Source organism: Camellia sinensis, chromosome 5, assembly GCF_055761805.1.
Source record: "Camellia sinensis isolate YWXY chromosome 5, ASM5576180v1, whole genome shotgun sequence".
Lineage (NCBI taxonomy): Eukaryota > Viridiplantae > Streptophyta > Magnoliopsida > Ericales > Theaceae > Camellia > Camellia sinensis.
The window spans coordinates 145,692,146-145,764,234 of record NC_138965.1 but is presented as its reverse complement, the minus strand read 5'-3'; the positions used below and the strand labels follow the sequence as shown (position 1 = coordinate 145,764,234).

Here is a 72,089-nt window from a genome sequence, read left to right as displayed (position 1 = left end):
AATATATTGTCTCTTTTCTTTGACAACTAGTAGTAATATACTGGTGTTATTAACAATTGCAGAATATTAATTTGTGTTACAGAAAATTATTGTGGTATTTTATTTTTCTAGTTTTAGTAACAAGGAAAATAAAATTATTTTGTGTTATAATTTATTTTCTAGTTTTAGTAACTAGAAAATTAATTTGTGTTTTAATTTTTTTTGATTTTTGTAATCGGAGATTATGGCTACTGCAACTAGAAGTGGTACTCCGATTGTTACTCCAACACAGGTCCCTATCCAGAACCATGTTTATGTACCAATAAATCATGGAGAAAAATCGAAAAAATTTAATGGTACTGAGTTTAGAAGATGGTAGTAAAAGATGCTGTTTTATCTTATAACTCTAAATTTGGCCCGGTTTCTCCATGAAGAGGCTCCAGCACTTAAAGAGGGTGAAAGTGATCGGCAAGTTGTTGCCGCTGTAGATGCTTGGAAACATTCAGATTTCCTGTGCAGAAACTACATCCTCAATGGCCTTAACAACATGTTGTATAATGTTTACAGTCCTCTGAAGTCAGCAAAAGAATTATGGGATTCTTTAGAAAAGAAATACATGACATAGGATGCTGGCACGAAGAAATTTGTTGTCGGTAAATTTCTGGACATTGTTATGGTAGACTCCCAAACGGTAATTTCTCAAGTTCAAAGTTTTCAATTAATTTTTCATGATATTCATTCTGAGGGTATATCTCTAAGAGAGTCTTTCCAAGTCGCTGCTTTAGTGAAAAAGTTACCACCGGCTTGGAAAGATTTCAAAAATTATATAAAACATAAACGCAAAGGGATGACCATGGATGAACTTATTGTAAGACTAAGAATCGAGGAAGATAACCGAAAGGCTGAAAAAAGGAATAGGAAAACTCCCATTGAGTCCAAGGCTAATGTGGTTGAACAAGTTCATAAACCATATAACAAAAAGAGAAAGTTTACTGGAGATGGTCCTAAACAAGGCGATAGCAACAAGAAGTTCAAAGGAAAATGCTATAACTGTGGCATGACTGGACATCGAACTTCTGACTACCGCCACCTTAAGAAGGATCATGGAAGTACAAGCAAGAAGACCACCAATCAAGCCAATGTAACTGAATTAGATCGCATCTCTGACGGTGTGAATGACATCAACCTCTCTGCTGTGGTGTCTGAGGCTAACTTGGTTAGAAATCCCAAAGAGTGGTGGGTTGACACTGGGGCAACTCGTCATATTTGTGCGGACAAGAAGATGTTCACTACCTACAATGAGGCTGCAATTGGTGAACAACTTTTCATGGGAAATTCTTCTACTTCTACTGTGGCTGGACAAGGAAAAGTGATTTTGAAGATGACATCAGGGAAAAAACTGACCCTCAACAACGTACCGCATGTACCTAACATCCGGAAGAATTTAGTTTCTGGTTCTTTGTTAAGTAAAAATGGTTTTAGGCTTGTCTTTGAGTCTGATAAATTTGTATTAACAAAGAGTAGCATGTATGTTGGTAAGGGATACATGAGTGATGGTCTCTTCAAACTAAATGTAATGACAGTTGTACCAAAAGTTGCTATGAATAAGAATAACACATCTTTTGCTTATATTCTTGAATCGAATCTATGGCGTGACAGATTAGGACATGTGAATTTTGATGCTTTGTGTAGATTAATAGGTTTGGATTATATACCAAAGTTTGAAATTAATCCTAATCATAAATGTGAAATTTGTGTAGAAGCGAAACAAACTAAGACTCTATTTAAATCGGTTGAAAGGAAACCGAACCTCTAGAATTAATTCATACTGATGTATGTGATCTAAAATTTGTTCAAACTAGAGGAGGCAAAAAGTATTTCATAACATTTATCGATGATTGCACAAGATATTGTTATGTTTATTTACTTAGAAGTAAAGATGAAGTCTTAGAAATGTTTAAACTCTACAAAATAGAAGTTGAAAATCAACTTGGTAAAATCATTAAAATGGTTAGAAGTGATAGGGGTGATGAATATGATACACCTTTAAATGAATTTTGTGCACAACATGGCATTATTCACCAAACTACAGCACCCTATTCTCTACAGCAAAATGGAATTGCTGAAAGATATAATAGAACCCTTAAAGAAATGATGAATGCCATGTTACTAAGTTCAGGCTTACCACAGAACTTGTGGAGGGAAGCAATATTGTCTGCTAATTGTGTTCTTAACAGAATACCCCACAAGAAAACTAATAGCACTCCTTATGAATTGTGGAAAGGTCGACCGCCTTTCTACAAATACTTAAAAGTGTGGGGTGTTTGGCAAAAGTTGAAGTTCCTGTTCCTAAAAAGACTAAGATTGGACCAAAAACAGTAGATTGTGTATTTATTGGTTATGCTCAAAATAGTAGTGCATATCAGTTTCTGACTTATAAATCAGAAATACCTAATATAAATGTGAACACTATTATAGAGTCAAGGAATGCTATGTTTTTTGAACATGTCTTTCCTTACAAGAAAGGACAAGAATTAAGTTCACAGAAAATAACTTATGATTGTACACAAAGTCAAGAGACTAATGACAATCAAACAGAAGAGGCTAGTAATTGTCTTGACCAACAGGATTTAACTGATTATGAACCAAGAAGAAGTAAGAGAGCAAGAACATCAAAATCCTTTGGTCCAGATTTTCTGACATACCTGTTAGAAAATGAACCTCAAAGCTTTAAGGCAGCAATGACAGGTCCTGAAGCACCTTTGTGGAAAGAGGTTGTTAATAATGAAATTGAATCCAGTATGCAAAATCATACTTGGGAATTGGTGGATCTTCCACCAGGTTTAAAACCTCTTGGATATAAATGGATATTCAACAGAAAAATGAAAGCATATGGTTCAATTGACAAGTGTAAAGCAAGACTTGTAGTTAAAGGTTACAGACAAAAGGAAGGTTTGTATTATTTTGACACATATTCCCCTGTGACAAGAATAACATCCATTCGCATGCTTATTGCTATAGCAGCGTTGTTTAATTTAGAGATACATCACATGGATGTTAAGACAGCTTTCTTAAACGGTGATCTAAATGAAGAGATCTATATGGAGCAACCCGAAGGGTTTGTAATGCCGGGGCAAGAAAAGAAAGTTTGTCGGCTTGTAAAGTCTCTTTATGGTTTAAAACAAGCACCTAAGCAATGGCATGAAAAATTTGATCATGCAATGCTTACTAATGGGTTTAAGATAAATGAATGTGACGAATGTGACAAATGCATCTATGTTAAAAACATTGACCAAGGATATGTCATCGTTTGTCTTTATGTGGATGGCATGCTTATCATTGGAAGCAGTTAATACATGATCAAATCAACTAAGCAAATGCTTAACAAAAGATTTGATATAAAAGATATGGGGGTCGCAGATGTTATATTAGGAATGAAAATTACTAAAACATCTGACGGATATGCGTTATCTCAATCTCATTATATTGAGAAAATTCTTGATAAATTTATCAAGGATGATATGAATTTAGCTAGAACACCTGTAGACGTCAATCTTTATTTATCAAAAAATAAATGTGATGCGGTGTCTTAGTTAAAATACTCCCAAATCATTGGAAGCCTAATGTACCTAGTGAATTGTACTCGCCTGATATAGCTTATGCTATCAATAAATTGAGTAGGTACACTAGTAACCCCGGAGAAGACCATTGGAAGGCGATCATTCGGGTTCTTAGATATCTAAGATTCACCCGTGATCATGGTTTGAACTTTACTCGATATCCACCAGTACTTAAAGGTTATTGTGATGCAAATTGGATATCGGATGCTAAAGATTCAAAATCCACAAGTGGACATGTCTTTACTCTAGGAGGCTTTATTGTTTCTTGGAAGTCCACGAAACAAACATGCATCGCACGATCCACAATGGAATCCAAGTTCATTGCTTTAGACAAAGCAGGAGAAGAAGCAAAATGGCTTCGTCACTTCTTAGAAGATATTCCGATGTGGCAAAAACTTGTGCCAGCTATTTGCATTCATTGTGATAGTCAATCTGCAATAGGCAGGGCATAGAATCATATGTATAACGGTAAGTCACAACATATTCGTCGTCGACATAATACCGTAAGGCAATTGTTGTCAAATGGAATAATCTCAATAGATTATATATAATCTAAAGAGAATATTGCGGATCCGTTAACAAAAGGTTTAACAAAAGAGCTAGTGTATAGTTCATCAAAGGGGATGGGATTAAAGCCTATTATATAAGAGTCGTCATAATGGTAACCCTACTTATATGACTGGAGATCCCAAGAACTAAGTTCAAAGGGATAACTAAGTTATGTATGGCTCGCCAGAAATCCCAAGGGATTAAAAATTCCGTACCCATTCCTATGGTGAGAGTGATATCTGCAACATATGTTGTCTGCAGGGACATAAGGATAAGCTTTGCTTTTAATGATTACTTATATCTTGATTTAGGCATGAAAATCAAGACGAGTATAAGGAGATACTCACAATAAGAATCACCTATATGAGCGTCGAACTGGGATCGGTTCTATGGGAATGAAGAGGCTACATTCTCTAGAAGCACTCATGAAAACCAGGAGTGTTCAAGGCCAAAATGAACACAACTGTGAGAACCACGATGTGTTAGAAGATATTTTGTGTGAAATCTATTGTCTTAGATTACACAAACGGCTAAACAATTCAAGGCATCGCGTCTATTGGTTAGCCAGTAAGTCTTGTCACTAGGGAAGGCTCAAGGCCGAAAGCTACCTATCCTGATGCAAGATATTTTCGACTTATACTCTTTCGATAAAGTCTGCATATTGTTGCATTTTCATTGTCATCAAATTCCATTCATGTGGGGGATTGTTGGAAATGGTGAGAAAATTCTGGGTAAAACCAGAATTTTTTCCTAACTTTGGTCTATTATTTAGGTGGGACCCGAGCGTCGATTTTGGCGGGTCAAAGTGGTAACGCGTTCTATGCCGCGTTGTGATTCACGTAGTATATTTGGTTGCTCAAAACCATTACCGAGTGAATGGGAAATTGAAGCCAAAGTATGCTCCATAGAAATGGAGTTTTTGTGAAAAATCCTTAAAGGTTTGAATAAGGTTTGTCTCACATTGATTTGATGGGAAGTTTTGAGTGGGTTTATAAGGCATGGGATTGGAACTTGGGGTGTGCCCCAAGGGGTAACAAAGTGTTTTAGAGAGGGAGGTTATGGGCAAAATGGGCTAGACTCATTGGACCTAAAAATCACCACACGCGCGCGCGCGCGCCACCGCTTGTCCAGGCCAAAAACATTTGAATTTACTTTTATTTTTTGGTAAAATAAAATCCAGAATTCAAATTAAACCGATAAACTGGTCCGGTTTTTTCTGTACACCCAAACAGGTCCCTTCCATTTTTTGAACCCAACAGATTTAAATCTGTTTAAATTCAAAATCGAACAATTTTCAACCTGTCCAAACAGTGCCTATTTGTTTAAATTGAACAGGTTTTGCACCTGTTTAATTCAAAACTAACAGTCACAATTTTGCCTATAAATAGACTAGCCCCCCATTTGGATTACTACTGCAATTTTCATACTCCATCTTCTGCTATAAATCTCTGCATTTTGCTGCATTTAATTTCTGTAAGAAAGAGTGTAAACACTTAGTGTGTTCGTTAGGCAAACAATTTGTAGTGCTACTATTGTTTGTAGTTGATCATTTCATCCTAGGAGATAAACGTCCACATTCTGAAAGCACCGTGGAAATGATGAATCTGTCTTAAGGACACAGTATCAAACACTGGACTTGATCAGAATAATATTCAAGATATTAATCAAAATTAATTAATTACAGTGAAGATTGTCCAACAAAATAAACTTTGAAATTTTAATTTTGTCAATTTAAATCCTAATCTCGTAATTTGTTTTTAATCTAAAACTATTTGTTTATTCTGGTTAAGTAAAACTGAAGAAAAAAATTATTTTTGTCATTAAACTCAACGGAAGTATACATAAAATGTCTATTTCATAGAGTTTAATGACTAAAATATCATATATATATATATATATATGTGTGTTTGTCTATTTTACTAACGAAAATAGACAGATTATTTAAATTGAAAATAGATTTTTAAAAAATAAAATTTAAAGTCAGTTTGTAATTTCCCAAATTATTGTTAAAACTCAAAATAGACTATTTCAGCAAAGAAATCAGACTCAATTTTTCCAGAAAATAGACTTTTTTTTCTTTTCTTTTCTTAGAAAACCCAAAATGTAATATCGTTAATCTAACCTAAATTTGCAACAACTGGGAAGACAGTTGTAGAAGCAAGCCTATTGTCACGCCGACCATCAAATTTGAGATTGGGTCTCTTCTCAAAGATTTGATGGAACGATCCAGCCTGAAAAAGGAAAGTTATAATATGAGATCGTTCTAACATATTCTAACATAGTAACATACTATGCACGATCGGACTGAGCGTATAGCCAATGAGAGCTGGCAGACCGGGTCGGGCAAAGACTAAAGTCACGCCAATTGGATACATGACCTAATCCTTTATCAATCAATGCACCCAAACATGTTTGTCTGGACTTGCACAAAAATATACTAGCCCCCATATTTGTTTGAACAAACAAATATTATTATGGGATTAGACTAATAATTTAATAAAATATATAATTTGATATTTGATTAAGATAATTAAGATTTGAACATAATATCTTCTCTATGGGAGAATTAATAATAGATTTAAACTATCAATTCTATCATATAATTTTTAACTAATCTAAATATAAGATAAGATACACATTTCAAAGAGAATAATAATTCTAAAACTAACAATCGCACACTAATCTGATCTAATCAATTTATCCAAACAAACCTGGCATTTATTGCTAAGGATCTAATGACAAATCACAAGAGTCCATCCGTGAAAAGGACCTAAACTTGAATAGCTTCCGAGTAATGCTAGAGACCCCAAATATTCTACCAAAAGTTTTACCAAATGTCTCACATGGGTGTGGGACCCACACAATGTGGGTCCCATGTGGGTCCCACATCCATGTGGGTCCCCATGTGGGTCCCACACCCATGTGAGACATTTGGTAAAACTTTTGGTAGAATTTTTAGGATCTCTCTAGCATTTTTAATAGCTTCCACATACTCAAACTCGAGTAGCTTTCAAATACTCAATTGATGAAAGTAATTTGTTCACTAATAAATGTGACAGGCCATGATACAATTTTAAAATTTAAAGCGATATTGATTGAGTTATTTGCCGATGACAATTCATATGAAGAAGAGCATTTTTCCAGCCAAGAGACAAGACAAATCAAGTCGGACTAGGTTATATTTTAGGAATCTTACCTGTAGGTCCTAATAGGTAGATTTATTGTCTAATAGGTCTTATGAAAAACAATGACATTTTTCATAAAACACTATTATAAAAGTCATTAATTGTTAATTTTCATCGACAATTTGAAAATTGTCACAAAAAATGTCACTAATTATAAGTATTAGCAATAGTTTAAAAGAATTGTCACAAAAAAGTCACTAATTTTAAACTTCAACAACAGTTTTGAAAATTTATCACAGAAAAATATCATTAATTGTAAATTTTAGTGACAATTCATACAAACCGTGACAAAAAAAGTCACTAATTGTTAATTTTTAGTTACATATGTAAAAAATAGTTGCAAAAAATTATTTTTAACAACGATTTTATTAGAACTTGTTTTCAATAGGACTTGATGAGAATTAAATCCAACTAATAGGATTTATTGATAATTCACCCAATATTTTTTAATGACCAAAGTTCAGTTCCTTTAATATTCAAAAATTAAACAGTCTAATTTTATGGGCTAAATTATGTAAATCTCAGGTCCTTCAAAAAGTGGGCAGGATAGATCATACGATTCGTGCCCATAAATTAAGAAAATTAAAAAATAAATTGAAAATTAAAAAATAAATAGAATATAAAATTATTATATGGTTCTGAAATATCATATGATATTGTTCCTATAATATTTTAATAGATGAAAAATTACAAAACAATTTTTTTTTTTTTTTAATGGCAAAGAGTACAATATTAGCAAGATAAAAAATAAAAAATAAAAGAGAAAGATATTGGCGTTTAATACTTTTCTATAAACCCAATTATCGAGCCTCCCCCGAAAAAGAAGGAATACAACCAATCGAGTTAAGATGAAATTATGCCTCCCAAAAAAATTAAAAAATTCATTACATTTATTTATTTTTTTAAAAAGCATAATTTATTTTTAAGATTGTATTTAGGGTAATGCACCAATAAATCCCAAATCAAAAACTTTTAAACTATTTAATCCTGCCTTTTATTTTATGCACTGATAAGTCACATTTGAGTGGTACTGACATTTTCAAACATGGTGTTAGCGTGTGTTGTTCCAAATGTTATGGGTAAATTAAGGATTTGGTGATGTGGAAATTAGATTTGTACCCAAAAAGCTTACTACAGTTGTTGGCTACATATTTTGTACAAGCTAATCACAGTTCAGCACGTGGCAGAATAAGGGCAGTATGGGAAGACAATTCATATCTTCAATCATAATCACACACATGGCAGTCAGCATTGGTTTGTTATAGATCTGCGTAACATTGAATCAGCAAAGAGATGCAAGATGACGTGGCATTAACAGTTACTCACATATTTAAATTCAAAATCAGGAGAGAAGCCTAACTACATATGACATAGTGGAGCTAACTGCAAGGAAGCATAATCAGTAATCATGGAGGGATGGTTCGACGGTTAGAAGTCCATTTCGACGGTTGTCATTAAGAAGTATAAATAGCAGAGAATGCCTTGAAAAACGCCCAGACTCAGATCCAAAAAACCGATGCTATTCTACTTTATTTCCTTTCTAGTTTTTATATTTCTTGTTCTTTACATTTCTACACTTCAAATTCCTACACTGCATTTCGTTCATAGGAGTAGTTTTCAAGTAACTTGTTGCTGTAAACCTCTACGACGCTATTTGGATCTTTGTAAGTCTTTCATTTTGCTTAATGAAATGCTACAATTATTCTTCATTTAATCATTGTTTGCTTAATTCTCCTAAACAAAGCCACCAGTAAAAGTTCTCTTCATTGAGGCTGAAAGAACTAAAACACAACCGTCTGATAATTGATTGGCAATTAATATTCTATAAGGACTGATTGATCATTGCTGACAAGCTCATAATTACAAAAATAACCTTCGAAAGCCAAAGAAGCCAACATATATTTTTGGCACGCCCGGTGAGACTAATTGAAATGGCTAGACGTAGGAGACAAGGAGAAAATGAACGTTTGGAAGAAGGCGTGGAGGGAGAGGTAGAAATGCCTAATCCAGAGGATAATGTGATAACTCATCCTGTGGAAGCACCTATTTTATCAGAACTTATGGTCAAACAGACCAGCACTTCGAAACAAGTACCACATGTTTATAATATTGGACAAGGCCAAGGAATTGGACCATCCACTGTTCCATCTACTCAGCCAATGAATCCATGGGGTGGCCTAATAAATGCTGTGGGACAGTAGTTAATGAACACAATGGAACGATGGGCAACATCATTTTTGGATCAAATGAATACTCATCAACCAACTAACGCATGACATATAGAGGAAAATTCAAATGTCCCTCAGCAAAGATTGGCTAGAGATAAACAGCCTATGCAGAGTAATGGACATACTAATGGTCAAACTAGTAACCAAAACCATGAAAGACCATCACCTCAGTCTTGGTATGAGCCTCTTTCGAGGCTTGTGGCAAATCAAAATGCCTCCTTACTCAACAGTGAAGCCATGCAAATTGCTGGATCTGGTCCAACACAAGAAAATGGCATAAGAATGTTTCCAAATCCCGTGTTTGAAGCCATACCTGGTACAAGGGGGTTTACTAATCCTTTGTTCAAATTTATACCCGGGGGGTTGGAAGGGTTTCCTGCAATTGGAAGAGACACAACATCTGTTCCAGCACCTTTCGCAGGTCCTTTCGTAGGACAGGCTCAAAGGGGTCACCTATACCCTCAACAGCAGCCAGCACCACAGGGACAACCAGTTCCAAACATACCACCTTATAGACCAAGAGGACCCCAGGCACAAGGTTGTCCACCAAATCCTGTGTTTGTTCCTCCAGTAATGGTTCAACAGGCAGAAAATATGGTCCCTAGGGACCAAATTGGTAATATTGTTAGAGAGATGTATGGACCAATGGCTCAGGGGTTCAGACTCCCGTGTACAGGAAATCGTACCCAGAATGGGTAGATAGGGTACATGAATACCCAAGAGGTTTCAGGATACCAGACTTTGCCCTTTTTTATGGGAATGGAAACCAGTCAACGGTTGAGCATATTGCTAGCTTCGCGGCTCAGTGCGGTGAATTTACCAATAATGACTATATGAAGTTAAGATTATTCCCAAATTCTCTAACTAGGGGAGCCTTTGTATGGTATATTAGCCTTACACCAGGCTCTATCCAAACTTGGCAACAAATGGAGGAGGCATTTCATACCCAATTCTTCCAAACAGAGCCAGAATTGTCTATGGCAGACTTGGCAAGATTGAGTCCAAGGCCTGATGAGAAGGCTACTCAGTTTATTGTCAGATTCAAAAGAGCATGAAATAAATGTAAGATCATCTTACCAGAGCCTAAATTTGTGAGGTTGGCTCAAAATGGTCTAGAGTTTAGGCTTCGAAAGAAGTTTGACTCAACTGAGTTTAGAGACTTGGTGGAACTAACCTATAAGGTGTCTAGGTATGAAGCATTACTAGAGGAAGAGCAAGATCGAAGTAATGCATCATACAAGACGTATTATAGAGATCCTAATTATGAGATTGATGCGGCAGAGATTGTGGGAAAATAACCTGTGATCTGTGAAGTATTAATTCATAAAGACACAACAATAGACCAACAGTTCAAAAAGAAAGACCTTCATAGGAAATACTCTTTCGATTTAACAAAGGCATATGACATTTTTGATCATTTGCTTGCGGAAAACTTCTTATAGTTACCAAAATGAGTCAAAATTCCATCTCCAGAGGAACTTAAAGGAAAAGTGTATTGTAAATGGCATAATTCTTGGTCTCACTCATTTAAAAACCGCATTGTTTTTCGAGACAAGATCCAACAACAGATTCAAAAAGGAAGTTTAAAATTCCCAGCTAAAGCAGAAAAGGCCATGGGGATTGACACCAATCCATTCCCATAAATTGGAGAAATGGCAGCCAATGTTATTGTACCAGACTTCCAAAACTTGTCCTTGAAAGAATTGGAAGAGGTCAATGTGCAAATGCATGTTGCCAGCCAAACTATTATCAAAACAGATGCTAGAAGTTTACCAGCTGTTGGGCAAGGCTTTGCAGGTTAGAACGAAAACTCTGATGAAGAGGCACTGGATGATGATTCTTTAGAGGCAGCTGTTGTGCAAAGAATGTGTCCCAGGTGTAGGTTAAGCTACAAGTGGTTAAAAGGGCTTCCAATTGATGGGAAGCAATATTACAAGGATGTGTAGAGACATCCTAAACCAACCAGTGCCTAAAATAAAAGACCATATCCAACTGGTACTAGACAGCAGCCATTCATGGCTGATCCAACAGCCACAAGAATGCACTCCAAGGGTAAGAGACCTCAACATGAATTCAGACCACCCAAGTATTATAGAATAGAGGACAATCGTCCTGAAAGGAGGCCTGAAATGGGCTCAGGTTATGGGATCAAAGCTAAAGAGTAGCCTCCTAGATCAGCATCACGCAAGATAGAAATTGGCCACCTTCATTGAAAGCCTGAATTATACCCAAAGCAGGGAGTCAGGGCCAAACAGTTGCCTTCACAGCCAGAAAGAGGCAGCTTGACAACTGAGCTAGTGAGTTCATGGGTACCTGGAGTTCCAGATTGGTTTGTCATGCAGAACAAACCTAGAGAAATGTCTACTCAGAGAAATGTTGTCGGAGATCAGGGCAGGATGGTTAAACCCCCTCTGGTAGCTCCAAATAATTGGGTGTTACTAAAGCATCTAAAAACAAAAGGACTAGATATGGTCCCAGTGATCTCTAGATCTCAAAGGAGGAAGATCCAACAAAGGTACACTCAGTACCAGAAGGATCAAAAAGAAAGTGGAGAAAGCTCTTCATTGGTCCGGCCAAAAGGCCAAGCAGAAGGAGGAAAAAGTTTTAATCCAAAATCAACTCTTCAAGACAAGAGGAGTTGCAGCAGAGAGCAATTGGCCACAGTTCATTCTGAACTGAAAGCCAAAGAGAGATCCAATTTGGCAGGACTGGAAAAGGCTTTGATGGAAAGTGATAGTGAGACAGAGGAAGAAATTGGCCTAAGCCAAAAGAAAGAGATGGTTGAAGAAGAAATGTTTGAAGCCTTCATGGCTGAACAAACGTTTTTGGTTGAAAAACCAGCAGAAACAGACCATTCGAAGGAAGTTATGATCACTGAAGTGCCAGAATGCAGCATGGAAGATGCTTCTGAAATAATTGAACAAGTTGGACAAGAAGAGAAACAGGTACAGCCAGTCATCCAATTTGGCTCGTTTCCCCCAGTATTAGTGAATATGGTACATATACTACTACCACAAGAATTCCAAGCTGAGGATGAGAACCAAGAAGGTCAAGAAATTGACCCAATTCCAGTTTTCAGTGAAGACTCACAAGTGAGTATGGTGCAAGATGAATCCGAAGTGGCCATACCAATGGAAACTGAAGATGAGAGTGAGGAATAGGTGAGTATTAACCTCTCATATCCTTTTGAATATCCCACGACATCTATAACACAGCATGTCAAACCCTTGTATATCAAGGCCTTCTTCGATGGGATACAGATGAATCGAGTGTTGGTAGATAATGGGGCAGCAGTAAACCTGCTTCTGAAATCTTCTTTGAAGAAACTAAGAAAGAGGAACCCCAGACTAATCCCAACCAATACAACCATTGATGGTTTTGCTGGAGACAAACAGATGGCTCAAGGCATTTTGCCCATCAACTTGAGTATGGAAACCAGGGACTGTATGACCGCATTCTTCATTATTGACAGCAATGCTAAATACAATGCTCTACTGGGTAGGGATTGGATTCACACCAACAAGTGTGTGCCTTTCTCTCTACATCAGAAAATAATGATGGCCTTGGGCAGTGGACAGACAGAGGAGATCAATGTGGATCCTCAACCCTTCATAACTTGTGCAGATTTTGCAGAGGCCAAATTGTATACTGAATGAGTGGCACCACTCAGTGTACTGAGGAAACCTAATGGATCAGCCAAAGTGACGGCTGATGAAGAATTAGCACACCTGAAACACTTAGTTCAAGAAAGTGCTGATGAGGAGTTTGCCTCCAAAAAGATGATACCGATGCCTAGTTGTAGGCAAAGAAATGACACACAAGAAGCCAGATCTTTGGCTTTAATTAAATTCTCAATATTGGACATAAAATCAATAGTCCAAAAGGTGCAAAGGCAAGAAAAAGAAACCATGGTAATTGGCTGTGAGCAGGAGTAGTAACAGATCAGGATTTTGGCCTTGGGTAAATATTGTGCATTGGACATTGAAACAAAGGTCCAGGAGATACAGGAAGAAGAAGCCTTGTGGACAGACTTTGTCTATGAGGAGAAGGGCAAAGAGGTTGAATCAAAGAAACTGGAGGTAGGACAAAGCAAGGAGATTGCTTCGAAGGTAAAAGAAATCAAAAAAGAAGCATCAGTAAGTCCTCAGATGCAAGACCCTTTGGAAGAAGTGAACTTGGGGGAAGGTTCTATACAGCAGCCCACCTATATAAGTGCTTGGTTGAATGCTCTCGACATAGACCAGTTGTTGGTGGTCTTGAAGAAATATTAAGATTGTTTTGCATGGCCTTATAATGAGCTACCAGAATTAGATAGATCATTAGTAGAACATAGGCTCCCTATGAGGCCTAATTTCAAGCCATATAAGCAAAAATCAAGAAGGATGAGTCCTGAAGTGATTCAGAAGGTCAAGGAATAAATCTTTAGGCTCCTCAAGGCAGGCTTTATTAGGACAGCCAGGTATGTTGAATGGGTATCCAATATTGTGCCTGTTGTCAAGAAAAATGGCAAAATGAGGGTATGCATTGATTTCAAAAATCTGAATCTAGCAACTCCAAAAGATGAGTATCCTATGCCCATAGTAGATTTATTGGTAGACAGCTTAGCAGGGCATCAAATTTTATCAATGATGGATAGACACTCTGGTTATAACCAAATCTGCATTGCAGAAAAGGATATCCATAAGACAGCATTCAGATGTCCTGGGAACATTGGCACCTTCAAATGGGTTAAAATGCCATTTGGTCTAAAGAATGCTGGAGCTACATATCAAGGAGCTATGAACACTATCTTTCATGATCTCATTGGAGGATACTTAGAGTGCTATATTGATAATATTGTAGTAAAGTCCCAATCCATGAGGGAACATTTGTTTCACTTGGAGGCAGCTTTTGAAAGAATGAGAAAGTTCAAGTTGAAACTCAATCCTCTCAAATGTGCTTTTGGCGTATCAGCTGGAAACTTCTTGGGCTATGTAATACACAAGAAGGGAATACAGATTGATCAGAATAAAGCCAAAGCCATCATTGAAGCCAGACCTCCATCAAGTAAGAAAGAAGTACAAAAGTTCCTTGGGCAGGTTAATTTTCTTCGAAGATTTATTTCTAATACTGCAGGGAAAACTAAAGTATTTTATTCCTTATTAAGGTTGAAAGATGAAGAGGAATTTGTGTGGACAGCAGAGCATCAAACTGCTTTCGAATGAATCAAAACCTACTTGGCCAAACCTCCAGTGCTGATGCCACTAAAGGGTGATAAGCTCTTGAAGTTGTACATAGCTACAGCAGAAGATTCGCTGGGAGTTTTCTTAGCCCAAGACAATGAAGAAGGCAAAGAGCAAGCAGTTTATTACCTCAGTAGGTTTCTAAATTCTTGTGAATGTAAATATTCAGCAGTAGAGAAGCTGTGCCTTGCATTGTATTTTGCTGCAATGAAATTAAGATACTATTTTTTGCCTACAACGGTCTTGGTAATTGCAACCACAAATTTGGTTAAATATATGTTATCTAGACCCATGTTGAGGGGAAGAATTGGCAAATGGATACTGTAGACACCCCATTTTTGACCGACCTTAAGACTCAGACATCACCGATTGAGCACTCGGTGACGTTGCATATGGTGCTCGTTCAGAAGTCTCTGAGTCGCGGCCGTGAGCCCTGCCTTCGAACTTCCGAACCCTCTTCTGTGTCTTGCCTCGGTTTGCGAACCAGACTCGGTTTTCTCTGTTTCTTTTCCTGAGGGGAGGGAGAGGTCCCGTAGACCATCTCTTAGTGGCCGTGGGCTACATTTTGTGGCTGTATGCCATTTTGCCCATTTCGGAGCCCGGTTTCCGATTTTTCGGGACCGTCGGCCGTGTGCCTCGGTTTGGGACCGCCTAACCATCTCTGTTTGCCTCGGTTTTTGGCATACTTCTTATTTACTCCCTTTTGAGGGACACTGAGGTCTGAGAGACCCACTTCGTGGTCGAATACCACTCCCGGTGCCTAACAGCCAATTTTTGGGGCCTCGAGCTGCGCGTTTCGGCCCCCGAACCTTCATTTTGCATCGGTTTGGGCTCATTTTTGGTGGAGACCTTATTTTCACTGTTAGAAAGCTTGTAGGAGGGTGGGAGGCCAGCAATTTTGCTGAAAAGCCAACTTCTTTTTGGTCAAAAGTGGTTCAGCATGAATCCGGGAAGGAGAAAAATTTGCGCGGCTTCACCGAAACGGGCGTAACTCTTTGCAAAAGAGGAATTAAGATATGAGGCTACCACCATTGGAAAGCTTACTTCTGGGGCTTCATTTTTCACTTAAGAATCTCCCAAGTCCAAGTCCGGGGGGGGGGGGAGATGTGGTTGGTTGAAGTCTGGTTGGACCGAATCTGCGCGGCTTCACGGAAAAGGGCATAACTTTTTCTACAGGAGGAATTTTAATGCAAGGTTTGCGCCATTGGAAAGCTAACTTCTGGGGCTTCATCCTAGGGGGTGGCCGGCCACTTTTTTCCCTTTGACCTAGCCGTCCGGCCACTTTTTCTAGCCGGCCGACCACTTACCTGGTGGTTGACCTTTTTCTCCCTTTTAAACTGGCCGGCCATGATCCTCTCAACATCCACTTTACAGCTGTATAGCTGTTTCCCCCAGAAAATATCCCAATCCGGGGGATATTTTGTGGGGGAAAACTTGCCTAATTTTCCCCCACCTTTGCCCCTCCTCTACTCCCTTTTTTTGTCCATATAATCAGCAGGCAACATAGAGTTAAGGGGTTAGAAAATTTGCTCTTCAAGCTTGAATACAAGAATCCCTCTTCATCTCTCTCATTTCCTTGAAAAACTTCCAAGTCCTACATCACCATTCCTTCTACACCACCACCCCCCACCCTTCCATCCTCCATTCCAGAAGATTGAAGGTGTTCTCCAAGGCCTAAGGAGCCACAAACTCATGCCAAGAGGCAACCAAAGTCAAGTCTTCAAGGGTAAGTTCACTTTATCTCTTTTCTAGCTCATTTTTGCAACATTTCTTAGCCTCTCTTTCTTGTATATTTGAGCTCCGACCAAAACTGAAGAGGTCATTTTTTTGAGCCCTTTTTCACTTTTTCTTAAGGGCTCAACCCTGTTTGAGCCCCCCATGTTGCACTTGCTTCAATATCCTCCTTGAATGTCATTTTTTTGCATGCTTTGGCAGCCCATTATGCTTTCATTTTTGGGCATTTTACAGAACTAAAAACAGGCTTATTTTGAGCCCCTCTTCAACATTGAAGAAGGGCTCAACCCTGTTTGATACCTCCATGCTACACTTGCCTTTATATTCCCTCTTTGGTCCCCATTTTTGCATGTTTTGGTAGCCTATCATGCTTCGGTTTTTGGCCTTTTTATAGTACTAAAAATTGTCTTATTTTGGCCCATTCTTCATATTTCATTAAGGGTCTTTGGCTGTTTGATGAATATTTTGTATACTTTGTGTTATAGCCACTTTTGAGCCTCATTTTGCATTGCATTTCTAGCATGTTTGTATACTGTTTTGGGGTTTTTACAGTTCTGTAAATAGCCATATTTTTTGTCCCTCTTCAATGTTGTAGAAGGGAATTTTTCAGTTTGGGCTTTGCATATACCACTTGCCTCTTTGGCCACCTTTTGGCCCTCTTTCTTGCATAAGAGCTTAGCCATATCTATGTTTGTTTTTAGGGTTTTTATAGTTCTGTAAAGTGGCTTATTTTTGTCCCCTCTTCAATGTTGTTGAAAGGCCCTAACCTATTTGGAGTTAGCAGCTGTGAGTTGCTTCATAATCTCATGTTTAGGGCCATTTTTGCATGCCATTGTTGCCCTATCTTTGCTTGCTGTTTGGCCATGATTTGTACTGTAAAAATGCTTATTTTGAGGCTGCCTTGCTTCTGTCTTTTCATCTCATGTACCAATTATGCATGCTTTGTATAGCTGTAGTTCATTCTATGTGCCTAATTTTGCATTTCGGGAGAGATCCCATGCATCGGGTGTGTTTTCGTCTCATTTCGGGGCTGTTTTCCCCCACATTTCATTGCTGAAAATCCATTAGCATGCTTGCATATGCCATTTCCATGCCATTGCATTGCATATACCATTGCCTCGGTTTGCGTGCCCGTGTGCACGCATTTCGAGGCACTTCATTTTCATCCATCGGCCTCTTATGTGAGTGCGGCTGAGGCTCTCTCATGTTAGTATAAGTCCATGTTGCATTCTATATGCCATTTCCATGCCATTGCATTGCGTATGTCATCACCTCGGTTTGCGTGCCCGTGTGCACGCATTTCGAGGCACTTCATTTTCATCCATCGGCCTCTTGTGTGGGTGCGGCTGAGGCTCTCTCATGTTAGTATAAGTCCATGTTGCATTTTATATGCCATTTCCATGCCATTGCATTGCATATACCATTGCCTCGGTTTGCGTGCCCGTGTGCACGCATTTCGAGGCATTTCATTTTCATCCACCGGCCTCTTATGTGAGTGTAGCTGAGGCTCTCTCATGTTAGTGTAAGCCCATATCACATTTCCATGTCATTTACATTGCGTATGTCATTTTCTCGGTTTGCGTGCTCGTGTGCACGCATTTCGAGGCATCTCATTTTCATAGCATTGTGTATGTTAGGATTGTATCTTAGTTGCATTTTATGCATGTCATGCATATTGCATCGTGTTCGGGATAGGAGTTAGCCCGGGCACCGGAAACGAGGTACATTTCGTACTCCGAGTGACGGAATGTGTCTCAATTCCCCAGTCACCGACACTCCGGATCATCCATGATGGAGTTAGGTTTTATTGTGTTTTCATGTACATTCATCCTATATTGAATTGTGCAATTCGACTCCTCGCCCATCATGCCTCGGTATGCGTGATTGGTGGCACGAGGATCGAGGCATGCATATATTTGTGAAAATACACTGCTATGCCCCTTTCCTGCTCTCTGTTGCAGCAAAATCAGGAATCAGCAGTCTTCCGGGGCTCGGCGCGATTTCCAAGAATAAACTGCTAAACAGAGGCTAATTGGGGCATCCCGGTGGATTTCCGCGCAAGGCAGCCTAAATGTACATCATCCATCAGAAGCAAGGCAGTCCCTGGCTTGCATGCCAGTTTTATTTATTTTCTTAGTTAATTTGTTAATTAATTAGGAATTTGTATATTATTTGGACTGTAATATTTGGACTGTAATATTCTTTTATTTGGGACTGTATATTTATTCGGACCCTCTGCGCGAGGGCACAACTGTAATAAGTGTGCGTGTGTGTGTTGTATGTCTTCCAACCCCACGTCTTTCTCCCTTTTATTTATCCGCTTATGATGGTTAGATTAGGGCATATTTCAATTAGCATACAGTATGATAGCATGTTTGCATCATTTATCTGTTTTTGCATGCACCAGGCTCGGCGCACCATACTAACTGCATTGTACTTTCAATTCCAAAGTGAATACATGTTAGTTGTAGCATTTCATATGCCATGTTTAGAATAGCCGAGCCTGCTATAGTTTGCATTTTTGCATGTGTTGCATTAGGCATTTCTGTATATTTAGGATCATGCATGATTTCTAATAAACTTCTTTTTTTAGATTGGAGTACTCGGTGAGTTTTATGCTTTAGCATCCTTGCATGCGTGTGAGTGATTGCCATGAATAGGATGCTTACCATGAGGCTAATTGCTTATGTGATATAACTGCCTAAATGCCTGTGGGTGAAGGTTGGGTTACTTAAATTGGAATAAATCATCAAATGTTTCAAGCCTACCTGCGGGTAGCAAACCATTTTCAAAAAGCAAACATGAAATGTTTTGTTCCAATTCAGGCGATCCAGTCTATACTTGTATGCTGTGCGCATCACATAGTAACCTAGGCTAATAACCGGAATAAGAACTCACAACGTTTTCAAAAATAGATATCATGGTTAGTAGAGGCCGATCTTTGATCGGGCGAGCGGGGGTGCTCACGAAGTGACCTTCCCCAATCGTACCCAAGTTCCCGAGCCGAGGCAACTTTGGTGATGACGGACACGTGGCCTTTTGGCACCGAGTCAGGGTTTCCTAAATTTCCCAAAATAAAATATTTAGGTGGCGACTCTGTATCTGGCAAAGCAGTCCATGTTTGGCACTTCTTTCAAAAATCTGTTTTCTCAAAACGATTTGCCGGATTTGGACTCTTTGGTTCAGACTTAGAACTGTGGCTACAAATCGAGTCTGAGCTGTAGCGAGGTCCCCCGCGGGCTGGTTACAGATACTAGCTTTATTAGAATTTTATTTAGAATATGTCCCCCAAAAGGCAGCAAAAGGACAAGTTTTAGCTAATTTTTTGGCAGACCATCCATATTAAACAGAAAGCCCAGAAATAATAGAACTTGGTATGGTTAGTGTTGAACCATGGAAAATGTGGTTCGATGGGTCAAAAGCCAATGGTCTAACTGCAATTGGTGTAGTAATTAAGTCGCCACAAGGGGTAGAAACCACACATAGTTTCAAATTGGATGAAATTACTTGTTCCAACAATCAAGCTGAATATGAAGCCTTAATAATGGGACTGGAAATACTTATTGGATTACAAGCTCATGCAGTTGATATATTTGGAGATTCTCAATTGGTAGTTAACCAGGTGAAAGGGATTTTCAAATGTCAAAGTGTGAGCATGTTGCCATATTATGTTGTTGCATTGCATTTGCTGTCTCAATTTCATATAGCAAATGTAACTTATGTCCCTAGATTCTTGAATAGTAAAGCTAATGATGTGGCCCAGAAAGCTTCGAATTTCAAGATAAGAGACAACACTCAAAAGAACATAAGCCAAACAACATATCAAAAGGTAATACAACCTTTGAATAAAAGGAACATGGTCTTAGAAGTCAATCATAATGACGTACAAGAACAAGATTGGAGGCATCCAATAATGCAGTATCTAGCTGGCCCATCTTCGAAAGCCAGCAGAAAAATTAAATTGCAATCTATGCAATACGTGATGTACGGTAATGCTCTCTACAAAACGGGGGCAGATGGGTTATTGTTGGAATGTTTAGGTCCAAATGAAGCATTGACAGCTATGGCTGAAGTTCATGAAGGCATCCGTGGTGCTCACCAAGCTGGTGTGAAGATTAGATGGCTGCTTCGAAGACATTCCTACTATTGGTCAACTATCCTTAAAGACTGCATAGAATATGCTAGAGGTTTCCAGGCATGCCAAAAGCATGGCACAATAAGGCACGTGCCCATAACTGACCTGCATGCAGTTGTGAAGCCTTGGCCATTTAGAGGATGGGCCGTAAATATGATGGGAAAAATACACCCACCTTGTTCGAAGCATCATTGTTTCATCTTAGTGGCCACATATTATTTCACTAAGTGGGTTGAAGCTAAGCCATATAAGGTTGTAGACCAGATCGAAGTTATTGGATTCATTACAGATCTGATCCACAGATTTGGCATCCCACAGACTATAACTGTTGATAATGGGACTATATTTGATGGGAAAATGATAAAGTCTTTTGTGGCAGAGTTTGGAATTAGCCTTGTTAATTCTACCCCCTATTATGCACAAGCCAATGGTCAAGCTGAATCATCCAATAAGTCTTTGAAAAAAGGAATACAGAAAGTTGTGGAAGACAATCCTAGGGATTGGCATAACTTGTTGTTGGATGTATTATGGGCTTATAGGACTTCTCCAAGGTCAAGTACGGGAATCACTCCTTATGCCTTAGTATATGGGCATGATGTAGTGTTACCTGTGGAAATTAATATTAAGTCCTTGAGGGTGAGATGCCAAGATCAGTTAGATTTTGAGCAATATCATCAGAGTATGTGCTTAGAATTAGAAAGTATAGATGAAGCTAGAATTCTGGCATTAAGTAGCATTCTTTTCCAAAAGAAGAAAGCAGCCAAAAACTATAGTAAGGTCAAGTACATTAGCTTTGATGAAGGTGATTTGGTATGGAAAACAATACTCCCAATAGGGATTAAAAGCCACAAGTTTGCAAATGGTCACCTAACTGGGAAGGACCATATCAAATTCATAGAGTCTTGCCTTCAGGAGCATATCATTTGAAAATTTTGAATGGATATGTACATCCCAAGAGAATTAATAGCAGATATTTGAAGCCTTATTTTCCAACCATATGGAAAACACAAGGAATAGAATAAATGCTAAGTAACAGAACATGAAAACACTCAAATGATAAATAAGGATTTTATTTCATAATGAGTTAAGTACATGTAGCCATAGATTGGCCCAAAAGTCAATACAGAGTTTCAGTTGTTCTTTTACAATAGATGCTCTATTCTTGAGAGATGGGAACAACTGAATGGCTGTGGTCATCTCTTGCTTTCGATCAACCAGCTCTTGATTAGTGATCTGCAGCTTGGTGGCAGTTCGATCCAAAGCCTGATTGACTGTTGATAATTCTTCTTTAAGTTGAGCCTTCTTTTCCAACAGTTGAGCTTGAAATTCAGAGACAGGGGAATGTTACTCTTTCAGTTCTGACACTTCAGCATGTATTTTAGAAACAAAACTATGATCTCTTAATAATTTCTCCTCTGCAGCCTTGGCAGTATGACAGATGTTGATGTAGAAATCGATGGTGGCTGCTGCCTGAGATAAATGACTTGAAACAGTCATGCCGAATTGCTCAACAATCTTGCAGCACTGGAGGAAGCCATTTTTTATTATAGGCCTCTGTAAGGCTTCAAAAGGAATCTTCAAAAAGGATGTTAGCAGCTCCAGGCAGCTGTCCAAGTCTATTGGAGGCAAGGAAGTCTTACCACTAGAGGAAGAGCTCTCAAAAATTTCTAATAAAGAATCAGCTAGAATTGATGGCTCAGTCTCACTACTATCTATTGGAGAGGTGGAAGGTATGTCAAAGAGACTAGCTAGCCTAGCCTCGAAGATGTCCACCTCCTCTATAGACATGGAGGGTGCAGAAAGAGCTCTGGTAGAAAGAAGAAATGGCTGCATAGGTGTAGACACCCCATTTTTTACCGTCCTCAAGACTTGGATGTCATCGTTTAAACACTCGATGATCATCCATGTTCATGTTCGTTTTGAGTTCCCGGAGGTCTCGGCCGCGCGCCTTGCCTCAGGATCTCTTAACTTGCCTGTTCTGTGCTTGGTTGTGGACCAAGAACTTGTTTGTTATTGCTTCTGTGGGCAGAAAATGGCTTGTTGGTCATCCCCACACCTCACCGGCCTTGGCTTGAGGCCACCGGCCCTGTTTTGTTGCTACCGGCCATTGGTGATGGCTGGTTGGCATTGTTTTTGGTCGGTCGGCTATTTTTTTTGGTCAATCGGCCATACTTTCTAGCCGGGACTTCTTTTTTGCCTTTTTTAGGCATTGTGCATGTCAGCTGTGCCAGCTGGAGCACACATTATGTGTATGGAGGATTTGCACCATTTGCACCCTTTTGCTCTAGCTTCTTGAGGAAGCTTGAATCCTTTGTCTTAGCTTCCCCAAGAAGCTTGAACCTTTGTTCTAGCTTCTTGAGGAAGCTTGACCCCTTTGTCTTAGCTTCTCCAAGAAGCTTAGGCCCTTGTTTTGTCCTATAAAAGAGGGCCTCCCTTCTCCTTTAGAGAGGTTGAGCAAATCAGAGATATATATCACATATATCACTTCCTCTCTATATCTTCCTCTCTCTCTCTCTCCATTTGTGTGTGAAATAGTGTTCAAAGGTGTGCTTTTGTTCTTAGTTTTGCACTAAAACACCCAGTGTTACACTATATTTCGGTTACTAAGGTGTTGAGGGACTGGTTTTAGAGTTTTTAAGTTGGTTTTGATTAGAGGAAGGGACTGTGGTTGGTGTTCTTGAAGTGTTCTTCAAGGGTGAGCACTATTGCTTTATATTCCCCATTTTAGTACAAGCTTTTAACCTATCTTGCATGTTGTTTTGAGCTTTATGTATAACTGATAAAAGTTCTAATTTTTCATGTTTAAGATGTTTCATTAAGGTCTCTTTTGTGTTTGGGGTTGTCCACCCCCTCTTAGGCCTTGTTTGGCCTTTTTTTTTTTTGTGCATTTCTCTTTGAGCTTTGGGACCCCTTTATTTCGACCTTCTCACCACTGAAATCCAAAGTGGTAGAGAAGTGGTTTTGAGGTCATGTATAGGGGCGGGACACCCCTCTCCCTTTGTGTCTCATTTGCTTGTGTTTTTGGCTCATAAAGGTAGCATGCATGCTTAGTCGATTTTGGCTCCATCTCAGTGGGTATTTAGTGATATTTTGTCATGTTATACCTCTGTTTTAAGTTGGTTTAATGGCCTCTTTCATGCATCATATGCTTGTCTTGTAATCCCATGTTTTGGCCTAACATGCATCATGTTGTAAGGTGACATTTTAGCATGATTTTGGTCTGGTTCCAAGAACATTTTAGCTCTGTTTTGCCATGCTTAAGGTCTGTTTGGTGTCCTTTTGGTCATGCTTACATCGCTTTGTATAGCCACCATGCATTCTAGCTTGTTAGCCTCGGGTGTGTGAGTCATTAGCATGCATTACTTTGACCTTTCTCATGATTTGGCATCACTTGAGATCATATTTCAGCCCATACTTCATGCTCGTATGCTTGCATTCGCCACCCTTTCAATGCTTTGAAGAATTGTTGCCTTATGCTCCATGTTTAGGCCATTGTGCATGCCTCCATGTTTAGATTATTTAGCTACCATATTAGTAGGTTTTGGGGGTTATCTGGTCATGCTTGACCTCTGATTTTGGTCCCCTTCCCCCTTTGGAACTTGCCTCATGTGGTCTTGGCTTGAGCCCCTTGGTTAGTCTCAAGTTTTGGGCTTCTTTGTGTGCCTTACTTGCATGATTTAAGTGGCTTGGCATCATCCTTTTGCATTTTTTTTTAGAGTTTAACATGATTGTCTAATGTCCATGTTTATCATCTTTTAAGTGTCCTTGAAAGTTGCCCTTTCCATGCTTAGGTGATAGGCCCATTGGTATGCTTGTTTGTGTGCACATTTACCCATCATTTCCATTGCACTTTGGCCACTGTTTTGGGATTGGCTGAGGTCTTCCCATTTCGGTTTAAGCCCATCTTTGCATATAGTTGCATGTTTGACATGTTGCATTTGTGTGTTGTTGCATGCTTGCATTATACCATGTTTGCGTGTTTATTATATTGCATGTCATTTAGCTAGTTGCATCGCATAACCTTGTTGCATACTTGGTGTGTTTGTGTTACATTAGGTAAGCTTACATGTTAGGTTGCATTGCATTGCATCTTGCATGCTTGGCACATTGTACATTTGCATGTTTAGGTTGCATTGCATTTGGCATGCTTTGCTAACTTAGCCTCATATTGCATCCGTTTTGCATATTTGAGCCATATTGCATACATGCATTGCATTGTGTTTGGTTTGGGGTGTCAAACCAAACATGAGGTATGAGGTGTGTTCGTACTTAAACTGACGAAATACGCCTCAATGCTCGGTCGCCGACACTCTTGATCCCAACATGGTAGAGTGTGTAGCATTCATTTGTTTTCGTTGCATTCATTTTACATTGATTTTCAAACTTGGCACCTTTGGCCAACATGCATCGAAATGCGTGATTGGTGGCCCGAGGACCGAGAGCCATGCTCTCTTGATTTCATTGCATGATAGGGAGAGTGGCTATGTACACATTGCCTTGAAAATACCTTGCCATGCACTGTCTGTCCTCTGCTGTAGCAAAACCAGTGTTCTGTAGGAAGTAATGGGCGGTCGGCCACTTTCACTGTCGTCCGGCTACCAAAGTCTAGCTGGTGGTTCCACTTTTGGTCGATAACTGTATTCCAGTGGCTGATGGACTTGTATTATGGCCGGTGACATCCCACGGTGCTATGAAGTTGTAATAACCCTCGTCACTGTTTACCGAATAACCACTGATTACCGTTAAACTGAACTGATTATGACCGATAATTGGACTAATTAAAATACTGAACTGACTGACTGGAATCTGGAATTAATTGATTGAGTACATCTGTTTGAATTGCATTCTATCTGTTGATTGTTTATTTGATATGTTCATATTTTAGTGTTTAAACTGCTAATTGAAGGCCTTATTGGCGGCCGAATCCGGAATTGATTGATGTTCCATGATCCTTAGAATTAATGTGATTTTATGGTGTATTTATCTGAAAACTAAATTGGTATGATTAAATTAGATTAAATAGTGATAAACCGCAAACTTGGACTTATTTACAATCTCACCACTTAGTGGCCACTACCTTACACCTTTGGAGACTTGTATACATTCCATTAACACATTTCATCAGCCATACCTTGAGAGCTCAACCGACCATAGAGAGAGAGAGAGCCATAGGAGATTGGCCTCTTTTGCTTGGTTTTGCTTGGAGACTTGAAGGAATTGATAGGATCCTTGCATAATTGTACTTCTAGGCTTGAACTACAAGACTTAAGGTAGAATTTCATTTCCTCATTCTTGTGTTTAAGTAAATTCTTGCATGATTTGTAGCAAATTGAAGCCTTGAGCCAAGTTATGGCTCTTACTTGTTGAATTGTAGCTTAATTGTTGCATGCATGTTATCATTGAAGAGTTTTGAGGTTGTACATTCATGATTCATCACATGCATGTCCATGTTTTGAGAGTAGACCATGTTTTCATCTTGTTTTGAAAGATTTGGCTCTCTAGAGCATGAAATTGAAGCTTTGAATTGATTTGAATTCATGCATGTTTGCATGTTCTCCATGTTCATGAAATTGGTTTCAAATTGAGTTTGAATTAAACACCCGTGGGCTTTGATTTCTCAAATTGAGCTTTGAATCATGTTCAACTATGAGTTTATAAGAGTTTTCCAGAAAATAGGCCCAAGAGGATCGGTTTTGATGCATTTAAACTTGAGTTTGAGCTTGGAGGTGCAATCTGGGTTTTCCAGATTTTGCACTACCGCTCGAGCGGGGAAAGTGGCGCTCGAACAGGGAATCCGAGCATCCAATAATTCTTTGCACTGTTTTACAGTCTGCTTGAGCGGAGGATTGGGCGCTCGAGCGGGCGTCAAGCATCCGTCAAGCGGAGATTTCACCCATCCAGTACTTTTACAGTACGCTCGAGCGGGGGATTTGACGGTCGAGCGTGTACCTTTGTTGCATGTCCGCTCGAACGGGGAAACCTGAGCTCGAGCGGGACTCTGTTTTTCTGAAAATTCTGAAACTGTTTTCTGATCACATCTTTGCATCCTCATCCCATCCTAGGCATTCTTAGGCCTAGTTTAAGGCATTTTGTTGAGGATATAGATGTAGAACACACCGAGGCAATTAGGGATTAAGTTCTTATCTTTCCCAACTATGTAGCTTAGTGTGTGTTCAATCTGTTAACTGTGTAGGGTTGGCGATTGGGGACACACTCTAGCTTTACTGTAGCCCAGAACTCTGTGAGTAACAACTGTGTAAAGATATGTTCAAAATGATTATCTTCTGAACAACTGAACTGTACTGCTTTCTGAACTGATACTGTTAATTGAATGAATGTATGTCCTATATTCTGAACTATATTGTGGCATCCTTAGCACCTACTGTTATTGACTGTTACTGTTACAGAGATCTCTGTTGGTTCCCTCGTTGGAAGCACTACTGTTTATTGACTGATGGCCATCATTTACTGTTCGATCTTTTAAGACCTACTGTTTACCGTACTGCTATGCTAAGGAATGTACCACATATGACTGAATGATTGATATACTGAAACAATGAACTGTTTTCATTACTGTAAGGACATTCATTCTTAACCCCTTTACGCATTGTGTTATTCACTGGGCTTTAGCTCACTGCTCATATATATATGTAGGTGTACAGGCACCAGAACGTGGCTAGAAGCGTCAGGGTAGACTCCAGTTTTGTCAAGCCAACCACTGTGCCTCACTGCGAGGTTCCGAGCCTGCCATGCTATGGCTTAGGGGTCTTTTTGTTCCTCCTTCTGTCTTTGTACCTGTTTTGTAAACTGTATAGACTGATAGCACTGTAGTGTACTGTTATATAAGGGATTGAGTCCCTATTCTGAATGATTGTATATATTGTGTATACTTTTCCACTGAATGTATATATGTATGAAAAATCTTTTTGCATACCGACTGTCACAGCTCATTGGACATTGTTTATTTACTGTTTTGGCTTCCGCCAGGCCCTGTACCCTGTTTTACTGTATTACTGCTAAGCAGGCCATCGGTAATCTCGGATTACTGGCCAGTTATGGTGCTAAGCCTATAGGGCCGGGTTTGGGTTGTGACAGGAGTGTTCCAAAAGCATCACAACTATTTTCACAGCTCTTAGAGGTGCAGAACAGTGCTAATAGAGGCAACAGTGGCATGGCGACGGGTTTTCGAGTGAGGCGAATCGAGCATACATCATCCAAGCATTCCGAGGCGGGGCTGCAGCGGCCTCCCTTTGTAACTAATTTGTTAATTAATTTAGGGTCTGCAATAATCAATTAGCTAGAGTAGTTAATTATTTATTGGGTTTGTATTATTCTTTCGGACCCTCTGTCGAGAGGGCGAATTTGTAATAAGTGTGTGTGCGTGTGTGAATGTCTTCCAACCCCACGTCTTTCTTCCTTTTATTTACTAGCTTTTGATGGTTAGTTTAGGACATGTTTCAATTAGCATACTTATGCTCGCATGTTTGCATCATTCATCTGTTTTGCATGCACCGGGCTCAGTGCATCATGCTAACTGCATTGTGTTTCAATTCCAACTTGAATACATGTATCGAGTTGCCACATTTCACATGCCATTCTTAGAATAGCCGAGCCTATTTTAGTTTCATTTTTCATGTGTTGCATTAGCCATCTTAACATGAACTATGATCATGCATGATTCCTAACTAGTTTCTTGTTTTGGCTTGGAGTACTAGGTAAGTTTTTATGCTTTAGCATCTTAAATGAGTGTGATTTTTGCCATGATAGCATGCTTACCATGAGGCTATCTGCTTATGTGATATAACTGCCTAAATGCCTGTGGGTGAAGGTTGGGTTGCTTGAATTGGAATAATTTGTCGAAACCCGTGTTTTTTAGCCTACTTGCGAGTAGCAAACTTCAATCCATTTTCAAAACAAACGGATATGCGATGCATTGTTCCAAATTAGGCAATCTAGTCTATACTTGTATGTTGTGCGCATCACATAGTAATTCTAGGATAATAACCGAAATAAGAACACATAATGTTTTCAAAACTCGATATCATGCTTAGTACAGGCCGATCCACGGATTGGGCGAGCGGGGGTGCTCATAGCTGACCTTCCCCAATCGTACCCAAGTTCCTGAGTCGAGGCAACTTTGGTGATGACGGACACGTGGCCTTAGGCAACGAGTCAGGGTTTCCTAAATTCCCCCCAAAATAAATATTTAGGTGGCGACTCTGTATCTGGCAAAGCAGTCCATGTTTGACACTTCTTTCTTAAAAATCTATTTTCCAAAACGATTTACCGGATTTGGACTCTTTGGTGATTTATCAATCTCGCATCGCATATTGTGAGATTAGATTCAGAACCGTGACATATTGAGTCCGAACTGTGGAAAAGCATAAGCCCTCGACGACGCGTTCATAATAGGAATAGGAGAAGAAGGTAGAGTATCCTTAGCAGTCTCTATAGTTTTGGTTACCAGTAGGTCGAGGGAAGAGGGACTGGAGCTAGGCAAAGATAATAGACCGTGAGTTGGAGAGTTACCAATACCCTTTCTATAGGAATCAGCAATCATTAAAGATGAAGTAACAGCTGGAATTTCCTTAGGAGGGGAAGGAGAAGCAAGGCTTAAAGGGAAATCAAATTGAGAAGAATTGAAAGATAAAAGAGGGAAGTATGAAGTTAAGCCAAAAGAAAGAGATGCAGGAATATTTGGCCTCAAGAAGGGTATGGAAAATATAGGGCCAGGAAGTGGGAGTATTATTTGAATGGGCTTCACATCTTGAGGTTGTTCAACTTCAACTGAAACTGAAGGAATCCTTATTGGAAGAATAGACGAAGTAGTTGTTGCTGCAAAAGAAGAAATACAAAACAATATCAAGCCTTAATATTGAGAATTTGAGAAAGATGAATAGAAGTATGAAGGAACTTACTGGTTTCGGAAGTAATGGCTATGATTGGAAAGCAGCGAAGAGTATAATGTCCAGCAGCTTGTTGTTTTCTTGCAACCTCTTTCTAGAGTGCATCAGCGACGGCGGCTTCATCCCTAAGCATTTGTTGTTGCTTCCTCTTCTCAGCCCTTTGGAATACAATAAGCTCTTTGGAATGCTCTGCTTGCACTGCTTTAGCAGATGCTTCGTGGATGAGATCTCCAGTAAAATCAGCAAGAGAGACAGTCATATTCTTTCTTCTTTTTAAGGGTGTTTCTTGCTCATGTTCTGCCTCTTCTTCTTCTTCTGCTGCGTGAACCCCATGTGTCTCCTCTTTAGGGTCAAGTAAAATCTTTCTTTTCTTTTGTTGCTGTTTGCTCCTGAGAAGATTTAAAGCTTAGACCTTTTGGAGAGAATCTCCCTGTGAGGCACCTGCACCACCTACACCAAAAGAAGAACTACAAGTAAGTCTAAAAGCATTATAAAGAAGAAGAAGAGAAAAGAAACAAGGGTACATACTTTTCTTCGAGACAGCTCGAGTAACTCTAGGAGGAGTTGAGGCAGCAGGAATAGGCTTTGTAATGACAGGTGCAAGAACTGTGGTAGCAGGAGCAGTGGAAGAAGTAACAATGCCAGCCCCTTTCGATTTGGGTTGAAGTACGTCCAGTGCCATTAACAGGTCTTGGGGAGGAATGGCCAAGTGTACCTCCATGTTGGTCACCCACCAGATCTGGCACCTTTTCAATATGTTACTTTGAGGAATGAAAGGGAAGTACTCAAAGTCAATAAAGTCCTAGATGAATTTAGAAGTTACTTCTTCTAATCTGGATCTTCAAACCTTTAAGTCCCTACTGGTAAGACTTAAATTGGTCTGGCTGCAGAGAGGTATTGGGACCCCTTGTGAGAGGCCAAATTGCCTAGCAAATTGAGCAGGACAATAGGGCTCAGCAATGCATTTGTAAGCTCTGGGGTTCATAGTCCCAATGAATAACTCTCTAGGGATCAGAATAGAGGCCCATATGTTCTTGTGCTGGGTTGAAGAGCAGAACCTATCACTCAGAAAGGTCTTCAACCAGGATGGGCCAATATTGGTAAGTTCGAAGGGACGGAAGCTGTGGGAAGAAAAGGAAGTTGGGAGTTGGCGGAAGAAGGAAAAGTAAAAAGCAAAGGTGGAAGGGTAGAGTGAAACATTGGCTAACCTCATGCCATAGGTAGTAAGGTTTGGCTCTAAAAACTTTAGGCATTTAGATTGAAGCTCAGTAAAATATGCAAAAAAGCCAAAGCTGAAGTATCCAAAATGGACCTCCTTGATTGGCGTCCAAGGGCTTCTCACAAAAAAGGGGGAACAAGCTCTATATACATGACCTAAGACATATGGAGCTAAGGCCACCTTTCTTTGTAAGACAAGGGCTTTGGCAAGAGGGGCGAATTCAGGCATGATCCTCTGAGAAGAGGTGCAGAAAAGGAATTTGCAAAGCCAATATAATATAAAAGAAAAGAACTCCCTATCAGTCACAGGGCCCTCTCTTTTATTCTCATGCTTGACAAAGTCATTATAGGATGAGTTAAGAGAGGGGAGGGAAAAAGGGGTTTTGAGGTCAGCATAATCTGGACCAATAGGGGTTCCGATAGGAGACAATCCTAATAGATGGCAGATATCAAGAACAGTGGGGGCTATCATCCCACATCTGAATTGAAAGAAATTAAAAACAGAATTCCAAAAGCAAAGGGCAGCATGTATTAAGAAAAGGTCCTCCAAAATAGTGAACCTGGATAATTGGAGGGCCTCGAAAAGGAAGAGCTCTTGAAGATCTAGAGTCCTATCAGGGATGACCCGATCATACCATTTTTGCCACTCTAGTCTCACCGTGGGCTAGTAGCGATGGGGGCATTTCATCCTCCAGCTCCCCCAATCAAGACCACCTTCGTAAAGGAGACAATGGTCCTCTGGACATGGATATAGAGCTAGAAGCTCAGTAGGAATCTCCTTGAAGATGGGCCCAAGCACATACTCTTGCTGTTCATGACGACGAGGAATGAAGATGCGTCCATCAATGGCACTTTTCTCACCGGCCTTGTACTTCTCACACTCTGCATCAATAATCCTTTTAAGGGTCACAGACGGACTCGCACGCTCTACGACCGGTATTTTCAAAGAAGGAGAAGCCATTGATAGAGAGTTTTCTCAGAAGACGAAGTCAGGAAAGAGAGTAGAGGAAAAGGAAGGTCAGTAGAGATGAAGGGTTAAGGTGAATTCAAAGCACGAAATAAAAGGGTTTAAAACTTATGTCTGAAAAAAGATACCCAGTCGTGTTGCACGAACGGAATTCACAAAGAAGTACTAAAGCTACAGATGCGAAAAGTTTCTTTCTATATTGATAATTATGGAGGGAAACACATCTCAAATACTGATGTCAGCTTCGAAATAAAATATTTGGCTTCGAAGCCAAATTTTGGTGCCAAAATGAAATGACAAACGGCTTCGAATGTCGAAAGCCTACTTCGAAGCACATTCCATGCCTCACGGTGAAAGAGTGTTTAGGTATTTGTTTACTTCAAAAGGATTAAGAACCTGTTTGTTGGTTTCTAAATGAGAGTAAAATCCTTCGAAGCAAAAATTGAAATACTTTTTAGTTAGAAATTGTTTCAAACCAATAGTTGGTTTCATAGTATACAGAAGAAATTACTTTTTCCAAATAAAACAGTGCAGTACTTAGCAGAGGTTTCCATACTTTGGAAAGTATAGACTGATTTGTTCGAAACAAAATTGATTTGAAAGTCCTTGGTTGTGTTAACCATATGTTAGGGAATTGGATATGATCAAATCAAGTTTCGAAGGGCAAAATTGGTGAATTTGGAGCTCTGATTCTAAAAGGAAACTGGCAAAAGTTGTTAATTACACTCCATAAGTTGGAAAAGCTCAAGTTGGTTTCTTCAGTATTGCCGCTGATAATGATCGAATTGAGATTAGAAGGGTGAAATTGTTGACTTCGAAGCCCTAAGTTTGTTTGACTTTGACAAATAGGGTAAAATCAGGCCATGCCAAATAAAAAGGAAATATCTTAGCTTTATTAAAATAAGAGCAATTACATCATAGGTCTTCTTTGGCTACATATTCAAGCTCATAAAAATAAGGAACAGAATAAATAACAAGGTCATGAAATTTGCTCCAACTGTGGTCAATGAACTTCTGTTCTTTCTTTGTTCTATCTTCTATTTTCTCCAAACTGGGCTTCTGAAGTTGATATGCTCTAACTTGATAAAAAAGTTTCTCATCCTTTATTTCGAATTCTGTTTCCTTCAACCCTTGTTCCATCTCATCCATGTCCAAGTCATCCCAGTATGCAGAGTTTTTATTCTTGAAATCATTATATTCATCGATAAGGTTCTCTGCTTCATACTGGGTATGAACTCCACGAGCTGAGATTTGATCCAAGGATCGAGTGGTGGTTACAAAAATGTGGTGCCAATGAAGAAGTAATGGGAGCTGGTCCAAAAACATTTGAAGCTCTGCTTGGGCAATAGGGATGAGGACATGACCCTGGGTCATAACATCACAAGCCCATCGAAAGTTCTTGAGGAAAACATAGTCCTCAAGAACATTGAAGGGCAAGTGAGAGAAGGCCGCAAGCAGAAGTTGGGCTTGCTGTCGCTGATGTTTGGTAGGTGAAGATGGAGGATGATAAGAGGGGAGAAACTGGTCCTCAAAGAGAGTAAGTCTCAGTTCCTCCATCCAGTGAGGGTTTTGCGGAAGAGGAGGCGCAAGAGTTTCCATCTCGAAAGAAGAAGGAAATTGAGGGTTGTTAACAATGTCCAGCCAGTCAGAAGAGCAAAGTTTAGCTCTTTGAGCTAAGAATGACGGGCTGTATCCTTGGGCCTCTTCTGGACGAGAGGTGGCTTGAACTATCTTCATAGGCATGGAAGACGTGTACCATGCTACGAGTAAGTTATCTTCTAAACAATGTCGGCGGTCAATGGGTACATATAGGTAAACCACTGAACTCCGAGCAAAGGAAGGGAAAGTTAGAGGATCAACGAATTCGACAAAATGATGATTGATTCATTCCCTTAACTTAGACTCCTCAGGTTCTGGCCAGCGTCTCCAACCAGAAGCCCCAGAAGAAGAAAAAGCGACAGCTTCATCCCACACAGAAGGTTTTGGGTCAGAAGAAGAGCCTCCAATATCCATGTTTGCAAAATTTTGGGTTAAGGAATTGTGAATAACAGGTTCGTAATCCAAAGGTTGATAATTTTCAAAAGCTTCCATGACTTGAATATAAGAAGGTGGGTAAAGGTGGTTAATTGATGCATGAAGATTCTTTCGAGGACGAACAGCATTATCAAACAACTCTTCGTATGCTTGATCAAGGTAGGAAAAGGTCTGCTTGGCCATGAGAGTTGAACTAGTCTTTTCGAATACTGAGATAGTGGGAGTGTTCAAGGCTTAGAAGAGAATTTAATGCAAATGTTTCATTAAGGAATGACGGTTGCATTTCTAAAAAATGCAGAGCTCATGCACGTTCTAAGACGTGGGTAAAATACCTTGCTCCACTAATATCACCAAGTATTGGGTATATTAGTGCGAGGGGTAATGTTGGCTACATATTTTGTACAAGCCAATCACAGTTCGGCACGTGGCAGAATAAGGGCAGTACGGGAAGACAATTCAAATCTTCAATCATAATCACACACATGGCAGTCAACATTGCTTTGTTATAGATCTACGTAACACTGAATCAGTAAAGAGATGCAAGATGACGTGACCTTAACAGTTACTCACATATTTAAATTCAAAATCAGGAGGGAAGCCTAACTGCATATGACATAGTGGAGCTAACTACAAGGAAGCATAATCAGTGATCATGGAGGGATGGTTCGACGGTTAGAAGTCTATTTTGACAGTTGTCATTAAGAACTATAAATAGCAGAGAAGGCCTGGAAAAATGCCCAGACTCAGATCCAAAAAACCAGTTATATTCTACTTTATTTCCTTTCTAGTTTTTATATTTCTTGTTCTTTACATTTCTGCATTTCAAATTCCTGCACTGCATTTCGTTCATAGGAGTAGTTTTCAAGTAGCTTGTTGCTGTAAACCTCTACAAGGCTGATTTGGATCTTTGTAAGTCTTTCATTTTGCTTAATGAAATGCTACAATTGTTCTTCATTTAATCATTGTTTGCTTAATTCTCCTAAACAAAGCCACCAGTAAAAGTCCTCTTTATTGAAGCTGAAAGAACTAAAACACGATCATCTGATAATTGGTTGGCAATTAATATTCTGTAAGGACTGATTGATCCTTGCCGGCACGCTCACAATTACAAAAATAACCTTCGAAAGCCAAAAAAGCCCACAATAGTCTTTTTCTGTTTTCCCTCCATCCCGATCAAAACGGAAGAGATGGAAACATTATGGATTCCCAATGTTAATGGGTGCAGATTACTTTATTTGTTGTTTATTTGATTTTGGTAACGTTAAACCCTATTTTTGTGTTGCTAATTTTGACTTTTAGTTCCCTCTAAACCCTAAAAATACAAATCTACAATTTTGCAAATACAACGATTAGGATCAAGAACTACATTATTCCGTTGTTGGGTTGACGTTACTGACGTATAACCGGCATATGTACACTCCTCATTGCGTCGTTGGCAACGATTGTGTTAATGGAAAATGGCGTCAGGTATATGTTTCGATGTTGTTATTGTACTTCTTTGATAAATATTCTAATTGTGTTGTCGATATTGTTGTCTATTTTTATATGCAATGTTGGGTCAGTAATGTTATAGGTCCGCATCGTATTGTTGTTGTATATGAATGGTAATGTGGGTTTGGAGCACATTGAGGTTTTGGTGGTGTGGTCAGTGGCGGAGCCACATGGAGGCTAGGGGGGTCACGTGCCCCCCTGGATTTTTCATTTTTTTATACATATATATATAAATAAAATTTTAAACAAAAATAATATTTAGAATAATAAATCAAGGACATTTTTAAATTTATGAAAATAATAATGATTGTTTTATTAAAAATGAAGTGACTACAACAAATTATATTTTTATGTACGAAAATTTTGTGAAAAAATCTCAATATAACAGTAATATCCATCATTATTGATATGCAAATATAATTAACACCACTATATATATATATATAAATTACTAGAGTGTTAGTTATATTTGCATGTGAAGTTCACCCTTCATATATTGTTTTACTATTAGTTGGTGATATCATATGCCAATAATGACGTGATATCACTATTATATAAATTTTTTACTCAAATTTTGTAAAAATTCGATTTATCTTACCATTATATAATTTATTTTACGACTTAAATATGACTTTTTCACATTGCCCATGATACGCTAGTTACACGCAATACTTTCTTTTTTATTTTACTCTAAGTTAATTGTAAAATTTTACGTGAAATACTTTTGTAATAATTTATTTAATTTTTGTACTTAATATTAATTCAAAAATTATTATTATCTTCTTATTGTTGGTTATGAAAAAAAAAACTGTAATTAATAAGTGTCTCTAATGATTTAATTTCCTGGTTTCGCCACTGGATGTGGTGATTGTTCTTTTGTGGGTTTTGTAGGGGTAGATGTCATTTGACAAGTTGGTGTAACTTTGTATTCGAACAATAATTGTGTTGTGTAACGTTGTGGTTCTTGTTGGCCGCATTTTGTTATTGTGATATTTGTATTAATGTGTTTTGTACAGTGAAATGACCCTTTTGTTTTACATTAGTATGGTTATTGGGGATTTAGTAGTGTTAGTTAATAGTTTGGGTCATTTGGATGCTCACTAATGAATGTTATAATAGGAATGAACACCACACCATGAACACCACAAACATGATAACATCATCCACCCACAAATTACTCCACTAAATTCCCACGAAAAAATAGAAACGTAAAAATCTACCTTACCCACACAAATTCAACATTAGATAAAAATCTAAACAAAATTACATACAAAGACAAACAAGTAAACTCCCAAACCTCCAAATCAAGCAAATACAACATGCCTAAAATAAATAAATAAAAAAAGACTAATTGATTTGAAAGAAAATTTCTAGTACCAAATGAAATAACTTTTCTCCGCATGAAATTTATGAATAATTTTTCCTTGTATTTTTCATTAATTTTTTATTATCCAATCACATCATATCATCATAACTCTAATAATTTAGTGAGTGAGTTAAAAGTGTTTGAATCATGGATTACATCATAATTTCAAACACATTATATGCCATCTTTTAAGAGATGCAAGCTATGGACTATCCTCTATAAAAGATTGATTCATCAATAAGGAAAAATAAAATAAATAAATAAATAAAATAACTAACCTATAAAAAAATGGAGAACAAGAGAGAGCTTGTGTTCATACCAACCCCAGTAATGGGTCATATTGTACCCATGGTAGACTTGGTCAAACGCTTGCATGATCAACACCAACACTTCTCTACCACAATCCTCCTCATCAAACCATTATTCAATCCCTCTTACAATCTCTATGTTGAATCACTCGCCGCCTCCAACACCCAATTCCGCTACATCCACCTCCTTTCTCCACCATTGCCACTGCCTTCCGAACACCAAGTCTTGATGTCTTCGGATAAATTTTTCTCCGATTTTCTGGAAAGCTATAAATCACAGGTGAGAGACACAATCGTCAATTATGTGTTGTCTTCTTCTCCGGCGACGGTGAGGCTAGCAGGGTTGGTGGTGGGCTGCTTATGCACCGCCATGATAGACGTCGTGGACGAGTTTGCCGCCCCTACTTACCTCTTCTTCACATCCAGCGCAGCCTTTCTTGGCCTCATGCTCCACCTCCTAATCTGCCATGCCTTAATCGGAATCGAGTTCACTATCTCCGATCCAAACTCGTTAACTCACTTCCCGAGTTACGCTAACCCGGTCCCTATCACAATCATACCATCGGCTCTATTCAACAAACAAGGAGGGTACTCTACCTCCCTGAACCATGCCAGAAGGTTCAGAAACACCAAGGGCATAATCGTAAATACATTCGAAGAGCTCAAATCTTGTGCGATGAAGTCTCTGTTAGTCTCGCTGGAACCGCCGCCAGTTTACGCCGTTAGACCGCTGCTTGACCTCGTCGGCGATGCCCGATCGGGAAGCGATCGAGGCAAGATTTAGAAATGGCTCGACGAACAGCGTCCGTCGTTAGTGGTATTCCTCTGCTTCGGAAGCCTAGGGTGCTTCGATCCACCGCAACTAGAAGAGATCGCGATGGCATTAGAGAAAAGCGGCCACCGGTTCTTGTGGTCCGTACGGCGGTCGTCACCAAAAGGTGAGTTTGGTTTGCCAACTGATTGCGGCGGCGATTATGACAGCTTGCTGCCGGAGGGGTTTCTGAAATGCACGAAAAACAGGGGAATGGTGTGCTGGTGGGCGCCGTAGATGGCGGTGCTGGGGCACGCAGCGGTGGGAGGGTTTGTGTCACACTGTGGGTGGAACTCGATCTTGGAGAGCTTGTGGTTTGTTATGCCGATGGTGACATGGCTGATGCACGCAGAGCGACAAATCAATGCATTTGAGATGGTGGTGGAGTTGGATCTGGCGGTGGAGCTGAGATTGGATTACAAGTGTGAATTTGGTGGGATCGGCGGCAAAGTTGAATTGGTGGCAGCGGAGGAGATAGAGAGAGCAGTGAGGGGTGTGATTGAAGGTATGAGAGTGTTCACACCACAATATGGTGGAGTGCCTCACACGAAATCATAACCCAATTGATGGTAATATAAAACCTTCTCGCAGGAAGAAATACAACTAGAAGCTTTGGATTTAAAATAAACAGTAACAATGATTGGAAACATGGTGACTGCTGGTTTGACATTGCAATTTGAATGTTTGCAACCATTGATCAAAGGTCACCATGTAAACTATAAAAATATGGCCTCACTACAATGGTTAGTAAACTTCATTCTTTCTCTCTGAATTTTATCTTTTCTGGATTGTATTTTTCTCTGCCTGATAAACACCCTTACGGGCTTCTCAATCATTACCATTGTAAAGTTTGTCTTTCAGTGGTATCAAAGCAAGGTTACACATTATCGCAGATGTCAAAATATAGTCCAGAATAACAAAAAAATTTCGAACTCTTTTTACCAAAAATTCAGAAAATCATTGATCGTCAATCTTCAGCATTGGTTAATTCGGTTTGTTTATTTAATCATCACCAACGTATTGTATTTCCTACAAATTATCCAAAGAAAATAACTATTGGTGGTGCTATTGTTTCAAACCTTGCCGAAAGTGAGTTCGAATTACACCGTTGGAAGCAATTTTAAAAAATATTTTTCAGTTCAACTTGCGTCTCCAAATTGGCACCGTCTTGTTCTTCTCAGAATTTTGATCACAACAGTAATATTCATTGTAAAAAACGACGAAAATTTGATCCACAAAGTTCAAATTTCAGTGTGTGGTCACCGACTCCCATCACCGGAGAAGACGACTGGAATATACAGTGCGAAGAAGAAGACTATGTTTTGCCAACTAAGAGGTTTGGGCTGAATTCAAAATTAAAAAGAGGGCCCAAAATAAAGCTTACTGCAAGGAAATCTGTCCCATTGGGTTTAAAAATTAAAAAGAATTTTCTTAAGCCCATAAGCCCAAGCGTAGCCCAAAATCAGGCACTGCCCATAAGCCGAGGCGTAGCCCAGTCCAGCATCGCAGCCCAAGCTAGCGACGCAGCCAACGTAGTGTGCAGACCAGCCCAGGTCCGCGACCCAGCCAGCCCAGCGCGCAGACCCGCATGCCAACCCAGTCTCGTGCGACCCGCACCCAATTGCCCAGTGCACTGCTTCGTGTTCCAGCCCAGGTCCGCGCCCGGATCCACGCCTTGACCCGCCGGTTCATCACCAGCCAACCCAAACCAGTTCAATCCAACCCTTGGACTGACAGCAGCCTGGTCCAAATGGTTTTTCGGCTCGTTCACGCTCATTTCAAGGCCGTTTTCAGTCATTCAAAAGCTAAAATTTCCAGAATTTTTCTGTGGGTACTTGTACTATATTTTCAAAAGAAAAAATTTGAGGAGGAGGCTATCCAAGGGTGTTACCAGGGAAAACATCCAAAGAAACATTGTTTAAAAGACACCATTGTGTTCCTTGGGCTCGTAATTATTATTACAATACTCATAAGCAAAGTATTGGGTTTTTATCATTCTTCTTACCCAAGGCAACAGAACCGTTCTATTCTTTCACATCATCTTCATCACAGGGGCCGATTCAACAACTACAAGGCTTATCCTTATTAAGACCTATTGTTGTCTTTAATTTTGCTTATTTTTATTTTTTATTTTAATATTGTAATATTCACATTTGAATTTTCATAGTAACACATTTTGTTTTTCATATGGCTATTAAAAATACCATGGATTCTTCAAGAATCGATATGCTTAATGGAAATGATTTCTGAGCATGGAAACGCCACATTTCTTATCTTCTTACACATGAAAAAAACATTGCATACTTTATCCACTTCTAAACTAGATGATGATTCCAACTGGTTCTAAAATAAATGGATAGAAGATGATGCAATGGCAAAGGAAACTATGTTAATATGAAAGATAACATTATTCCACTCTTTGAAGAACATGAAATTGCAAGACAACTAATGGAAGCACTAGAAAGTAAGTATGGAGTTCGATCGAATACTCAAATTCAATTTCTCTTGGACAAATATAATAACACTCGTATGAGTGATGATGATAATGTTGGTGATCATGTTAATCAAATGGAATTAGTTGCTAAAGAATTATCCAACGCTGGTCACTCTTTGTTGGACAAGATGCAAGTAACAACCATACTTAATAGTCTTCCATTGTCTTGGGAACATGTTATCACATCTCTAACTCATAGCGGACGAAAGATTTCAATGGTAACATTGCCTGTACTCTTAGTTTTGGAAGAAGAAAGAATGAAGCGCAGGCGTAAAGAAGGATTGTCTTCTAACTTGTTGATGGCACAATCTTCACCACAACCACAGAATAATACCCACACACCATTCAACAAGAAAAAGACTACTTTTTTCAAGAAAAAAAATGGAAAAAAGGGATTTCAAAAAGGATGGAAGAAACCGCAAGAATGGCAAAAAGCAACAACATCACAAGCATCAGATAAGCCGATGTTACAAGCGCGGTCAAAAGGTCATATCAAAGCCAATTGCCCTCAGAAGAAGCAGAAAAAGGATAATAACCCTATTGCCATGACAATTTCTGAAGCATTGGTGCTTGAGCCTTCGTCAAATTCATGGTGGATTGATTCTACTGCAACTAGGCATATTGTGCAAAATAAAGACATGTTCTTGGAGTTTACTGAAAAGAAGGTTGGTGAACACAGAATCTACATGGGCAACAACTCCTATAGTGATGTTTTGGGCATCAACAATTGTCAATTCTCTATTAATGGAACTTCTATTGTGCTTCATGATGTGCTTCATGTACCCAACATTCGGCGAAATTTAATTTCAGTTCCGGTGTTAATTCAAAAAGGTTTTGAGATTAATTTTAGGTTTAACACAGTATTGATTAAGAAAGGAAGTGTATTAGTGAAAGGTGTAAGAGTGAATGACATGTACTCTCTTCCTATTGATAATAAAGTACGTATTTCTGATTATTTGCATGTTTCTACTAGTAATAGTTCTTATTTGTGGCATTTAAGGTTGGGTCACATTAATAAAAATAAAATGTCTCGAATGTTTAAAAGTGGCTTATTGCCTCAAGTATGTTCTAATGATTTTGATATATGTGAACCATGTATCAAAGGCAAAATGACTAGCAAGCCATTTTTCAAACATTGGAAATCATGAAAATTACACGAAATAATTCATTCAGACATTTGTGGCCCTTTAAGAACTAAAACTCATCGAGGCATGGAATACTTTATTACTTTCACTGATGATTATTCAAGATATGGACATATCTACCTTCTTAAACACAAATCAGAAGCAATTGACAAGTTTAAGGAGTATAAATTAGAGGTAGAAAAGCAACTTGGTCGGTCCATTAAACACTTGAATAATGATAGAGGTCGCAAATATGAAGCTATGGATTCTTTCTGCAAGGACAATGGCATAAAACATTTGTTTACAATGCCATACACACCATAACAAAATGGGGTCGCAGAAAGACGAAATCGTACTCTCATGGACATGACAAGGTTTATGATGGCTCATGCTGATCTTTCTATTCATTTTTGGGGGGGAAAACCTTGTCCACCGCTGCGTACACATTAAATAGAGTCGAAACCAAAGCCAAACCTCTAACTCCTTACGAATGCTGGCATGGAACTAAACCTAATGTTCAAAATCTCAAAGTTTGGGGATGTAAGGCACATGTACTTACTCCCAAACCTTTAAGGGATATATTGGGAAGCAAAACTTAGGAATGCAAGTTTATTGGTTATGTCAAAAATGAGAGTGGTTATCGTTTTAACCATCCCCAACGTGGATTAATAGAAAGTAGAGATGCTATTTTTCTTGAATCCACTGATCTTGTTACTCCTCTTGAACAAATTGAATTGCTCTTTGAAGTATCTCAAGATTCTGCTCTTCCTTCTTTGTCATACAATCCACATATTCTCCCCGGACCATCTAATAGTGGGCGCAAACGCAAATTACATGACGTTGTTTTACCTGCTTCGAATTCTGAGATAAGTGGGAGAATTAAGAGAGCAAGACGTCCATCTACATTTTTGAAAGATCATTATGTTTTTCAAGTTGAAGAACATGATCCTACTACTTATAATGAGGCAATGAGTAGCAATGATGCTACACAATGGCTTGAGGCAATAAATGAAGAACTAGACTCAATCAAGAAAAATGATGTTCGGGAATTAACCAATCTCCCAAATGGAAGAAAAGCCATTGGTTGCAAATGGGTTCTTAGAAAGAAATTCAAAGTAGATGGAAATTTGGAGAAATACAAGGCCAGGTTAGTAGCCAAGGGATTCACTCAACAACTTGAATTAGACATCGTAAATACATATTCTCCTATTGCAAAATGTGCCTCAATAAGGATTCTAATGGCGGTAGTAGCCAAGATGGATTTGGAATTACCTCAATTAGATGTTAAAACTGCTTTTCTCAATGGAGAATTAAAAGAGGAAATTTATATGATGCAACCTGATGGTTTCTAGAACCAAGGCAACAAGGATAAAGCCTACAAGTTGAAGAAATCTCTATATGGACTTAAACAATCTTCAAGATAATGGTACTTGAAATTCCACCAAGCCATTTTAGAAATGGGCTATGTTGTAAGTCCATTAGATCACTGTGTTTATGTCTGGAAAAATGATAACAAGTTAGCAATATTGTCTTTATACATGGATGACATATTGTTAGCAGGAAATTGTCCAAATATAATTATAAAAACCAAAATTTTCTTTGCATCTAGATTTGAAATGAAAGACATGGGTCTTGCAACCTATGTTCTAGGAATTAGAATTTCAAGAGATAGAAATTCAAAATTATTATATCTAGATCAAGAGAAATATCTAGACAATGTGCTCAAAAGATTTAATATGGATAACTGTAATTCTTTAAGCACGCTTGTTTGTAAGGGACAAAGTCTTAGTAAAAGTATGAGTCCTCAAACTAAGTCTGACGTTGAGGAAATGAGAAATGTCCCGTATGCACAACCAGTAGGGAGCCTAATGTATGCTATGACAAGCACAAGACTTGACATCTGTCATGCAGTCAGATTGGTCAGTCGGTTTCAATCCAATCCAGGTAAGGAACATTGGCAAGCAGTCAAAAGAATATTTAGATATTTAAAAGACACTAAAAATTTGAAGTTATGTTTTGGTTTGTGTGATCTAGACATAAAAAGATACACTGACGCAGGTTTTGCAGGAGATGTAGATGATAGAAAATCTACTAGTGGTCATGTGTTCTTGTTTGGTGGAACAACAGTTTCTTGGTTAAGTAAGAAACAGAGTTGTGTTGCAAAGTACACTATGGAAGCTGAATACATACCTTGCAGCATAGCCGTGAGTAATGCGGTCTGGATAAAACGATTTGTTGACAGTTTACAATTAGGTATACCTGCCAGACCGGTCAATATGTTTTGTGACAATCAATCCGCCACCTCATTAATTAAAAGTGGAGCAAATAGCTCTAAGGGAAAACATATTGATGTAAGTTACCACTATATTCAGGAGATAGTGGAGAGAGGTGAAATTAAAGTCAACTATATTCCCTTTGAAGAGATGGTAGCCGACCCTATGACCAAAGGGTTGTCTCTTGAAAAATTTAGAGAACATGTAGCTAATATGGGATTGAAAAATGCCTAGCTAGGAGAATTAGCTACTTCTATAAGAGCATAGTCGGATGCCTCTGGGGACGCCGAAATAACCGATGTTTTGCGACTCTATCTTGCATAGAAACATGTGTTTGGTCAGGTAATAAGATAGAGGAACTGACAAGGTACGGACATCACAGTTAGCATGAGATGTAAAGTCCATGATATGCAATGTGCTGACTAGATGATGTTGTCTACTTGATCAGTAAAAAGTCGTTGCTAAGGTGTGTTAAGGAAGACCTTCAAGAATGGGCCTTAAATGAAGTACTTAACAATAATTTCAGTGCAGGTCGACACATGAAAAATGTGTGCGACTGAAGTCGTCAATGGTGATTGGGTATGGACTATGAACCCATCACTGGAAATTGATGTCGTTCACTTGAAATATAGTGAATTGAAGTCATCTCGAATGTGTTGTCTGTAGGAGAACACATTTGTACGGATGCGGTCAGATTGATAGCAAAAACGTGTGCACGTATGGCCAAGTCACAATCAGACGTCGATCTATGAGGTAATTTCATAAATGAAAGTTGGCATAAGGCAAAAATTTTGGTACCAAGGCAAACATGTCCAACTCAGGTTTTGTCATCTATATTATAGTGTGATCAAGTGGGAGATTAAGGTATGAGAGTCTTCACACCATAATATGGTGGATTGCCTCACACCAAATCATAACCCAATTGATGGTAATATAAAACCTTCCCGCAGGAAGAAATACAACTGGAAGTTTTGGATTTAAATAAACAGTCACAATGATTAGAAACATGGTGACTGTTGGTTTGACATTGCAATTTGAATGTTTGCAACCATTGATCAAAGGCCACCATGTAAACTATAAATATATGGCCTCACTACAATGGTTGATAAACTTCATTTTTCTCTATGAATTTTATCTCTTCTGGATTGTATTTTTCTTTGCGTGATAAACACCCTTACGGGCTTCTCAATCATTACCATTGTAAAGTTTATCTTTCAGTGATGGATGGGGAGAATTTGGTGAGGGAGAGAGTGAGAGAGATGAGAGACGAGTAGAAAGGCTGTCACGGAAGGTGGGTCTTCGTTTGATTCGTTAAGGCGGTTGGTTGAGGACATGTTGTGGGTTTTCATTTGATTCGTTAAGGCGGTTGGTTGAGGACATGTTGGGAAACTACTGATCATCATGGAAAAAAGTTTGTTACGAATTTTGGAAGGAAAATTTCTTGTCTTCCAAACTTACTTTTTATTTTGAATTATTAATATTAATTTCAATAATAACATTTCCTAAAATATTGACATTAAATAATTTTACAAACATGCTACTGTTCCAAGATAATCAATCATATTTTTTTTGAATAGTGTGATTGTGCGGTGAAAATTAAATTAGTATATTATAAATCCAAGTATAAAATGGATATTTTTAAATAAAATTTACATAATAAGATTAAATTTTGTAATGAAATCTCATTTATTGGTACACAATTTTGCTTAATTGAGAATAATAATTCATTTGGTCCATAATAAGGAGAGAGATACGGAGATAAACATCTCATGTCATACCATACTACAAAGCATTACTAATTCTTTTGAAAATATTTCATAAAATATAAAGTACAACTTATTGTAACAAAAGATTGTCTCCGAATATAATCAAACTAAACAAACACTACTAGAAAACAGGGCTTTTGAGTCGGCAGCGTGCCGTCACAAATAGCGTATTTGCAGACGCAAAAACTTTTTGCGACGGCGTTTCGACGGCAACTCAAGAGACGAAAATGGTGGGGTCACAAAAAGTTTTTGAGTCAGCAATCTGCCGACGCAAAAAGTTTCAATTTTTTGAGACGGTAGATTGCCGACTCAAAAAGTGGTTAAATGTTTTAAAAAAATTTGATCCATAATTTTCTCATTGAGGCTCCCAAGTTTCGAACACACTCCATTTGGACGATTTGACCCGAAGTCACCGCACTAAGTCCACTTCACCACTATACCTATTTCAAATATTAAATGAGATATATATTATTTATAGTATATACACTCAATATTAATATAAAAGTATATGTATAAATAAATATATTTATTAAATATAATCAAGTAAATATATATATATATATATATCTTGGCTATAAATATTTTTTTTTTGCTACGGCATCAGTTGCCGACACAAAAAGGTATAATTTTTTGCGTCGGCACAAATTTGCCGACGCAAAAGGTCTATGCCGACTCAAAAGGTCTATCTTTTGTGTCGGTAAATTGAACCGACTCAAGTAATGCAATCAAATATTAATTTTTTGTGTCGGCCAACGGTGCCGACTCTAAAGGTTTGGTATTTGAGTCGGTAACTCTGTGCTGTCTCAAAAAGGCTACCTTTTACGACGGTAAAATTTGCCGACTCAAAAGACCGATTGAAAAGGCCCTTTCTTTAGTAGTGAAAGTACATCCACAAATGTTTGTGTACTGACAAGTGATATTACATTAAAAAGATTGATTTTATTGATGGCTTAGGATAAATTGAATAAATATCAATAGTTTTAAGAAAAATTGTTCAAATTAATGCTTCCATAATTTAGCGAAATAAGTGTACTAATTAAAGGAGCAAAGTGTTTATTTATTTTTTTTTTAACAAACTTGAAATCTCATTCGAAAGATTATATCAATCTTTTCTAGAGTTATTTCATCAAGGAAAACAATTATGTCAACCAATTTTTATTTTGAAAATCCAAAGGCGAGTTCTTTTAATCATATTTACTAAATGTTATTTTAAACTTAATTTACAGACTTTGAAAATACAACTTACACTACAAGAATTTACACATTTGGCGACCACTTTTGCCGACCAAAAAAAGTTTGGTCGCAAAAAAATGTCTTTTGCCGACCAAATTAAAATATGGTAGCTAAAAAAATTTTCTATTACCGACCAAAATTTTTTTGTTGCAAATAAGTAATTTTTTGCGACCAAATTACAATTTCTGTCGCCAAAAATCTGGGCGGGATAATAAAATCTGGGCGGAAGCTGTTTGATCTTTCAGCGACCAACATAATTTGGTCGCTGATACCAAAACGACGTCGTTTTGGTATCTAAATTCGCACACAGCCATTAGCCGACCAACAGGTTGGTAGGGGATAATTTACTAATTCAAACACATCTAAATCAGAAATACGCGCCTCTTTCACACACCTCAGTCGAATTTGATCAAAGCTCAGTTGCGCCAATCACCTCACCTTACCGTCGACCTTGCCGTCCGCCGTCGTCGTCTCTCCACCGTCTGCGCCTCCGTCCATCTTCGCCATTTCTATTTCGTCTTCTCCATTTCTGATTCATCTAGGTATTTTTTTCAACTTATAATAGGAAATCTCTGTTTATATCTCTGTGTCTCACGTGTTCTCTTTGATTTCCATTATTTGGATTGGCCGCCATTGCTGCTAAGTGCAGGTGAGCTTTGTTTATGTGTATTTTGGCATATGTCTGTTTGGTTGCTGAGAAAATTTAGGAAAATAGAAGCAGAGAGTTTAGATTTTAAATCTGATAATGTATTTTTCGTTGGCTTTTAAGCTTGTGAGTGAACTGAGGAAAATTGAGAAAATAAAGTTTGAATCTTTAGTGTCTGGTTCCCTACCACTGCGCTGGATTGTCTGGATTTCTTTTTATTTATTTATTTTGTATTTCTCTTTCTTTATGTATATTTCATAACTTCCTATATCCTTCATTGCTGATAAATTTAGAAATTGAAGAGAAAATAGATTCTCTTAGACCAAAGATTTAAGATTCAAACTCTGTTTCTTTGATTACACACGTTTTCTCAGCAACCAAGCGGGTCATTCTTAGATTTTGGGCGTAGGTTCTGTTTTCCAAGTATTGTTTGTTTTTCTGGTTGAGTCCTTTGTCATTTCTATGTATTTTTGTATGATTTCTTTGTTCAGATAGTTTGAATTCAGCTAATTTTTTATTTGGGTATTGTTTCTTGCTTTCGTTTGTTCTTTTTTCTCTTATTTTATGTTCTGAAAAGATGAATGTTCTTCACCAAGGTTTTAAATTTTTGGTCAATATCTACCGTCTGAAGGGTGTTCCCCTTTTGATTTTTTTATGGGCTATTGCAAATTAGGGTTGTTTCAGATTTTGAGTTTTTACTTCTTGGACAATGTAGGTGCTTTCCAATTCTGTGTAAGTTTGGTTTTCTCCTTATTTTACATTTGAGAAATCTACTCACCCAAATTTTTTGTCAAGAAATCTCCCCAAAAAGGAAAATTGTGTTTGAGATTTAGTTGGTGTATTGTAGGGTCCATGCATGGAATGAATCTGGATTTTAATGTTTTTGGGTAAAATTCTGGATATAAATTTTGGGTGTGTAATATTAGTGTTCTGCATTGTTATAGTAAAATGAATGGATCTTGTTTCTTTTTATTTATTTATTTTATGGTAATTATTTAGTTGTTACTTAAAGATTCTTTTGAATTGAGTTTTTGGTGTTTCAGTTGTGGTCCTTGGGCAGAACTGAAACTCTTTTATGTTGTTCTATGCTATGTTGGGATATTGTATTGTGAGGTGGGGTGTAAACTGTCTGTGAAAAATGGTTAATTGAAAATATCAAACAAGTGGAGAATAAATGACTTCCTTTCCTTTAATTTTTAATGTTTGTCAGAGCAAACCTTGCAAGCTTTCACTGAAAGTAACTAACTGCTCTTCTTTCTTCTTTTTCTTTTCATTTTTTTTTGGGGCGGGGTGCTTTTCCAGACCAAATATGGTAAAACACTCTTTGCTAACCATCTCATATTTTCTTGATATGTAAAGTTCAATTTATTATGCTTTTTACTGCTTTACTCATAGGTTGTGCCACCTTTTTTTCCCCTCCAGATTACCCTTATGGGATTCATGTTCTTGGTCATATCTACATTGCAGAGCTATGTGAGTTATTTTCCTTCTCTTATTATGCATTTGCTTCTCTGTACTACATTTTAAAGTTTATTGATTAATGACATCTTTATCATGGTTTGCATACTTCTTTTCATATTTTTCTCCTTCTCTCTAGTTTTGTTTTCCTTTTTTTTCCCCTTTCTTGATACGTGCCACTTTGTTTGATGAGAACATCATAATATTAATTCAAATCTATTGTATTGCAAACATGTTGTTTCTCTTAATCGTAAGTTTTCAGCGGTTTGTATCCCCAAGATTTGGTGAAGACTAATTTAATATCCTTCTTGTTATTGGGTAAGAGGAAATGAGGTACTAAAGGTCATTTTAAAAATAAAATATTGAAAGAAAATAAAAAGAAGGATTTATCAGAGAAACAAACTCATCTCTGCCCAATTTAGGAAAATCTTAATTATTAAATATGGATCAGCTATAAATTCTTACTTTCACCATTCAGTTCTATATGAAGTCATATTTTGGGCTCCAGTGTAGACAATCATGCCTTTCCACTTGACCTTTCATTTGTTCTTTACAGCTTTCCTCATTTCTTTGTGGCACATTTAATTCTGATTGAAATTTCATTGGTAGCTCAGAAATCAAAAACTAAATTTTACTCAGTTGAACGAAAGAAAAATAAATAAAGAATTCTTTACTCAATTGAACAAGGTTTGTGTTCGTCCTGCGCTGGACCGCAAGAAATGCATAAGACTATATTTGTTTGTCTTTCTAATGCTAAGCTTATACTTGGAAAATTCTTATAGTGCTTTTAAAGTTGTTCTTTTCGACAATTTTCTTATTTGGATTGTGTTTCTTCATCATGATTGATACATGGATGTCTGTGTGATTAGATTATTTTGAATTAAATGTTTGCCTGATGACTCTAGATGACGGAAAATTTCATCACATGGTCTTGACACACTAGTTTCATATTTGAATTTTATAATTTAGTTTAGTGGAAGATCAACAAGGGAAAAAAATCAGTTTAGTTCTAGTTCATACTTTGATTATATTTTGGTAGTGGAAAATTCAATACATTCACTATGAGATTGTTTTGAATGTGAACTTACACACAATTGAAATTTTTTTGAAGGATCAAATGTCCTGAAAAAGTCGCAAAATGTTCTATAACTTTCATACAATGGAGTTTAAACAAAATTTCTGTTATTTTATTTTTATTTTTATGTTTTTGATGCATGGATCTAAGTATCTTTTCAATAATATGAAAAAGGTTGTCCTCTCTCTCGCTGATATTGTTTTGGTGCCTATATATAAAAATGCAATTTGAACCTGTCTACTGGTAACCTGCCAGACTTTAATGGTTTTTAATAAACTGATTGGCTCTATGTAAATACTTTTGCAATGTGCAGCAAATGATTGCAGTTGCTGGAGAAACATATTCCCAGCAAATGATTGTAAAAAATTCCCATCTCTGAGAGTGAAACTTACACGAGAGTGGAATTTATACATGTTTCTTAGTTTTAATACTTTTGCAATGTGCAGCAAATGATTGTAGTTTGTGGAGAAACTTTTTCCAAGCCCATACATAGGGATGGTAATTGGCAAGTTGACCAAATTTCAGGTTAATTTCACCAGACATCAAAAGTTTGATCTACAGTCATTGAAGCCATGCAATCTGCTGCTTAGGGCTACTTTTTTGTAAATGGAACTTATATATGGCTCTTAGTTTTATTAGTTTTGTGATGTGGGACTAGTGATTTCAGTCATAGGACAAACTTAGATAAGGTAAATGGCTTCAGCTTGGGTATAGAGTTTTCATTTTGTAATGTGGTAAACATATTTCTGCAATTTTTTATCCCACACCGCACCAGGGACAGAAAATGGAGGGCTGAGCCTTATATGAAAGGAAGTAACATCCTTTGCTTCTCAAACATCTTATGCTTAGTGAGTTACACGTGCTAGAGGCAACATTCAGGCCCTTACACGTGCTAGAGGCAACATTCCTCTGAGCCTCTTTCCCACACAAAACCTAACCCTCCCAGGCCCCTACAGACCCCAATGCCATTACCAACAGAAGATACTGTCAAAAAATCATAATACTTAAAGTCACCAGAAGATGCATGGAAGTTCCAAGCTTCCTTGCTTATTACACACTAATATTTCCTATAATATGCTACACATGTTACCTCGACCTAGATTTGATTTATCACTGGATAATTTTTTTTTTTTTGCCTATTATGCAAATCGGCACAACAAACACCATGTACACACCATATTTAAAAAAATATATGCTAATGATCACCCAATGATTAGTATTATTATTGATATACGTGCTAAATATGTATCAAAATATGTAAAAAGTGCTTAGTATTCTAACTATTTTGGTATTACCTCCCCTTAAAGACAGACCATAAGTTGTCATTAGCATGATCCGTTGAAAAATAATGGTGGATCTTATTATTTTATAGATATGATAGGTCCTATATTTATACATATGGTTCGTACGTAGGAGGTAAAAATAAAGGGGGGTAAATATTCATGTATCATTTTCTTAGTCATCAAACCAAGACATACTCTCCGAGGATGAACTGTCTAGTACAAAATCTGACTCCATTTTCATTTGGCAGACTTAGCTCGAACAGCATTACACTCTGGTAGGGGCCTCCCCATCAACCATAACTCAGTTGTACCAAATTTGCAGTCATGTGTGAAGAAATTGTTTCTCTAGTCGATGATAAACGTACCTAATTGCCTTAAAATAGCAAGAACATCAAGTACCCAAGACAAAATAGAAACTTGGTTGCAAGGCGGTAGGGGCCGTCCCATCGATCACTCTTGGTGAAGAAAGACTATTGACTAGTTATATACCAAAACACAGAAAAAAAATCTAGACTACACATTAATTTTTTTTCTGCCTCATTATCTAATTGCATTGAAATCTATTAATTGGGCAGTTTTTGCAGTCTTGGCTTCTTTTACCTTTGGGTAATTTTGCATACTAGGTATTTTACAGTGTTCCACATGCATGCTTAAGCTTCTCACACGTGGTTATGTAATGCATTCTATTTTTAAAATGTTGACTTACATATGATCGAAACTCATTAAAATTTTCCGCAAAATAAATTAATGGAAGTCCATCAGCCTTTATTTGTTTATCTTGATCTTGGTTTAAAGATGTTTTAGTTTGCTTTCGGTTCAATAACTTCAGCCTCCATCACTTCAACATCATTTCAAAGTCTGGATATCTCTTCTTTTCCCTTTTGTAGGTGCTCTTTCATACCACTTCTTATGAACATTCTGCCTCTGTGAGAACATTCACGGACACGTTGTAACTAAATCTATCACGGGGGGATGGATAAGTAGAAAGTGCTTGAAAATATCGATTTTATACAAGTTCTTTCCTGAGAAGTTGAAAATTTCTATATTTACGTTTGATGTTTTGGACATGTTAGATGAAAACTATCAGTTTCATCAATAAGGATGCAAAGTGCTTAGTCACATAACATAACAGTTGTTAGCAATGATATTGGCTAAGAGGAAACTGGTTATGGTTCTCAACACTGTCAAGTCTGACACTACTTGTTACACCGATTTCTCTGGGGCTCTTTACATATTGAGCATTATTTATCTCTCGAGATTTTTCATCCAGCTGGGTGTTGGATAACGTGAGATTTCTTTGGGTAGATCTACAGTGTTCAAATATAGAGGTTATGTTATAGACTTAGCAAAAAAATATAGAGGTTGTAGAAGTTTTATAGTTCCTCCAATACTTCTTATGCTGTGAGCCTTGAACTTATTCCTGCTGCTGATACTTGCTGCACAACCCACCTACCCCTGCAGGATGCCAGTGTGCGAGGCAGGGGCATGTGGGAAGTCATTGGTTGATTTGTCCTCTCATTTTTTGTAGGCTCACTTGAAAGGGATTAATTACACCTTAATTATTTATGTTTCTTGTTCTGCAGACAAGGCAAGCCTTTACACCAGAGCAAATAAATGAAGCATGTTATGTTGACATTAATTCCAACACGGCTGTCTTTGACAGTTTGAGGAATAACCCAAAAGTGAACTATGATGGGAGGTGCTTCGCTTACAAGGTAAATCCTAATCTTTTCACCTGGAACCCTGGCAGACAATTGAACTTCTCTGTCTTCCCCAAGAGTTCATAGATTGTTACAGGTGCCTGCCCAAAAAGCTTCGAAAAAAAGTTGTCTTTGTGCTGAGAATTTACTTGGTCTTTATTTGATTACAGTCCAAACATGCTCTGAAGGACAAGAATCAACTACTCATCCTAATACGTAAATTTCCAGAGGGCATTGCTGTTATTGATCTCAAGGATGCATACCCAACTGTCATGGAGGATCTACAGGTTTGTGTTACCGCTAAAATAATAGCCAAATACTTGCATGGACTTTGCATTATAACCTTTAATTTTCGTTTTTCTTGGAGTTTTAGAGCAAAATTTGTATTTTCTTCATAGGCTTTGAAAGCTGCTGGTCAAATCTGGCTGTTGTCGAACTTCGACTCGCAAGAGGACATAGCCTATCCAAATGACCCTCGAGTGCCAATCAAGGTTGATGACGACCTAAAACTGCTATTCCGGGGAATTGAACTACCACGTGATACGATTGACATTGAGAAGGATCTTCAAAAGAACGGGATGAAGCCCGCCACAAACACTGCAAAAATCTAGACTACACATTAATTTGTCATTAGCATGATCCGTTGAAAAATAATGGTGGATCTTATTATTTTATAGATATGATAGGTCCTATATTTATACATATGGTTCGTACGTAGGAGGTAAAAAGAAAGGGGGGTAAATATTCATGTATCATTTTCTTAGTCATCAAACCAAGACATACTCTCTGAGGATGAACTGTCTAGTACAAAATCTGACTCCATTTTCATTTGGCAGACTTAGCTCGAACAGCATTACACTCTGGTAGGGGCCTCCCCATCAACCATAACTCAGTTGTACCAAATTTGCAGTCATGTGTGAAGAAATTGTTTCTCTAGTCGATGATAAACGTACCTAATTGCCTTAAAATAGCAAGAACATCAAGTACCCAAGACAAAATAGAAACTTGGTTGCAAGGCAGTAGGGGCCGCCCCATCGATCACTCTTGGTGAAGAAAGACTATTGACTAGTTATATACCAAAATACAGAAAAAAAATCTAGACTACACATTAGTTTTTGCCAAGATAGTTTGGGACATAAGTGAGTAGTTCTGTTTCCTGTACATAATGAGATGGAGTTGAGGCTATTGGAAGGAGTAAACCAGGTTGACTTTTTGACTAACCTATTCGCGAGTGGGTTATTATGTTCAGGTGGGCACATTTTTTTGAGAAAATTAGACATTCATGTTTGAGAAAATTATGATCAAGAATGTCTTCCAGCCTGTTATAACATGAACAACAGATCAAGAGAAAACAATATACCGAGCATGTATTATGTGTACCCATGTGCATATATACATCTATGATTAAATGCATAGTGTATGCAAAGCTACTTAACTAATGCATTTTCTTCTTTCTTCCTCTTCTTCTTCTTTTTCTTTTTTTTTAATTATTTATTTTTTATAATCTTTTCCTGTCATCAAAATGAACTAGTGCATATTTAGTATGTTAATTTTGTAGGCAAGTAGTGAAACTGATAGTCATCTCTCAACCACTCTCTCTCTGCTATCCATTTAGTAGTGATATTTAGTATCTTTTTTTTTTTTTTAAATTTTAATTTAATTTTTTTTTATTGCTTTTTTACAAATGAAAGAGGCAGAGAATACAAGACAACGTGAGGAGATGCAGCGGCAGCTTTTTGGACTTCAGAGCATGTTGGCGCAAGTTTTGGAAAATCGCAATCTACCAAATTCTCGACAATAGATAGTCATGGTAATTGGTAAGTGTGTTAAACCATATTTGATTATATTTATGTTCAAAGTAAAGGCAAATAAATGTTTGATGAGAATATCATAGAGAAATGATTGTCTTTAAACTAATTTTTGTTTAACTTATAAAAGATGGAATTTACAGTTTAGTTTATGTTGACCAGTATAGAAACTTTAAACATTGTAATGTTCCACTGATCCAAGGATGACTAGTTAAACAAGAATTTGTGACTGTTCCATGGAAACCAAATGTGATAAATAAGGCAAAAACGAGCCGGTTGGGGCAAAAAGTCGGAAACAGCCTGGAAACAACCCGAGATCATAGCGGTCACCTCGGCCTAGATCAAACAAACTTGTGAAAGCAAGCAACGCTTCGATAGGACGCATTATTAGTTATGTAGGACATAAAAGTGTGACAAAGTAGGCAAAACCGGGGCGTTTGGGGTCCAAAACTGCTCTGAATTAGCTCCTCTCTATTTCTTTTTTTTCCTTCTTTTCTCTTCCTTTGGTGGTCTGCATGGTGAAGTATTGCATCAGTCATGAAGGTGGACTGATCTGGAGCAATTTTGGTGGTCTGCATCAGATCTGTCTGGATGCTTTCGGTGGTGTGCTATATATGGTGGTGACTATCAACACCAATTCATAGTTTGTATTTATAGGTGACAGTCAACTATAAATACAAACTATTAATCATCGATGTATCAAATTTATTAGAGAGCTGCTATATATTATGTTTTGTTTTAAACATTTTTTTATATCACTGATCAATACATGCATGATAAATATAAAGTAATATATTAGTATTTGCTTTTTCTAATACTTATCTCTAAATAAAAACGATTAGAAATAAAACTATCCAATAGTCACAAACTGGTTAAACGGGGAATTGTGGCTCATCCAATTTATTCTATAGACATAAGAATGCTATTGTTTTATTTACAATTTGATAATGGTAGTCATTTTAATTTGCTAATGTGACCTTTGCTTTTCATGGACATTTTTCATTATTTGTCCAATTTTAAATGACATTATTTCTCTTTTTCTTTGGTACAGATGGATGAACTCGTGCACAAAGCTAAATTATACAGGACAAATTGGCACTTTTTGTATTTTTGGAAGGATTATATATTTTTGTATAGATGTATATGGAAAATATTAGGGTAGACTAGTAGTTATATTTTTGGATGTGTGTGTATAGAAAATATTTGGTAGACTACTAGTTATATTTTTGGGTTGATGTACATGGATAAAATTTTAAAACATAATAACAAGTACTTGTTATGTGTTTAATTTTTATGCTAAATGAAATATGTAGTTTCGAATTATTTGCGGATGTAAACTTATAATAGTTGCTGACTTTAATTAAACAGGTTCAGAAATGGTTGATATATGTATTTTGTTGAATGTTGATGATTCAATTTATTTGTTGGTTTGAATGATTTCTTCTTTTTACAGATTATATTGAATAAATTGGATGAATTATTATAAATTACAGGTTTATTTTGTTGGGTATTGGCGACCAAAATTTGGTTTGGTTTTTATAGTTTTGGCGATCAATTGATTAGTCGCGAAATATCACAATTGGCGACCAAAAAAATTTTGGTCGCAGAATGTCACAATTGGCGACCATAATTTTTGGTCGCGAAATGTCCCAATTGGCGACCAAAACAAATTTTGGTCGCAGAATGTCACAATTGGCAACCAATTGATTAGTCGCGAAATGTCACAATTGGCGACCAAAAAAATATTGGTCGCAAAATGTCACAATTGGCGACCAAATTTTTTGGTCGCGAAATGTCACAATTGGCGACCAAACAAATTTTGGTTGCAGAATGTCACAATTGGCGACCAAATTTTTTGGTCGCGGAATGTCACGATTGGCGACCAAATTTTTTGGTCGCAGAATGTCACAATTGGCGACCAAACTTTTTGATCGTTGAATGTGATAATTGGCGACCAAAGTGTTTTGGCGACAAAATAAATTAGTCGCGGTAATTAAACATTTAGAGACTAAAAATTTAGTCGCGAAATCCAACTTTTGCCGACCAACCAAAATTTTGGTCGCGAATTACTTTTGCCGACCCTCAATTGGTGACCAAAGTAGCGACCAAAAAAATTGGTCGCGGATAACTTTTGCCGACCAAAAATAGATTTTAGCGACCAATTTTTTTGTTGCCAAAAGTGTTAATTCTTGTAGTACTATAAAGTCAAAGTCGTCTTAACTTGTAGTCATACAAAGTTTTATAAAAATATTAATTGAATTCGTGTTTTAAAAACACAATTTCAAAAAACTAACTTTAAGTTTAATAAATAAGTTTCAAACAACTAGCATTTGGGAAATATGATTCAAAAGCACTAGACTTTTGTAAATAAATAAAAAATAAAGAAACTAGACTTTTCTAAAGCAATACGTTTTCTGCCTCATGCCTTGAGGAATCGAACAGTATAGTGGACAGATAATGATCTCCAAAGCTGGGAAAAATAACTTGAGAGTAAGAAAAATATACCACATATTTCACTTGTTTCGTGAAAATAAAATTAAAAGAAAAGAACAAAAAAATTAGTAATATTAAAGGTGGATAATTATTTGGTGGCTTTGGAAGATTACAATATACTATTTAGGAGAAATTAGCTATCAGTGTTGCCATGGAAAATATATTACAAAATTATGAAAAAATTTATGTATTTAATTATTAATGTGTATAAAGTTTACTATTTATTTTTAATTTTTTTTTATCTAATAACTATTTTTAACTTCATACATGTCAACTTATCTCTCACAATTTTAACTAATAACTATTAAGTTACGGCAATATGTGAATTTCTTCCAAATCACATAACTTTCTCCAAATGCATCAAGTTAGGAAAAGTTATTTTGTGGTCTTAGGGGTGATGCCGAAGGACATTGTAATTGGTGAAGAGAGTAAAACTCGATTTAGTTTTTTATTTTTTATTGTTTTTAGAGTGGGAATTTGATGTTAGTGTTAAATGATAAGAAAATAAGAGTACAATAATATAACATTTAATGATTAATGAAAAGAAATTGTTTGAGACCTTCAAAAAAAAATTTACAATTATACCTGCAATGATATGTTAGGATAGGTGTCTATTTTTAATTTGTTAAATATCCCATCATTGAAAGCTCAATTCCCTTATCACATTATTATAGATAAATTTACAATTGGTTTAATAGTGTGTAAATTTTTTAATAACGCATTAATTTCTAAGTCAACTCATAAAAGTATAACCATAATGCATAGAGATCATCTTTTCAAATTTCATAAGTGAAAACAATATTTCAAAGCAAATATTCATAAAATATTATAATTATCCAATTGAGTTATTTTTCTTAAAATAATAAACTTGATTTCTAACTAATGAAATAATCTATATTAACAATAAATAAGATGTCACAACTCGTTCCCTGTACCCAAGGGTTAAGTATCGTGATGACCAGTAACTGAAATTACCTCCGGCCAATTCTTAAACAAATTACTAAACGTGACTCGAAAAAAATATTTAAGTGAGGGTATCAAAATAATCATCGGAGCTTCTATTTTTATAACAAAATTTATTGACCAAAAGGCCGATATTTACATATAAAAATACTGTAAAAGTGTTGTATATGTCTATTCTTCAGCCCTGCATCTAAGACTCTCCAAAAGTTATTTCTGAATTGCATTGTTTCCTGAAAATTGGTAAACAGCTATAAGCACATGGCAGAGTGAGAAATATTATACTAAGAGCATAAGGACATAAAATTCACCATGGATAATTATGGGGCTAAACATAGTTTGATATTAAAATACACAATATATAATACAGAAATCATTTGACATATAATACAAAAATCATATAACAGAATAATGATAACCACAGTACAGAGCAGAACAGATGTATGAACTCAAGAGATAGCTTATATGAACTCTAGAGGTAACTCCCATAATAGTGTAGCACTTAGCTCCGTATAGCACTTTGCTCCACACCAGAATAGGATTCAAGAGGTAGCTCATATGAACTCTAGAGGTGGCTCCCACAATAGTGTAGCACTTAGCTCCGTACACCACTTTGATCCATACCAGAAATTAGAGTGTCAGTGGATCCATGACAGACAAAGGGTCACAAAGTGACTAATTAGAAGGCCAATGGTTATTTATGTCCCCCAAGGCATGGGACTTCCGTGATGGTACTTATAAAATAATTACTCAAAACACATTTTAATAAACAGTTATATCCACGGATTTTCCTTAGTATATAAAATTGTAGACACCCCATTTTTGACCGTCCTCAAGACTTGGACGTCACCGTTTGAACACTCGGTGATCATCCATGATCGTGTTCGTTCAGAGTTCCCGGAGGTCTCGGCTCGTGCGCCCTGCCTCAGGATCTCCGAACCTAACCGTTTAGTGTCTGGTTTTGCACCGAACACTTGTGTTTTGCCTTGAAAGGGCAGGGAATGCCTTATGAGGCATCCCCACACACCACCGGCAGTGGCTGGAGGCCACCGGATGGTCTTTTTCTTCCATCGGCACTTTTGTTTGCCGGTCGGCACACTTTATTGCCGGTCGGCGTAATATGTTGCCGGTCGGCACTGTTTTTTGCCGAAATAGCATTTTTGGGCAGCCGACCACTGTTCATCCACTTTATGGAGATATTTTGTGCCAGCTGTGATAGCTGGCACCAACTCTTCCCCCCTCCATACACGTGTATGGAGGGATTTCCCTCTAGCCAAGCTTGTTGTATAAGCTTTGCAAGAGGGAGTCCTATAAGAGAGGGGCTTTCCTCTTGGTTCTAGGTTAGAAAGTTAGAAGCAAAAACCAGCCCTTAGAGATATAGATACATATTATCTCTATACCTCCCTCTCTATCCCTTTTTGTGTGTGTTCCTTAGCTCAAAAGGTGTTTTTTACCTTACTTTTGCACCATTACACACACCATTACACCTTACTCCGAGATTGAGGGACTTGGGAGGTTGTTTCTTGAGTTTTTGGACTGATTTTGATCAAAAGAAGAGGGCTAGACCATTTGTTCTTCAAGGGTTCTTCAAGGGTGAGCATCTTTCTTTTTATTCCCCAAACTTGCAATGGTTTTCTACCTATCTTGCTTGCTGTTTTAGCTCTTGTGTATAACATAAAAAGGGCTTGTATTTTCCTGCTTTAACACTTTCATTAAGGTCATTTTGTGGTTTGAGTGCAAACTCCCCCTTCTAAGCCTTGTTTGATCGATTTTGGTGCTCCTTTCATAAGGTTTTGTTCACTTCAGTGTTTTGGTCTTTTGACCACTGAAAATCAGTGTATTTTAGTGTCAAAGAAGGATGGTTTTAAGTCTTGCATAGGGGAGGGACACCCCTCTCCCTTTATGGTTTTGTTTCCTTGCTTTTTGGGCTCAAAAGGATAGCATGTGTGCTTGATGTTTCTGGGCCTCATTTCAGAATTTTTTTAGGCATTTTAGGTCATATATAACCTCTGTTTTTGGTCGGATTTGGGCCTCCTTGTATGCTTGTAATACTTGTTTTGTATTGCTCCATTTTGCTTAGAAATACATCTCATGATTAGGCCATGATCCTTGTGTAAGTTGGCTTAGTTACATGAAGTTTCTAGTGTTGTTTTTCCATGCTTAAGGCTTGTTGGTTATCCATTTAGTCATGCTTGATATGTGTGTTAAGGTTGCTTTGTATTTTGGCTTAAAAGCTTTGAGCATGTTGGCCTCTAGTATGTATGTTTGTGATTGCCCTCATGATTTAACATCATCTAAGGACCACATTTTAGTCCAAGAATCATGCTTGTATGTGTGCATGCATGGCCTCTTTAATGCCTTGAAGATGTGTCCTCTTATGCTTAGGAATGAGCCTTAGTGCGCATGTTTCATGGGAAATACTTTAGTTGCCATATTAGGAGTTTTTGAGGTCCCATTTTACATGTAAAAAATTCTGTTTTTGCTTTGCTTTAATCATGCCATGAGTGGTCATGTTGATGAGGGTGAAATGTTTTCTTTTTGTGCCTTGACTTTGGGACCATAAGTTTGCTTGTTCACATGAGTTGATTGTTTATCATTTTGAGCATTTTTGGTGCTGTTTAGAGGAGAATAAAGGTCTGCACCTTTATCACTTTTAGGCCCTCTTGCATGCTTGCTTCATGTTTGTTGCATGGTTATTCCATTAAGCCTTGTAGCATATCAATCCCATGGTCAAATTGGTCCATGTTTGCATCATGTTTGTACCTTGTATGCTTGGCATCATGCATTTGTCATGATTGGTTGCATAATGCTTGTTGTGCTTTACATCTTGGTGGCATGATATATTTGAGGCTTGTGAGCATTACATGCATTGCATTTACTTGGTTTGGGGTGTCAAACCAAGTGTGGGAATCAAGGACCATTCGTACTTCAAGTGATGTAATGTGCCTCGATTCCCGGTCATCGGGACCTTTGACTCCAACTTGATAAGGCCTCGGTTTTCATTGTGTTTGTTGCATACATCCTTACATTAAGTGGAAAATTTGATCCCTTGAGTCATCATGCACCATTGATGGCTCAAAGATCGAAGGTCATGCCTCCTTGAGTTCAAAACATGATAGGAAGTATGACCACGCTTACATGTGCCTGAAAACTCCATGCCATGCACTGTCTATTCTCTGTTTGCTGTCAAATTGTCTTCTGCAGGAAGTTTCTGCCGACCGGCAGAATTTAGTGCCGACCGGCACTATCTGGAGTGCCGATGAATCCAATAAAGTGCCGATGGGAACTGTGAAGTGCCGGTGGCAATTCTGTCCGGCCGGTGGTGCTCTGCGGGACGCAAGGAACTTGCTCCAGTACTTTGGCAATTTTCAGAAAGACAAGGCAGTACAAACAGAGGCGACAGGAGTACAGTACGGGTTTTCCGGACGAGACGGATTCGAGCACGCATCATTCGCGCATCCCGAGGTAGAGGCAGAGGCTGCGGCTACCCTTTTCTTTCCTTCGCCACTTTTCCTTTAAATTAAATTAGAAATCTTTGTAATAATTTTATTTGTTTATTATTTGGGACTGTAATATTCATTCGGACCCTCCGAGTGAGGGTAAACATGTAATAAGTGTGGGTGAGTGTGTGTATGTCTTCCAATCCCCATCTCTTTCTTCCCTTTTATTTACCGGCTTATGATGGTAGATTAGGGCATTTTTGAAATTAGCATACCTTATGATATGCATGCGTGCATTCATGCATTTGTTGACATGCACCGGGCTCGGTACATCATACTAACCGCATTCGTATTTTCAAATTTCAAAATTGAATACATGAATCAGTTGGTTGCATATCGTATGCCATATTTAGGTTAACCGAGCCTAACTAAAATTGCATCTTGTATGTGTTGCATTAGGCAAAATAACATGAACTAGGACACGCACATTCGCTAACTAGTTTATTGTTTTGGCACGGAGTACAATGTAAGTGGTTATGCTTTAGCATCCAACATGCGTGTGAATGTCGCCATAATAGTATGCTTGCCATGCGGCTAAGTGTTTACATGAGATAAACTGCTTGAATGCCTGTGGGTGGAGGTCAGATTGTTTAAATTGGGATAATGCCTTAAAACTGTAAGTTTTTTTAAGCCCACTAGATGGTGGCAAAACCGTCTTTTCCAAAAACCCATTTGAGGGTGGCAAAACCGGCATTTTAGCCTACTTGCGAGTAGCAAACCTTTTTTTAAAACAAACATGCAATGTTTTTTTTTTTATTCCAATTTGGGCGATTTGGTCTATACTTGTTTGCTGCGCGCATAACATAGTAATTCTAGGCTAACAATCGGTTTAAGAACATATAAAGTTTTCAAAAATGGATATCACGGTTAGTAGAGGCCGGTCTTCGGACCGGGCGAAAGGGGGTGCTCATAGCTGACCTTCCCCGATCGTACCCAAGCTCCCGAGCCGAGACAACTCCGGTGATGACGGACATGTGGCCTTCGGCACCGAGTCAGGGTTTCCTAAATTCCCCCATTTTAAAAAATATTTAGGTGGCGACTCTGTATCTGGCAAAGCAGTCCATGTTTGGCACTTCTTTCAAAAATCTGTTTTCTCAAAACGATTTGCCGGATTTGGACTCTTTGGTTCAGATTTAGAACCATAACAAAATCGAGTCCGAACTGTAGCATGAGGCCCACGGGCGCGTCTACAAAAATAAGGTTCATAAAATAATTAACGTAATTAAAACACAATTTACATAAAATAAATTATGATAACTCAAAATATACGTAAAATATATGATAGTGGCTCAAGATATAATATAACTCACCTTAATGTTAATTCTAACTTTTACCTTTCGCTCACTATGATCTACTAAATATTCCGAACTAAACTCAAAATTTTATATATAAAACAAAACAATGAGAGAGAGAGAGAGAGAGAGAGAGAGAGAGAGTTTGGAATTGGTGATGATGCTCCACTGATTTGCACATTTACATATCTATATATATAGTGAGGAAGGCGTGGGCCGCAAGACATCGTGGTGGCCACGCAAGTTTGTTGTATAAAAAATGGTGTGTTTTAGTGTATTTTGGTTTAGAAAAAATATAGAGAAAAATATAATAAAAATATCATAATACTCAGAAAATAATATCGAATAATAATATAAAATTTAAATTATTTTTTTGAAATCATTTATTAAATAGTACTAATATAAAATTTAAGAGATAACTTAAATTTTTTGGTTGTTACACTCTTCCCTCATTTTAAAAATTTTGTCCTCAAAATTTGTCATATGTGTAAGCTATTCCCTGCACACTCGAATAAATATATAATTGATGATTAAACTGATATAAAATATTATCTCAAAAAACTTTTCCAAAAACAACTCACTATTTATTTGTCAAAAACTGTTTTGGGCCAAAATGAGAAACAAATGGTGACTTTAAAAACTTTTCATTGGCTTTGTTTCTGAAAATGAAAAATAAAATAAAAAAATAAAATGAGAACACAATTAAACAAGCGACTAGAAATGAAATTACATAATCATATGCAGAAGTTGAAGGAATTTGAGATGAACTTCCATTGATGGGAAATAGTTTCAAACTTAGTATCTTTATAATTTTTTTTTTTTTTTTAATTTTGAAAGATTATAGATTTGAACCCACTTCTAAAAAGTTGAAATGAAATATTTTTTCAAATGCTACGGAACATATAATACGGATTTTATTTTTTTATTTTTTTTGGGTAATTGTATGCAATTATATATAAAGTAACAATAACTCATCTTAATTACAAAATTTAATGAAATACCATAATTATACATATCACAATTGCTACTACACAAATATTTAATTTAAATACAACCTAAAATCTAGCTCAACGTTTCGCCCATCATATTTGTGCATGTGTCCTATGCTCCAATGATTATTATTATTATTTAAATAAACCATTGCTCTAATATCACTTGTCATAATCCGTTCCCCATATCCAAGGGTTAAGTATTGTGATGGCCAGTAACTAAAGTTACCTCTGGCCAATTCTTAAACAAATTACTAAACTCAAGCGGAAAAAATTATTTAAGTGAGAGTACCAAAATAATCATCGGAACATCTATTTTTATAACAAAATTTATTGACCAAAAGGCCGATATTTACATATAAAAATACCATAAAAGTGTTGTGTGTGTCTATTCCGCAGCTCCGCATCTAAGACTATCCAATAGCTATTTCTGAATTGCATTGTTTCCTAAAAATTGGTAAAAATCTATAAACACATGGTAAAGTGAGAAATATTATACTAAGAGCATAAGGGCATAAAATTCACCTTGGATAATTATGGGCTAAACAGAGTTTGATATTAAAATACAAAATATATAATACGGAAATCATTTGACATATAATCCAGAAATCATATAAACAGAATAATGATAACCATGGTACAGAACAGAACAGATGTATGGGCTCAAGAGGTGACTCATACGAACTCCAGGGATGACTCCCACAATAGTGTAGCACTTAGCTCCATACAGCACTTTGCTCCACACCAGAATAGGGTTCAAAAGGTGGCTCGTACGAACTCTAGAAGTGACTCCCATAGTAGTATAACACTTAGTTCCATACAGCACTTTGCTCCGTACAGCACTTTGCTCCCTACTAGAAATCAGAGTATTAGTCGATACATGATAGACAAAGGGTCACAAAGTGACTAATCAAATAGTTAATGGTTATTTAAGTCCCCCAAAGCATGGGACTTCCGTGGAAGTACTTACAAAATAATTACTCAAAACGCATTTTAATAAACAATTATATCCATGGATTTTCCTTAGTATATAAAATAAGGTTTATAAAATAAATAACATAATTAAAACACAATTTACGTAAAATAAATTATGATAACTCAAAACATACGTAAAATATATGATGGTGACTCAAGATATAATAATATATCACCAATTAATAGTAAAGCAACATATATATGAAGAGTAAACTCCACATGCAAATATAACTAACATACTAGTAACTTTTACATATATATAGTGAGATTAATTATATTTACATATCAACAATGATGGATATCAACTTTATATTGAGATTTTTTTTCACGAAATTTTCATACATAAAAATATAATTTGTTGTAGTCCTTTCATTTTCAATAAAACAATCACTATTGTTCTTATAAATTTAGAAATGCCATTGACATTTTATTCTAAATATTATTGTTGTTTAAAATTTTATTTATATACATATGTTAAAAAAATTATAAATACAAAACCGAGGAGGGGCACGTGACCCCTCTAGCCTCCATGTGGCTCCGCCAGTGTGTCCAAATGTCCCAAAAAGTATCTATGAAATAAAAAAGTGTTAACATTTTTTTTTGTTATCATTTTTTACATACAAACAAACTCAAAAAATAAAAATAAAAAATAAAATAAATAAATAAGAAGATATAGTACCTTATGAGAAGTGTTGATTTAATTGTCCTTATTTTTTTGTTGTTGCTTCACTTCATTCTCTTCACAACCATTATTTTGTTGTTACTGCTGCTATTGTTCCACTTTAATATTTTCATTACCAATGCGTTGCTCCACTTCATCCAGTGCTTGTAAACAAATCATATCGTTTTCAATTTCCTCCAACATAACTATCAATGCTCTTATGTCTGGAAAGTTTTTTAAATTTTTTTTATGAATTTCTTGAATAGGCCATGAGGTTGGAAGTGTGTTAACTATAACATGAACTTATATTGCAATATGGGGCTGGAAACCTTTTTTTCCTAATTTATAAAACACTTGCTCTTTATGTAACATATGCTCTCGTACCGTTAAATTTGAAGTCATCTGCTCTTGCTCAAGTTAAATCCATAGAGGATGAACTTCACGCTCCTCCTCCATTAAAACATCCATTAAGTCTGAGGCATCTTTGATTTCATGCTTTTGAAAATTTATTTCCTTTACTTCATTCCAGTTGGATGGCAAAAGGTCTAATATTGTTTCTATCAATTTTTTTTTTCACTTATTTTTTTCCCAAATTTTTGCATTGCTCGACATATTTTAATTTTCCAATCAACAAAATTTTCTACTGGTAACCCCTCTTTATGCTGTACAGTTTTCTATTCATTTATAGCATTTTGCATGGACAAACGATCACTACAGCGCAAATTTAGAGGAGGCACTGCTGGAAATTGAGGTTTTAGAGGCGTTTAAAAAATGCCGCAATGGGTCCTAAAAATGCCGTCAAATCCTTTTGTGATGTTTAGCACCAAACGCCGAAGATGCGGCCGTCACTATAACTCTATGGTGCTTTAGAAACGTCGTTGTATGACAATGGGCGGCGTTTTCTAAAAACACCGCTAAAAGGTCTACTAACAGTAACATGACGTCACCATGCTATTTAGCGACGTTTTTAAAACGTCGCCGTATCTCTGATACTATTTAACGACATTTTTAGAAACACCGTGATAGCCCTCTTTTTTTTTTTTAATTGTGCTAATTTTATGTCATTGAATTAAAAAAAATACCTATAATAAAACTGAAAAATAACACTAATATGAAATAATAACTCTCATTCACATAGTAAAATCTCATCAAATGATAGTCCACAATCATTGTGCAAAAAAAAAAAAAACATTCACACAAATAATTTGAATAGCATTAAGGAGTCACCAAAATTGGATGCCCCTCTATTTGAGCCAAAGTAGGAATCTGAGTTCACCAAAATACAAATTTGGACATTTGAACCAACTTGATATTCATATTCCCATTCACAATAACCACATTCACACAAATCCTTTTCCTATCATATCAACCTAGTTCACCAAAATAGGATGCCCCTCTTTATGCAGTGTCATGCGTCTCTACAACTTGATAATTCATATGGAAATTCAACTTGATAATTCATATGGAAATTCTTGCTGAACTTCAGAAGCATCGTCAGCCTCTATACGGTGGATGATGCCCTGCAAAATAGTCATTTATAAACTGGTCTGAAAACACAAAAGATAAATCACAAGTTTTGCTCTCTCCTCCTTCCCCACCAGCCATCAGAAATTGAAACTTGTTTCCTATTTTATGTAAACAAAAAAGAAGAAATTGACAACATCAAACTATCCCTAAGAGATGGACGTGAATCTCCTTGTTCTACAACGGATTAGTAAACCTGGTGCCATAAAACTAATAAAAGAAATTTGCTAGTTTTATCTAATCTATAGAAGAAAAAAACTTGTAAAACAAATGAAAGATTTTCTTTTTCCTATAAGACTGGTAATCAACCAAAAATTTTCTTACATGAAAGTTTTATGCACTAAATTGGTCAAACTTCACATTGGTTCAAAAATATTCATGGACACACAAATTGACACAGACAATTTATCAGTGCAGCTATCCTTGAATTTTTAAAAATTATTTGTGTCCTTCAAAAAGATAAAACTATATAAAAATGACAAGTACTATTGATTTTTTTATTTTTTTCATAATTTTTAGTTTTTTAGAAAAAAAACTTCGGAACCATGTTTCTGAAAAACAAACCAAATATGGCCAAAGGATCTCAATAGGACTGCCAAAATCATAGATAGAGTAAAGAAATTGCTTTGGAACCTGGTTATCACTAGACAGCGAAACTAGAAGTGAAGGAAATTCAGCAACAAGTTGAAAATGTAAGCTCTCATCTAACTGAGAATAAAGAAAAGCAAAAGAATGAAGACTCTCAACTTGAACAGCAACAGAAACACCTGCAAAATGGAAAGTGCCACAATGAAAAAATGAATGCTACATATAATCAAAAATGCCAGCTAACCAAGCAGGAAAAGGAATTTCCATAAAAGTTTTGATGAAAGCTTAAAATTGAATTACTAGACAGACATCAACTGAAAATGGCTACAAGGGCAATTCACATCCCAAGTAGAGATATACATATATATATTATATGCGCTATACTATGCCCATTATGGAAATGCATTTTTTAAGGTTAACCTTCCAACAGTTTTTGTTTTCAAAAATTTTAGGTAAGTTCTACAAATTAAAAACTACAAGGTTTAGCCCCACCCATTTCACTCTTTGGATCGGCTAGTCATGTCCTGACATGGAAGCAATATAATCTTTGCGATTCCTCATTCAGAAATTTCACCAGGGGTTCAAATGCAGCCTACACAATACAGTTCCTATCTAGTCCTCATATCTAGTAAAACAAAAGCAAACAAATTTGCCTAAATAATTACAAACTTGAAAGCTTTCATTAGTTTCTAGCACTCAAATAAAAGATTAAAACAGAATACCAAGTATGTTTATTAAAAACTAATTACAAGATATATGAAATTAACAATTGCCAAAAGTGTTGCTTATAACAAAAGAAACAAAACAAAACAAATGCGACAAAACAAATAATTGAAGAGGATGTCATGATCAAAACCTTCTTCAGTGAAAAGCTTCAACAAAAATCGGACAGAAGAGATCTTGCATTTGGTAACTAGGAAGTGAAGATGCTTCTGGAAAACATTATTTGACTGACATGCAGCAAAGAAAACAAATAGATCCTGGAGTGTGCATATCCACTTCCTATTATCATCCTGGAAGAAAACAAGCTCACATTCAGCAATTCGATGGATAAAACTTAGCCCAGCTACTAATTATGGGGCAGTCTTCTACCTAGAAAAGAGAAAACGGATATACAAACAAATAACAGGCATCACCAACCAATGAGACATCTGTAGGCATTGTTGAAATAAACCCCCCAAGTAACCTTCAAAACACACATATTAGTATCTTAGCATTCAGTTGCCTAAAATTAGTCTTAAAGTTGGTCTCAAACAGCTGATCCAGATATCCTTTACAGTCCCCATCCAGCATTCATGCATTGGACTGTACATTATATAGCAGGGTCAGATAAAATGCAACTCAACAAAAAAGATATATAATCATAAGAAGTAGGAAACACAAATAATAAAATATCAAATCTAGTACAAAGATACATGACCAAACAATCAATGGTCTTCACTCATGTACCTCTTTTGCAGATACATCTCCCACAGACTTCAGCACATTCCACTTAGTTTTCAGAACTGGATAGCAAGCATCATACAATGCATTAAATTGACCAATGTCTGACAAGGAAAAAAGAAAAGATCAACATCAGCAACTTTGTAATCTCAATGCAAATGCAATAGAAATAGATAAGCATGATAAAATGTTAAAAGATAATTGATGAAGCAAAAAAAAAAGCATAGCAATTGCAAAAAACATGAATTTCCCATCAGTAGCTAAATACAGTATTCCCGCATATATCACTTCACTAACAGTATAGAAAACACAAGAACCTTTTAATACAAAAACAATATAAATAACTGCAACAAATAACTGCAACAAAACGAAGTGGGAAAATGTCTTTGAACATAAGCAGAACTATTACTAGGCAGCACTAACCAACACACACACAACAGAGAAAGAGAGAGAGAGAGAGAGAGAGAGAGAGAGAGAGAGAGAAAGAAGTGTACCAATATTAGGGTTCATGAATGACTGCAACAAAACCAAGAGGAAAAACGTATTTGACAGCTCTGAAAACTTACAGCATTCAACCAGCCAAGTCACATGTTCATCTGGGTGCATTGAAAATGTTTCTGCCATCCCTCTTACAGTATCCATATTGATAGAAGATATGTGTCCATGTTCTAATCTCTGCATTAATTTTAAGATAGCAAATTCAAATATATTTAGCAGAAGCATGAATGAGAATTTAGAATCATGAATGATTTACATTCCAAAAGAAACAAGGACATTTAAGGTAAAATAAGAAGCAAGCAAGAATATCACAAAGATTGACATAATAAGAGATTATGACAACCTGCAGCCTTAAATATTTAAGCTATTGAAATCTAGATTATCACAAAGGTTCCATTGAAATCTATTTCAGGTAATCAGCTCAACCTATATTATCAAAAAAATCCCCAATTATCTCCACAAAATCTTAATTTTGGAGTCAGCTTGAACAATAAGATTCAGAGCAAAAATAAAAGGATAATCTCAAAGAAATAAAATACAGCTATTGGATTATTAGATGCAACACGTAATGGTTGGTTGCTTGACTAATCCCACAATTTTACCTACAACAATCAAGAGTAGCCAACGAAGCAAGTACTTGCATAATTTGTGGATATGGATTTTGGAGGTCAACAAAAATAAAAAGAAGAGAATTAAAAATAAAAAAAGAATAAATTACCAAATAGAACTAACAGTATGTTGAATTTCATCTGGTTTCAACCATGTTGATCTGCTTTGATCCAAGAAAAAATATATATATGAAAGAGGTACGTAGAGGAGCCCAGGTTGATGGGAATACCTACTTTTCCTTCCTTTCTAACATCTCCATCTCTGGCACGGCTCTTGTCAAAAACGAAATGATCATGGAAACCATTTCAAAAATCCATTTTAGATTCAGAAAATATAAAATTATTTCAGAAACCCATTCAAGAAAATAGAAACTATTTCAGAAACTCATTTCAATCAAAGAACAGATGTTACAAAAATCAAAACTTTTCAGAACCGAAATAAATCATTTCAAAACCATTTCACACATAGAAACTATTTCAGAAAATAAAGAAAGAAATAAATCAACACATAGAAACTATTTCAAAAAATAGATAAAGAAATAAATCAACGACAAACCTGTTCCAGCCAAACCCAGCTTTGGCTAGTGACCTTCAATACAATATTGTGAGAAAATATAACAAAAGATCTTATTAAACAAGCTAAACAACAATAAAACAGATCTGCTAAATTACAAACCTTTAAAGTTGGGTTTGTCACCATCATCATTAGTTGCAATATAATCACAGAGCTCTGTTATTTTATCTTCATTATTAACTCTAATCCAAAGCATCATCTCATAGTAAGCTAATCTTAATAGTGAATTCGAATTCCCCTCATAGATAGCTTCACAGAAATATACAAGTTCTTGTATCATCTCCATGTCGATTAAAAACATCTCAGAAATGGACCATAAGTTTCCTCCTCCAGTCACCAACTCACCATCAAGAATATACCTAGAGCACATTCATTTCATTTCACAAATCCTAATTAAACTTGTAGTTTCTTGCTTAAAATTTCAATAACCAAATCGAGGGAGATAGGAAGGAAGAGCTTGAGAGAGAGAGAGAAAGCAATACCTCGCTGGTGCAAATGGTGGTCGCGGTGCAGATGGTGGTTGCGGTGGAGCTTCAAAATTGAGAGAGACAACTTCAAAATCGAAATCGCTCTGAGATCTCTGAGACCGATCTGAATCTCTGAATCTCAAAGATGAATCTCTGAGAAATCAAGCACAGCCAAAGATGAAATCAGATCTAGAGAAAGAGACGATGGAGCTTTGAAATCGAGAGAGAGATCTTCAAAATCGAAATCGCTCTGAGATGAAATTGAAATCACTCTGAATCTCAAAGATGAACCTGTATGAATCTGAATCTCACAGAAAATCGCTCTGAATCGAAATCGCTCTCAAGGGTTTAGAAACAATTGGGGGTGAGCAAGAGAGAGGTGCGATTTGAAGGCATGAGGATTCAAAATAAGGGTTTACAAAAGGCTTTAACAATCATTCTCAGCTTCAAAATGGGCTCTGAGAGAGAGAGAGAGAGAGAGAAAGAGAGAGAGAGAGAGAGAGAGAGAGAGAGAGAGAGAGAGAGAGAGATATGTGCGTATAACATCTCAGATTCAAAATAAGGGTTTCAAAACAGAGGGAGGCAAAGGCGCGTGAGGCTAACGGATTTGGAGGCATTTTTAAATGCCTCCTATTATAAAACGGTGTCGTTTTGATTAAAGGAATAAGCAACGTTTAAAAAACGCCGTTAATTGTTAATAAAAGTGACATTTAAAAAAACGTCATTAAAAAAACGCCATCAAATCCCTTTTTTCCTGTAGTGAGGCCGCATATTTATCTGCATAATGAATTTAACACATTTAACATACAATTACATAATTTTCATCAAGTTTTTTTTTTTAATAATAAACCAAATTTATTATTATTTGAGTAAAATTTATAGATATAATTGTTAATATAAAAAT

The 72,089-nt window shown here is 37.1% G+C and overlaps 1 protein-coding gene and 1 pseudogene across 1 annotated transcript; both read left to right on the top strand.

Moving 5' to 3' along the window:
• The first annotated feature begins 36,702 nt into the window (after positions 1–36,702).
• Positions 36,703–38,621, top strand: LOC145791759 (UDP-glycosyltransferase 71K1 pseudogene; annotated as a pseudogene).
• A 13,756-nt stretch (positions 38,622–52,377) lies between these two features.
• LOC145790906 (uncharacterized) lies at positions 52,378–56,065 on the top strand. The gene is made up of 4 exons (XM_082869967.1): positions 52,378–52,820; positions 52,976–53,092; positions 53,204–54,622; positions 55,665–56,065. The coding sequence occupies exons 1-3, from the start codon at positions 52,671–52,673 to the stop codon at positions 53,414–53,416; spliced, it is 480 nt and encodes a 159-aa protein (XP_082726093.1). The 5' UTR covers positions 52,378–52,670; the 3' UTR covers positions 53,417–54,622; positions 55,665–56,065.
• Positions 56,066–72,089: the final 16,024 nt, after the last annotated feature.

Excerpts from the sequence above, each read along its gene's own strand:
- LOC145790906 (XM_082869967.1), top strand. The coding sequence starts at position 52,671 with ATGTTTCTTGTTCTGCAGACAAGGCAAGCCTTTACACCAGAGCAAATA. Across the intron at positions 52,821-52,975 it reads GGAGGTGCTTCGCTTACAAG|TCCAAACATGCTCTGAAGGA; the intron begins GTAAATCCTAAT and ends ATTTGATTACAG. Across the intron at positions 53,093-53,203 it reads CTGTCATGGAGGATCTACAG|GCTTTGAAAGCTGCTGGTCA; the intron begins GTTTGTGTTACC and ends TTTTCTTCATAG.